The sequence below is a fragment of the Loxodonta africana genome, chromosome 10 (assembly GCF_030014295.1).
Source record: "Loxodonta africana isolate mLoxAfr1 chromosome 10, mLoxAfr1.hap2, whole genome shotgun sequence".
Taxonomy (NCBI): Eukaryota; Metazoa; Chordata; class Mammalia; order Proboscidea; family Elephantidae; genus Loxodonta; species Loxodonta africana.
This window is the reverse complement of record NC_087351.1, coordinates 53706039-53778127: the sequence shown is the minus strand read 5'-3', so window position 1 is coordinate 53778127 and position 72089 is coordinate 53706039.

Genomic DNA, 72089 nt, shown 5'->3' with positions numbered 1-72089 from the left:
TATTATGTTGAGAAACTTCCCCTCTATACATATTTTATTGAGAGTTTTTATCAGAAATCGGTGTTGGCCTTTGTCGAATGGCTTTTCTGCATCGATTGAGATGACCATATGATTCTTTTCATTCTTTTTATTTATGTGGTTGGTTACGTTGATTGATTTTATAATCTGGAACCATCCTTGCATACCTGGTATGAATCCTGCTTGGTCATAGTGTGTTATTTTTTTGATATGATTCTGAATTCTGTTGGCTAGAATTTTCTTGAGAATTTTTGCATCTATAATCCTGAGATACTGGTCTGTAATTTTCTTTTTTTGTGGTGTCTTTGCCTTGTTTTGGTATCACGGTCATGCTGGCTTCATAGAATAAACTCGGAAGTATTTCTTCCTTTTATTTTTATGTTCTGGAAGAGTTTGAGTAGGACTGGTGTAAGCTCTTCTGTGAATGTTTGGTAGAATTCTCCGGTGAAGCCATTCTCCAGTGAAGCTTTATTTGGTTGGGAGTTTTTTTGTTTTGTTTTGTTTTTAATTATTTTCAATCTCTTCTCTTGTTAAGGGTCTGTTCAGATTTTCAATGTCATTTTGTGTTAGTTTGGGTAGGTAGTGTATCTCTAGAAATTTGTCCATTTCCTCTAGGCTTTCAAATTTGTTGGAATATAGTTTTTTGTAATACTCTGTTATGATCCTTTTTATATCAGTTGGGTCTGTTGTAATGTCCCCCATTTCATTTCTTATTTGGGTTATTTGCATTCTCTCCTGTTTTTCTTTTGTCAGTTTGGCCAGTGACTTGTCAATTTTATTGATCCTTTCAAAGAACCAGCTTTTGGTGTTGTTGATTCTATTGTTTATCTATTCTCTATTTCATTTATTTCTGCTTTTACCTTTATTATTTCCTTTTTCTGGTGGCTCTGGGCTTCTTTTGCTGTTCTCTTTCAATTTGTTCAAGTTCTGTAGCTAATGTTTTGATTTTGTCCCTTTCTTCTTTTTTGATGTGTGCATCTAGTGCTATAAATTGACTTCTCAGGACTGCCTTTGCTGTGTCCCAGAGGTTTTGGTATGATGTGTTTTCATTCTCATTTGATTCTAGGAACTTTTTGATTCCATCTTTGATTTCTTCTGTTACCCAGTGGTTTTTAAGCTGAGTGTAATTCAGTTTCCATGTAATTGATTTTTTTCCCTTACTCCTCTTGTTGTTAATTTTTACTTTGATGGCATTGTGGTCAGAGAAGGTACTTTGTATTAGCTCAGTGTTTTGGATTTTGTTGAGGGTTGCTTTGTGGCCTAAGACGTGATCTATTCTGGAGAACATCCCATGTGTGTTGGAAAAGAAGGTGTACTTTGCTGCTTGTTGGGTGGAATGTTTTATATATGTCTGTGAGGTCAAGTTGGTTGATTGTGGCCTTTAGATCTTCTGTATTTTTGTTGAGTTTCTTTCTAGATGTTCTGTCCCTTACCGAGAGTGAGGTGTTAAAGTCTCCTACTATAACTGTGTAACTGTCAATTTCTCTTTTCCGTGCCATTAGAGTTTGTTTTATGTATTTTGGAGCCCTGTCATTAGGTGTGTACGTAATGTATTACGGTTATGTCCTCATGGTGGATTGTCCCTTTAATCATTATATAGTGTCTTGCCTTATCTTTTATGTTGAATTTTGTTTTTAAGGCTATTTTATCTGAGATTAGTTATGCTTCTCCTGCTCTTTTTCGGTAGGTGTTTTCTTGATATATTTTTTCCATCCTTTGTTTTTTAATATATTTATGTCTTTGTTTCTAAGGTATGTCTCTTTTAGACAGCATATTAATGGGTCCTGTTTTTTTTAATCCATTCTGTCACTCTCTGTCTCTTTATGGATGCATTTAAGCAATTTGTGTTCAGTGTGATTATTGATAGATGTGTGTTTATTTCTGTCATTTTGTAGTGCTTATTTTTATAGTGCTGATATTTTCCTTGTTCCTCTTACTCTCCTGTACTGAATTGCTTTTGTTTCTAGATTTTGTTTCTTTCATTTTTTAAGATTTTATGTTTACTGAGACTTTATGTTTTTCTTCTTTACTTTGATGCATTGGCTGTGTAATGAATTGAATTGTGCCCCCAAAAAATATGTGTCAACTTGGTTAAGCCATGTGTGTTTGTCCTCCATTTTGTGATTGTAATTTTATGTTAAAGAGGATTAGGGTGGGATTGTAACACCGTTACCCAGGTCATTCGTGATGCAATATAAAGGGAGTTTCCCTGCCGTGTGGCCTGCACCACCTTTTATCTCTCAAGAGATGAAAGGGAAGCAAGCAGAGAGTGGGGGACCTCATACAACCCGGAAAGTACTGCCAGGAGTAAAGTGCATCCTTTGGACCCAGGGTCCCTGCACAGAGAAGCTCCTAGTCTGGAGGAAGATGGATGAGAAGGCTAATAGACAGAGAAGGCCTTCCCTGGAGCTGATGCCCCAAATTTGGACTTATAGCTTACTTTACTGTGAAGAAATAATTTTCTCTTTGTTAAAACCATCTACTTGTGGTATTTCTGTTATAGCAGCACTAGATAACTAAGCTTGTTAATTTTCTTTGTGAGTTACCTTGAAATTTACCCTTATCTTCCTAAATTTAAACCAGTCTTTTTTTACTTGATATCACGTGGACTTACTCTCCATTTGAAAGTTCTATACCAACACTGTTTATTCTCTCCTTTATTATTCTGACATTATTATCATTTATAGATTGACCTCTCTGGTTTCCTCTTGTAAATCTTTTAGTTTTTTTTGTTTTTTTTAATGCTTGAGAGTTCATCACCTAGGTTAGTATCTGGCTGATGCTGTCCTCCATCTTAGATGCAGGTTGTTTTCTGATGCTGTGGGCGTTTAACCAAAGGACTCCCTTTAATAATTCTTATTAATTTGCTTTGGTTTTTACATATGTCCTTAATGTCTGTTTATCAGGAAATGTTCTAATTTCGCTATTATATTTGAGCGAGAATTTTGCAGGATATTTTGTTCTTTTTTGCCAGGTGTTTTTTTTTTTTTTTTTTTTTTCTTTCCATATTATATATATGTCATTTCATTGTCTTCTTGCTGACATGGTTTCCATCAAGTAATCAGAGCTTAGTCTTATTGTTTCCCCTATGTATGTGAACTTTAGTTTTTCTCAAACTGTTCGTCTTTGATTTTAGCAGGTGTGATTATATGTCTTGGTGATTTTCTTTTGAAGTCTATCCTATATAGAGTTCTTTGAGCTTCTTGGATGGTCAGCATTTCATCTTTTGTGATATTAGGGAAGTTTTCTGTCAGCAAATCTTCAATGATCCTCTCTGTGTTTTCTGGTTTCTACCCCATTCTGGAACCCTGATCACACACAGATTTTTGCTTTTGATTGTATCCCACATCGTTCTTAGCATTTCTTCATTTTTCTTCTTCATTTCTCTGATTTTTCCTCAAAGTGGCATCCAAGGATTTGTCTTAAATTATACTTATTCTGTCTTCCATTATTTCGAATTTGCTCTTAAAACCTTCTATTACAATGTCCATTTCTGAAGTCTTGTTGTTTATCTTTTGGATTTCTAATTGCTGTTAAGTATGATTTCTAGTTGTTTGTTTAGCTTGACCTTTTGTTCCTGTATTATTTTCCTGAATTCCTCCATTGCTTTGTCTGTTTTTCCCTGATTTGTTCTGTATTTTCCATAATTTTGGCTATTTTTATCTGTGTTTTCTTTCATCTCCTAGAAAGCCTGGAATATTAGAGTTTTGAATTCCCTATCAGGTAATTCCAGGGCCTTATATTCTACTGGAAGGTCATCTGGTGTTTTATTTTTTTCACTTTCTGGAGCCATCTTGTCCTTTTTTTTAATATGGTTTAATACTGTTTGCTGTCTCGGGACATTCAAAAATTGTTTTTTATTAGTTGTAGATTTGTTTTTTTCATCCTGTTTTTTGTTCTTGTTTGTTTTATTTGGCTATGTGTGGGCATGCAGGCTGGGCATCCTTTGTTGCTTGCTTATCTGTGGGCATGATATGTCTCACTACCTTGTCCAGGTGGGCAGGGCTGGCAGCTCAGCTAAGGTACAGAATGGCAGGTCCACAGGAGGGAGGGACGGTGCAGGATGGCAGTGTAAGATAGGGCCCAGTAGTCTGAGGTGGTGCTGCTTGTGCATTCAGTGCTCGGTGCATGGTGCCAATAGGCAGGAGAGAAGGGAGAGGATGTGGTGTGTTGATCTAAGTGGAAGAGATAAAGATGAGAGAGAAGAGGGAGGGAAACAGAAGCAAAAAAGCCAATAAAAAATGAAGTGAGAAGGAAAAAAGTAAATAAAATGGTGGCACAGTAGGATTCAGCAGGTGGTATAGGGAGACCATGCAGTGTCATGTGTTGGTGGCTCTCTAACCAAGCAGTGTGGCTCATCCTGTCGAGAAGGGGCATGAGTGGCACACAGGGCTAGGTGGGCAGGAGAAAGGAGAGGAAAGAAGGGAAAGAGAGAGAAGAAACAACAAAAACAAACACACACACAAAAAAGAAAAACCAACATCAAAAAATAACTATTGTGCTGGGGGAACAGGCAGTTGGAGTTGGGGCAGGATTGGGGTGGTGAGCGGATGCCTGTCTTATTGGGCAGCATGGCATGGCCCGTCTGGAAGGGGTGGAGACAGTGCAAAGCCTAGATGGAAGGAAGAAGGAAAAGGGAGAAGGGGAAAGGTAAAGAAAAATTAAAAAGTATGGCATTGAGGGAGCCAGCCTGTGGGGGCAGCACAGACCGAGGGAGGCCGTGTTCCAGAGACTCTTAAGCAGAGCAGTACCATACAGCCTGTTGGGAACAGGGCAGCAATGCAAGGGCCTAGATGAATGGCAGAAAGGAAAGGAAGGAAGGGAGAGAGAGAGAAGAAACAACAGAAAAAAGAAAAAACAAAATAAAAAATGGCGTTGAGGTAGCCTTCTGGTGGGGGTGACGTAGACCCAGGGAGGCCATGTGCCAGTGGCACTGTAGCTGAGTTGTGTGCCACAGCCCATCAGGAAGTGGCGGGACAGCACATAGTGCTAGCTGGGCAGGAGAAAGGAAAGGAAGTAAGGGAGAGAGAAGAAACTGAAAAAGAAAAAAATATGGCACTGAGAAACCTGCTGGCAGGGTGGCACAACCTGTCAAGAAGGGGTGGCGACTGCACATGGGGCGAGCTGGGCATGAGAAAATAAAAGAAGGAAGGGAAAGAGAGAAGAATTTTTTTTTAAAAAGTAATAAAAACAACAAAAAAATGGCACTGGCACTGAAGGAGCCAGCCAGTGGGGTGGACCACAGACCAGGGTGGCAGCGAACTGGTGTCTCTCTGGCCCAGTGACTGTGCCCCATTGGAAAGTGGTGGAGGCCGCATAGAGGGAAGAAGGGCCAGGGACAGAGAAGCACATATCCCTGACTACTGGTACTCTGTCTCCTGTTGGGAACTTCATGAAGTTGCCTTCCCGTACCCCATCTGCAGTTCTTGGTGGCTGAGGTACAAGATGTTGAATCCATGCTGCGTTTGCTAATAGGGGATCTTTCCTCTGTAGCTTTCCTCATTCTCTGTTCTCTGTCAGTTTCTTATTCCATTCAGTGCTTTATCACATTCTTTATTCCTTCATTTGACACTTGAGGTTCCAGGATTGACGTTTGTGTCTGTTTTACTTAGTTTTTCAGGTCTTTGCTATAGAGGGATGACTTGGTGCTTTGTCTATAGCACTATGATAGCTCTGCCTCCTCAGAAGAACAGATATTTCTGTTATAACTAATTTATCCTGAAGCTTTCCTCTATCAACTTAATCCTCTGGAAGTATCTCCTTTCAATGTACAATTATTAGTTAGAAAGTGTCCAACTGCTACAAAATCGGCCTGTGACTGTGCAAACAGACAACTCAGTAGTAGCCTGGCCATTAATATCTGATAGAATAAAGATGTTTATTCTTCAAAAACAGAACAAAAACCGCTTAGGAAATCCTTTGATGAACTTATGTAACCACATTTCCATCAGATTTGCTTACTAACACTTTGCAAACATTGTGATATTTACAGAGAATTCCTTCAGCTCTTCTCTGCAATTGTGTTGACAAGATCTCCTACCACTTGAGTTAAACAATTTATTTTTATAGCAAAAGGATGTGTTCTTTATCAATCAGTTAATGCGCTGGGGTACTAACCAAAAGAATGGCAGTTAGAATCCACCTAGAGGCACATGAGAAGGAAGACCTGGTGATCTACTTACAAAAAATCAGCCGTTGAAAACTCTGTGGAGCACAGTTCTGCTCTGACACACATGGGGTCACCAGGAGATGGACTCGATTTAATGGGAAGTGGGTTTTTCTGTTGTTTTTTGTGTTTTTTTTAACCAATCGGTGAACGGTGTGCCTATTTATTTCCTTGTTCTTTGTAGGGTTTTAGCTCTTGCTGCAACTATAGAGTAGACACAAGACACAATCCATAGATGGAAAATGCCTGAATTTAATTGAAAATATAAGACTGCACATGAGTAAGACCATATTTTATTGAGAGATAGGTAAAATCAGTTCCATGAGAGTTCAGGGGAAAAACTTCAAAAGACAACTGGAATAACCAGAGACAGCTTTATGGAGGAGACAGAAATTGGGAAATGCATGTATAATGTAAAAGGAGAGGAAAAGAAAAAAGCCCAGATAACAACTTGTGAAGGTTGGTTCGTATTAGATCATGATGAGTATTGAAAGACAGACTGAGGAATTTATAGTTAATGCAATAAAATGTTCACATTTCTCAGTTTAATTTTCTGAATATTCCTGTTGCATCATACTCCTACAAAGAACTTTATTTAATTCCTCTTAAGGAATATGATGCAGACTCCTCCCTATGCCATGCAAATTCTCTAGGACCTAAATAAATCTTCTTTACCTCTAAACCCTCATGCACTTACACTCTGAACCAGACAATAAATAATTTACTTATAACTTTTTTGAAACACAGCATACTCTTGAACATCTTCAGGAGTTTTCCCAAGATGTTCACTCTATGTGGAATACCCTTCCTGAATTTTTAAATCTGTAAAAATCGTATTTCTCTGTAAAGGTTCAGTTATCCTCATAAATTAGAATTATGTGCTTCCTTTGCTGTGGTATGTGTGTACACATGCACACATGCACATATAGAAACACACAAGCACAGACACACATTCACACACATACATGCACAATATATATGTATATTATATAAATATACATATATATTATGTATGCATGTATTGAGTCCCTAAGTGGCACAAACAGTTAAATGCTCAACTACTAGTTGAAAAGTTGGCAGTTTGAACCCACCGAGAGGCACCTTGGAAGACAGACCTGGCGATCTACTTTTGAAGATAGTGACTAACCAAAACAACAACATGACACATGAGTACATTTATGTATGTATATGTATTGTGTACACTCAATATACATCGAATTTAAAAAATATATATTTTTTCGAATATAGCAATTGATAATTCAGCTTGGTAATTAAGCTGGGGGTTTGAGTGTAAATCTTATTTTCTATATTATTGTCTTAAAGATCTGTTACATTTTAAAATTATTTTTTGTGGCTTTATAATGGTTAACACAATGATGTCTTCAGTGAGAAGCACTTAGGAAATATTTGTATATATTCAAAGAAGAATTTAATCCATTATTCACTTATTCCATTATAAATTAAAAAAAAATCATATTGGACTTGCCCAGGGGGCTTGATTATAATGGTAAATGATTGCAGATAGCTAGGAAATCATCATAGTTCTTGCTAACCCTTCCATAGTAGAGTTAATACTAGGAAGCGGTTTCCTAGACAATGACTGCATTTCCCAGCCCCTTTGACATCTAGATTTGGCTGTGTGGCTGGGTTTTGCCAACCAATGGAATATGAGGGAAACTGATGTGTGCTACTCCCTCATTAAGTTTTTAGAGGCAGATATTCCTTCTCTATGGTCTTCCTTTGTCTTCCATTGGCTGAAAACTGAGGCCACGACAAAGCTTGGTCCAGAGAATCCTCACATGGACAAAACTGACCTTAAAATAAAACACTCATATTGAACTTTTATGGGAGTAACAAATACAATTGCATTGTATTAAGCCACTTAAATTCCAGGGTTTATTAATTACAGCAGCTAGCATTTTTCTAATATTCTTGGACGACATGTAATCAAATATGTAGTTAGAATAACTTAATCTGCTTGTATCAGGAAGAAGTGCTATTTCACATCTTTAGCACCAGAAGCAAAGTATTATGAAGAAATTAATCAGGGGAATAATTTAGGTAAACTTCTGCCAGTGAACCATTTACAGGGATTCACAAGGCATGTAAAAGGTGAAAGAAATTTAGAAGAATGTGAACAGGATTTTAAAATGTGTTTCTTCCAACTGCTTCATTTTACATGTGAGGAAATAAAAACCCAAAGGGGTGACTTGTCTTCTGCAACAATATACAGCCCTTCAATTGATATATACATATGCAGGTCTCCTAAGATTGTAGTGGCACAATCTAGTTTTATAGATTCGCAATAATTCACAATTCTGTGTTCTTTCCCCCTTGTTCTTCTAAATATACCACACTAAGACAGTGTTTATCTTCTGGTTAAGTCAGAAGAAAATTCATCATAAAAATACTTTACATTGCAAAAAAATAAACTGTAATAATATAAAATTATAAACTGTTCAAACTATAGTTTAAGAAAATGCATCTTTGGAGGAGTGGTATGTAATTCTTCCAGCTATTTTTTGTTACCTTATTTAGTAGCTAAAAGCAAATTTATCTGGCTTTCTTGTAAATTATTTAATAAATCAGAACCATGTTATGCAGAATTTAATAACTAACAAAGAAATTGTAATATCAGAATTTGTGAGAGATCTAGTACAAATTAGGCTAGATCTAAAGTAATTAACATAACAATGAAGAGTAGAAAAAATACAAACATAAAATGTTTCTGATAAAACTATCTCAACTGGGAATCCAGAGACAAGCCTTGCTATTTAAATTTGTGGTATTTCTATTACATTCTAAAGGGGTCCTGGAGAAACTTCTTTTATTCACAAAATTTCATCCTCAATTTACTAAAATTGAATAACTTTATTTTCAAAGTTCTGAAGCTAATTTTGTATGTGTTCTATTCTAATCAACCTGTGGGATTTTTTTTGTTTGTTTTTGTTTTTTAAATCAGCTTTATTGGACATAAAGGAACCCTAGTGGTGCAATGGTTAAAGCAGTTGAGTGCTAAATGAAAGGTCAGTGGTTTGAAACCACCAGCGGCTCCACAGGAGAAAGATGTCTGCTTCCATAAAGATTAAAGCCTTGGAAGCCCCATGGGGCAGTTTTGCTCTGTCCGATAGTGTTACTATGACTCGGAATAAAAAATGCAATGACTTTTTTTGGTTTTATTGAGCTATAATTCGCATAGCATACAATTTACTCATTTAAAGGGTAAAATTTAATGGCTTCTAGTATATTCATCACCACCCATCTGTCATTTTGTCACACTGTGGTGCTTGCATGTTGCTATGTTACTGGAAACTATGCTAGCAGTACTTCAAATACAAGAAAAATCACCCATGGTGGACAGGTTTCAGCAGAGCTTCCAGACTAAGAGTAGGAAGAAAGGCCTGTTAATCTACTGAAAATTAGCCAATGAAAACCCTATGAATCATAACAGAATTATTCTATATAGTGCTAGAGGATTAGCTCCCTAGGTTGAAAACACTCAAACTTCACAATGGCCACCACAATGGACTTAAGCATACCAAAAATTGTGAAGATGGTGCAGGTATGGGCATTGTTTCCTTCTGTTGTACATGGGAGAACTATGAGTCAAAGCTGACTTTATGGCAGCTAACAACAAGTTTAGTTACAGAAATGGGCACGCATCATCACAAGCAATTTTAGAATATTTCCATCATCTCAAAAAGAAACCCCTACGCTTTAGCTATCACCTTCCCTATTTCCTATCCCCCATCCCTCAGCCCTAAGCAATTACTAATCTACTTTCTGTTTCTATAGATTTCCCATTCTGGATTTTCATATGTGGTCTTTTGAGACTGTTTATTTCACTCAGCCTAATATTTTCAATGTTCATCTATTTGGTTTATCCATTTCCCTCATGATGAACAGTTGAATTGTTTCCACCTTTTGGCTCTTTTGAATTTTTTTTTTTTTTGATCATTTTGGGATTAATTTTTGTATATGGTGTGATATAAGGGTCCAGCTTCATTCTTTTGCATATAACTATCCAGTTGTCCCAGCACCATTTGTTGAAAAGATCTTTCTCCAGTCAGTAACCTTGGCATCCTTGTCAAAAATCAGTTGAACATAAACGTATGGGCTTATGTCTGAACTCTCAATTCTATTGATCTATGTGCTTATCTTGTACCACTAACACACTGTCTTAATTACTATCGCTTTGTAGTAAATTTTGAAATCAGGAAGTATGAATCTTCCTGATTTACTCTTATTTTCAGGATTGTTTTGGCTATCTTGAATCTCTTGAAATTCCATATGAATTTTGGAATTAGCTTGTCAATTTCTACAAAGAGGTCAGCTAGGATTCTGATAGGGATTGTTTTGAATCTGTCATTTGGAAGTTATTGGCATCTTTGATTTTATGTAACGATGTTTTGCAGTTTTCAGAATAAAGTTCCGAACTCCTTTTGTTAAATTTCTAAATATTTTATTCTTTCTGATGCTGTTGTGAATGGAATTGTTTATTAATTTCATTTTCAGATTGTTCATTGCAAGTATACAGAAATGCAACTGATTTTTATGTCTTGATTTTGTATCCTGGAACCTTGTTAAATTCATTTATTAGTTCTAATAATTTTCTAGTGAATTCCTTAGGATGTTCTATGTATAAGATTGTGTCATGCAAATAAAAAATAGTTTTACTTCTTCTCCAATATATATGCCTGTTAATTATTTTTTATATGGTAGTTTCATTTTATGTATTATGCAATATATGTTATTATAATTATGTAACATACCTCACTATAACTCTCCTATGATGATGATTATTACTATATAAAAAGAAAAACAGAAATGATAGAAATCTCATTAACTTCAATGATAGCATCAATCTACCATCAGGCAGTGCATGATAGGGTTTCGTTTTAAATTTGATGTGTATTTGATAATGTGTGTCATATCTATAGTTTGATCAGTATGCTTATTTTAGTGTTAATTTTTAACATTATTGGAACTGAACATAAAATATCTGTGGTCACAATCATGCCACGTTATCATACAATGGCAAGTCCTGTTTCATCTATTCTCTACTTGCATATGCTCCTTCTTAGTCAAGGCCATATGCTTCAGAGAATATAATGTTAGGTAATAAGCAGTCATCTTCAAGGGCTTGCAGGAAAAAGTGAAATAAATGAATTAAAGATCAAAAGAAAATGCTATTACACATCCATGAGTATGCTGGAAAAGCTCTTTGCGTGAAAATTGTTCCATAAGGCATCTACTCTGAAAGTTTTGATGACCCTGAATTCAATATCAGCATACCTATTCCAAGCATGTTAGATTAAATTGAGCATGAGATTGGTTGTTTAAGACTTTATTTTTTTTCTGAGTCTAAGATACCTTAGGCAAATCAATTCACCTTTTTTCAATATGAGTATTCCCTACTTCTGTCCTTAATTTCAAATGTTCAAGAATTTAAAAAAATAACTTTAACTCATGAATTAGAGCATGATTCCAACATGTTTTATTCTTTTGATATTCCTTTTTGTCTTCAGAGTTCATCATCCACCCTTTTCTGATTGTCTCTTGCATTTTTATTTTTAAATCTTTGGCTGCCATTTACACATTTCAAAAAATTCACGTAGATTCCCAAATAAGCCTTAAAAAAACACGCTTTTTTTTTTTTTTTTATCTCGAACAGTGTAAGGACACGTGTTTTATTCACACCTCCACAGTCATATTTAAATGAGGTTCTGGAGCTGAGTCTAAAGTCTGGACCAGAGATGTGTTTGTTTAATGGGGTATTCTAGCTTATATGATGTGATATGAAGGAAGGGACAGGCCAGTATGCAATTTAATCAGAATTTACTATCTCTTGTCTTAAGGATATAACTTTTCTGCCATTTCTGTATTTACGGGAATTCCATTCACCACATATGGTTAATATTGAATTGTAATGAAACTGAGGAGGCTGAAGAGAATTTGGTAAACTTTGTATAATACTAGGGCTGGGGGGAAAGAAAAAAAAAAAAAAAAAAAAACCTTTGTGAATTCCTTGCTGTCTGAGTCATGTTTTGACCAAAATATCATCTAACTGTTAGCAGAGCTTAGGCTTATGTAGCCAATTAAACCTAATAGTCTACCAGTCAAATCTCCCTTGTCTTGAATTAACTTAGTGTTATACTTGGCACACTAAAGAAGTATTCTTATAAAAAATAAAAGTGCTTTGGTCCAGTAGACTGTTATAGAAGGTCAGGTTGATTTTATTTTTTTTTAAGTTTGGGCTTTTCTGTCCTCTTATCTAAAACAACTTCTGTCCCAGAGAGCTGAAAAGGGAACATGGGATGTCAGGCTAGGACAAAAGACTACAGATACAAGTGATTGCTTTTTCTCCACATTGGCTAGAAAACTTCTTCATTTGTTATGTTTTACAAAGGAATTGGTATGTAAATGTAGTAGTAAAATATTTTGAAATTGAATACATCCATTAGTTAAAAAAAAAAGAATAAGAATAATCCTTTTCCAGAGTCTTAGAAGATCCCATTCTTATTTCTAAGAATAATAATTTATGGCTTACTTATAATCAATTCAAGTGGACGTACCAATAGTATGTATACAGATAAGTATACATATAGTAGATAGACATACACACAGACAGACTTGCCAGTAGTGTGTACGTAGTAGTATATACACACACAAACACACACACACATATCTTTTCAGCTGTGGTCTTGTCCTGCCAATGTTTCTAAAGACCAAAAGAGATCACTATTAAATAAAGTGTAGTAAAGATCCATAGAAGTGGAACAAAACTCAAGTATTGTTCTCCTATTTTTTTTTCTACTGACCAAGAAAATTAGAGTTAAGCCATCCGCCTAAGTCACGTATTTTTTTTTTGCCTGAAATTCACTTACTTTCTTCTTTATATACATATACATATCCTTGTATTAAAATCAACTATTTTATGCATTTAGTAAGCTGCATTATTTCCAAAGAACATTGTATTTAAACGTGCAATTCAATGATTTTTTACATCTGAATATCTGTTCTTATGCAAAGTCATAAATATATTTAATGTCAGTCTTTAATGATACTGAGCTTAAGAACCTATTTCATGAAATTTTATTCATTCTTCATTAAAACAATATAAAGTAGACCCCAAGTGTGCAGTGACAAATTAAAATAACACCTACATATTAAATTATTGAATAATATGACAATAAAACTGATTTTTTTTCTCATTGCTAAGCTTATATTTATTGATACCTTTAGTCTATTTGATTAAATAGATAACAAACTAAAATATGGATATAAGTTATGAGGATATTTTCATAGTCAAGTGAAACTTCTATTACATGCTAGAGGTAGAGCATGAGTAAAGATATGAACAAAAGAAAGTTCATGGTAGCTTAAGACACGGGACCATAGTTCAATGACTCAAAGTTAGGAGTTATAGAGGTACATGCATAATGTGTAGTGAATGGATTCTAAAAAATAAAAAAAAAAGTCCATTTTTATGATAATTTATCTATAGGTTGAAAAATTACTGGTGAAAACCTACTCAAAAAATACATCAGGACAGTAAAGTCAGCTTCCTCCAACAATATATGGACACAGCTAGAATTAGTTTTTCCGCAATGTAATTGTAAACAGGCTACCCAAAACCATACCCTCGAACTAAGGCTTCAATTCTCCTCCCTCCAAGTATAGCTTCTGATATAGTCTGAATAAACTAAAGGAATCACAAGAATTGACTAACAATGTATCATAGCCAATAGAAGATCTAGACAAAGCTACCCATGTTAAGTATGATCAAATTTTAAGGTAACATAATGAACTTCCATTGTTAGTCTACATGTGGGACCAGATATCCTGAATTCCTTCTGCTAAAACATAGCTAAAATGACTACATAAATAAAAAGAGATCATTTTAAATGATTGAACAAGACTGTGAAAATTAATGGATTTTCCCATAAGACCAGAAAGAAATGGATGAAGGAAGTAAGCCAACAGTGCCCCAGACACATATCCTGGAGAAATTCCGAGATATGGGAGGTATATTTTGTGCCCAGTGATTACAGTACTGAGTCACAATGAAAACCACTTTATATAAAGACTGGGTAAAGAAAGGATAATCCTTAAAAAAACTTACTCAGCAGACTGCAGAGAGAATTTTCTGAGTGAGCCCTGGTTTTGTTGGAGGTGAAAGGAAAAAAAAAAAAAAATGCCTCCTTTGATATTTCATAAATATAAGCCAACTAAGACACAGAAGTTTGGAACTGAAAACTGTTTCATCTGTGCAGCATGAAAAGTTAAAAAATAATTCCATGTAACAAAGAAGGAATTTATACTGTAACCAGAAGCTTGATACAGGCAAAACACAAAATCTCCATGGAAGAAGACCCCCTAAATATGCCTCATAGTACACTCATGGAGAAAATTTCAATACAATGGAACATACAATCAAAAACAAACAAACAAACGAAAAAGTAACAAAGGACCAATCAAGAAAAGAGTCAGTAGATCTCTCAAACAAATAATTCAGCTCATAAAATTATCAGCGTGTACACTGAGGATGTTAAACATGCTTAAGGGAATAGAAGAGAGAATGTAATAAATGAGCAAAAAGCAATGACCCAGATTTTTTTAAATAGTAGAACTTCTAGAAATGAAAACTGTAAAAACAGAAATAAATTTCGAAGGTAATATTTAATAGCATGCAATGACAGATTTGTAATGACAGATTTAACTATATAAAATTTATACATAATGCAGTGCAGAAAGACAAAGGAATGGGAATTTGGAAATAGAGGTTAATATATTTGAGAGGTCCTGGATCATAGGGTGAGGAGATGAAGGAGAAAATATACTGAGGGAGACAATGGCTAAGAATTATTTATAATGATTTAAAGACAAAGATTATTAAATGATTCTGGAAATCCAAGAAATCTAAGCAGAAGATAAAAATAAACCCACAACACAGGCAAACTGAAAAACAAGACCATAAGAATAGTCTTAAAGCAGATAAAAGACTAAAAAATATGTTACTTCAAAGGAACATCAATTGACAGTTGCAGCCATCTCAACAGCAACAGTGGAAGCCAGAAGGCAATTTCTTCAATGTTCTAAAAGTAAATAATTACCGAACTAGAAATGTTATACCCAGTGAATTATTTTACAAAAATGAGTGTGAATAAAATAACTTTAGATAAACAAAACAGAAATGGATTGCTATCGAGAAAGCATTATTAATGAAATTTCCTAAGAGTGCACTTTTAAAAAGTAAACAACCTCAGAATATAGTTCTGCAAAGCAAAAATAATTGAAGAAAATAGTCGATAGGAGTTAAAGCAAATCTTGACTGTACAATTGTATATATCATCAATAATGTTTCATTTTTGGAATCAAAAAAGAAAAAAAGATTCAGCTAAAAGGCAGCATAATGATATGTAACAAACAGGGCTTTGAACTGGTTCATTCAAGTTCTATCCTCTGCTGAGAATTTGCATTTCCACCCCAGATATGCTGAATCAGAATCTATAGTTTACCATGATTCCCAGGGTTTTCTTACAGATAGATATGTACATAAGAATCACCTGGAGATCATATTAAAATGTAGATTCTGATTCAGCATGTCTGGGGTGGAAATGCAAATTCCCAACAGGGGGCTGAACCAATGAACCAGTTCAAAGCACTGATAACAATTAAAACATATATTCCAAAGAAATGCAACAATATTAATTTATTTTAGATGTTTAAATTAAGAGTGCATGTTAGTATTTAATGGGGAGTTAAGTAGAATGTATATTTTTCAAATCACTAAAGGTTAAAAAAAATGGGGCCAGCAACAACAATAAAAACCTAAATTAAAAAAAAAAAAAGCCAATAGTAACCAAAGGAGAGGAGGTATAACTCTAAACCAATCAAATCATTGTCTCTTCTTTTATTTAACATTATTGCAGAGATTATAGGCATCACAGCTTACAAGGAAAATAAAAGTTAAAAAATAGAATGGAAATCAAAATTGTCATTATAAAATGGCATCATTGTCTATGCTGAGAAGCCAAAATAATCTACAAATAAATTATTAGAATCAATAAATATGGCCAGTGTTGCTGGCTGTAATATTAAAAAGTAAAAAATATATATTTTTTTATGCTTATACTACAATAAAAGAAACTGGAATTTTTAGAATTTAAAATATTATAAATTATCATTTAAAATATCGACAAAGAACATAAGTTACTTCTCTAGAGAAAAATGTACAAAAGGATAGGGTAAGTCAGCACAACTTGACCAAAGCAAAGGCATAGAAGTTACCTAGACACATCCAAACACCTTAAGGGATCAAGTTGCCAGGACTAGGGCTGGGGACTAGTGTCTCGGGGGGACATCTAGGGCAGTTGGCATAACATATTTCATAAAGAAAATGTTCTACATCCTACTTTGATGAGCAGCATCTGGGATCTTAAAACTCTGCGAGTGGCCATCTAAGATACATTTATTATTCCTATTCTGTCCAGAGCAAAGGAGAATGAAGAAAACCAAAGCCTCAAGGAAAATATTAGTATAAAGAACTGACGGACCACATGAGCAAGAGCTTCCACCAGCCTGAGCCCAGAAAAACTAGGTGGTGCCCATCCACTACCATTGACCGCTCTGACAGGGATCACATGTAGAGTCCCAGACAGAGCGGGAGAAAAGAGACCAGACTTACTGGTCTGACAGAGACTGGAGGAACCCCCCAATATGATGGCCCTCAGACATTCTGCTAACTCAGAACTGAAACCACTTCCAAAGCCCACTTTTCAGACAAAGATTAGACAGGCCTATAATACAATAACACATGTGAGGAACATGCTTCTTAGTTCAATCAAATATACCAGAACAAATGGGCAACTCCTGCCCAAAAGCAAGACAAGAAGGCAGGAAGGGACAAGAACTGGACGAATGAACACAGGGAATGCAGGGTGGAAAGAGGGAGAGTGCTGTCACATTGTGGGGATTGCAGCCAGTGTCACAAAACAATATATAAATTTTTGAATGAGAAATTAAGATGTAAACTTCTACCTAAAGCCCAATAAAATTTTTTTTAAATGTACAAAGGAAAATTACAAAATTTTTATTCAAAGGTATTAAGGGGCTACAAACGAAATTGTCATAGCCTTTATGGATTTTGTATCAATTTCATAAGATGTCAATTATTTGCAAATTTTTATGTAAATCCAATGTCATTCCAAATCTGACCCCAACAAAGTTTTCAGGGAGCTTGACAAATAATAACAATATTTACGTAGAATATCAAAGCCCTAGAATATTCAAGACATGGATGACAGAAAAAAAAAAAAATGAGGCAACTAGATTCAACATAGAAGAAATAAAGGTTCTTATAAAACTGAGATATTGAGAGATTCTCTGGTGAGATACAGACACCATGATGGAAAAATAAGTAAATGGTATACAACAGCAAAGCTGAGAAAAGTACCTAAACATATTAAAGCTTGATGTATCAGGGGGGTATCATTACAGGTCATTGGAGAAAGGATGGACTATGTAATAAGTGGTTATGACACATAATCATTTATGAATGCATAAAACTAAAAACCTATTGAATGTTTTATAAAATTCAAATTCATAATATAAAGTTATAAATTAGAAAGAAAAATGATATATATATATGATGTGCTCTTTGATTTTGATAATAGGATATCTGAACAAGACACATAAAGCATGACTATAGAGACAAAGTTAGAACATTTTGGCACTATTGAATTAACAATATATGCAATGTTTCTATTTGGAATAAAAATAATTTCCCAAATATCAGCTCCTTAAAGACTCAAAAACCTCAAGCATAGAAAAACAATCGTATTCTTGTTTTATTAAAGAAGAATCTATGGCAATTAGTTCTATCAAATACAGCAGTGACAGAGCAAGGTATAAACATCCAGGAAGTATAATTTGGCCTAATATTATAGACAAAATATTAATGGCATATTAATTACCATTCCAGTCCAGTGCAGGAATCTGTATTCTGTTAGTGTACTGCGTACGGATTGCAACTTTAGTTTATGGATGGGATTGAAAAAAATGTTTCTCCTCTAGTAAAACAAATAATTAGTTGTGAATATAATTTGATATCTTTAGATTGCTTAGGAACACATTTCCCAGGTACTTCCTGATGTGAAATTTTAACTTGAAAGTTACATTTTTATGCTGTAGCTCATGAACTTGACACTATTCTATCACCATGGACAAGTTATTTTCTGCATGGTATGGAATTTTATAAGTTAATTAGAGATGCTTCATGATTTCAACTACTTGTGAAATGTTCAAATGAAGATTTGATAATCCTCAGGAAAATGTTTTCCTGACAGGGAAAAATAACACATATGTGGTTGATTTTCATTTTAGTGTTTAATGTAAGAGAAACTGACATAGAGAAAATTACAAAATTATAGTTTATTATTTCCTCAGAAGCGCTGAGCTCTGTGTGACATTACTTCAGTGACTGGTTTATCAGGAGGCAAGGATATTGATGTTAATGGTAATTAAGACTACGGTCAATGCCAAAAGCTGTGAAGAATAGGAGAATAAACTTTTTGTTTTTAAAGAGGTAAGCCTCTCTTATATAACGGTGTATTATTCCTACCTTTGTTTATCTATATCTACCACTATATCGTAAAAAAAGACTCCAAGAAAACAAAAACTCTATTGAACCTCAGTGCTCATTACATGGTATATAGCCAATAAATATTTATTGAATGAGTAAATTAAATAATCATCTCCTTTTTGAACAGAATATGCAGAAACAAATATATGGACAACCAGATTAAATATATACATATATTTTTTCTGTGTTCTGTGGCCTATATGAACTATGTACTCTTATCAAAGCATCAAAACACACAACCAGTATTGCCACTGGGGAAAAAATAAGGTATTCAGGAAGGATTGGAAATAATATTAAAATAATGCAGCTTCAAAATGGCCCAAGTATAAATGCTATGAAAAAAACTGAAATATTACTTAATGGTACTTGCAGACTTCTCCTTACATTGTAGTTTGAATGTAGTTTAAATTTAATTGTATAAAGTGCTCTCCAAGTTTTGCTTTTTCATTTCAAAATCACATAGAATGTGTTAATATAAAGCAGGAATTTATAAATTTAATGTTTTTTCTAAAAGGGGTATATTTATATTGACTAGAATATAGTATATACTATAAAAGTACACAATAAAGGTTAATTTAATGCAACCTTATGCAGTAAACATAATGACATAATAGGCTTCAGATCTGAATAGCACATAAATGTGTTTTTCACATTCAGCTTATAAAATAATAAATGACAAAGTATGCATTCAACACATCAAGCAGTTTTGATTTGTGTATTAACGATTTGATCTGAAAGTATATTAAATATTTAAATAATAATTGTCATGTTTTTCACATTAAAAATTTTGAGAGTGTTCTAAGTTACTTTCAAAAGGTGTTGAATTAAGTCAGAGTTAATTTTTCACCCTAGAAATAAACTCTGCATTAATCAGAAACATTAAAAATATTTTTTCAAACTTTAATGTCACCTTAAAGCAGTATAATGCTCAATATGTATTTTCTATTTGTTGTTGGTGATGATAAGAAGCTTTAAAAAAGTCTGAAGGATAATCGAATTTTTCTTCTCTTCATTTTTCCTGCTAATTTTAATTTATTCAAAACATTGTCTCAGCATAATATAAGGTGAAAATCATCATTTCAGTCTTCACTGGAAAAATCATAAAAAGAGAACTATTACCAATTTCGTGGAAGAAATCCTGTCCATCTGGCTTCTGTAGATATTACAGTCAAGAAAACCCTATGGAGCAGTTCTATTCTGTAACTCATGAGGTCACCATGAGTCAGGATCAACTTGAAGGCAAAGGGTCTATTATTACCAATTTATTTGGAATTTTTAAGAAGATCCCAAGCCTCTTTAACATATTTGCTAAAATATGCATGAAAAAAGCCTATGCTCAATTGTCATTTTATCTTTAGTGAATACATAAAGGCACCTGTAAACGGGCATTACCTAGGTAGTGCTCAATCAGTAGAATAGGAAAATGCAACATTTTCTAATATTGTAGGGAATACTTCTATGTGTGACTTCAGAAAAGGCTAGTTAATTAGATAAAAATGTGTATTTATAAAGTATTTAACATGTGCCAGGCATTATTTTTGTGATTTGCATTAATCCTCACATCAAGCAAGTAAAGTACCATTATGCATTCCATTTAACAGATGAGGAAACCAAGGTACAGGGATTAAGCTTGCCCAAAATCATACATCTAGTAAATCAAAAAGCTGAGATTCTGACCCAGGCCACCTAGTCCTGAGTCCACACTTTTAATGACTATGCATACTGTTTTTGCAGTGAATTAGATTAATTTGGATTAAAACAATTTTGGGGGTAAGCCACTAGTGCTGTACTGTGAAGGAGGGAAAGATGAATAACACAAAGCTTCTGCCCTGAAGCAGCTTTCAATCTCATAGATGTTTATAAATATTGAAGACTTAGAAATAAATTCACAGATTTTTGGCATGCAAAAGTGTCCTTTTTTTATATAATTTTTATTGTGTTTTAAATGAAAGTTTACAAATCAAGTCAGTCTCTCACACAAAAACTTATATTCACCCTGCTACATACCCCAATTAATCTCCCCCCAATGAGACAGCCCGCTCTCTCCCTCCACTCTCTCTTTTCATGTCCATTTCGCCAGCCTCTAATCCCTGCTACCCTCTCACCTCCCCTCGGGGCAGGAGATGCCAACATAGTCTCAAGTGTCCACCTGATCCAAGAAGCTCACTCCTCACCAGCATTCCTCTCCAACCCATTGTCCAGTCCAATCCATGTCTGAAGAGTTGGCTTCGGGAATGGTTCCTGTCCTGGGCCAACAGAAGGTCTGGGGGCCATGACCACTGGGGTTCTTCTAGTCTCAGTTAGACCATTAAGTCTAGTCTTATGAGAATTTGGGGTATGCATCCCACTGTTCTCCTGCTCCCTCAGGGGTTCTCTGTTGTGTTCCCTGTCAGGGCAGTCATCGGTTATAGCCGGGCACCATCTAATTCTTCTGGTCTCAGGATGATATAGTCTCTGGTTCACGTGGCCCTTTCTGTCTCTTGGGCTCGTAATCACCTTGTGTCCTTGGTGTTCTTCATTCTCCTTTGATCCAGGTGGGTTGAGACCAATTGATGCATCTTAGATGGCTGCTTGCTAGTGTTTAAGACCCCAGATGCCACTCTTCAAAGTGGGATGCAGAATGTTTTCTTAATAGATTTTATTGTGCCAATTGACTTAGATGTCCCCTGAAACCATGGTCCCCAGACACCTGCCCCTGCTATTCTGGCCTTTGAACCATTCAGTTTATTCAGAAAACTTCTTTGCTTTTGGTTTAGTCCAATTGTGCTGACCTCCCCTGTATTGTGTGCTGTCTTTCCCTTCACCTAAAGTAGTTCTTATCTACTATCTAATTAGTGAATGACCCCTCCCACCCTCCCTCTCTTCCCCCTCTCATAACCACAAAAGAATGTTTTCTTCTCAGTTTAAACTATTTCTCAAGTTCTTCTAATAGTGGTCTTATACAATATTGGTCCTTTTGCAACTGACTAATTTCACTCAGCATAATGCCTTCCAGGTTCCTCCATGTTATGAAATGTTTCACAGATTCCTTACTGTTCTTTATCAATGGGTAGTATTCCATTGTGTGAAATTACCATAATTTATTTATCCATTCATCCGTTGATGGACACCTTGGTTGCTTCCAGCTTTTTGCTATTGTAAACAGTGCTGCAATAAACATGGGTGTGGATATATCTGTTCGTGTAAAGGCTCTTATTTCTCTAGGATATATTCTGAGGAGTGGGATTGCTGGATCGTATGGTAGTTCTATTTCTAGCTTTTTAAGGAAGCGCCAAATCGATTTCCAAAGTGGTTGTGCCATTTGACATTCCCACGAGCAGTGTATAAGTGTTCCAATCTCTCCACAGCATCTCCAGCATTTATTCTTTTGTGTTCTTTGGATTAATACCAGCCTTGTTGGAGTGAGATAAAATCTCATCGTAGTTTTGATTTGCATTTCTCTAATGGCTAATGATCGTGAACATTTCCTCATATATCTGTTAGCTACCTGAATGTCTTCTTTAGTGAAGTGTCTATTCATATCTTTTGCCCATTTTTTAATTGGGTTATTTGTCTTTTTGCAGTTGAGTTTCTGCAGTATCATGTAGATTTTAGAGATCAGGTGCTGATCAGAAATGTCACAGCTAAAAACTGCTTCCCAGTCTGTAGGTAGTCTTTTTACTCTTTGGTGAAGTCTTTGGATGAGCATAGGTGTTTGATTTTTAGGAGCTTCCAGTTATCTAGTTTTTCTTCTTCATTCTTTATGTTTTGGATACTGTTTATGCCATGTATTAGGGCTCCTAATGTTGTCCCTATTTTTTCTTCCATGATCTTTATCGTTTAGATTTTATATTTAGGTCTTTGATCCATTTTGAGTTAGTTTTTGTGCATGGAGTGAGGTATAGGTCTGGTTTCATTTTGTTGCAGATGGATATCCAGTTATGCCAGCACCATTTGTTAAAAAGACTGTCTTTTCCCCATTTAACTGTTTTGGGGCCTCTGTCAAATACCAACTGCTTGTATGTGGATGGATTTATGTCTGGATTCTCAATTCTGTTCCATTGGTCTATGTATCTGTTGTTGTACCAATACCAGGCTGTTTTGACTACTGTGGCGATATAATAAGTTCTAAAATCAGGTAAAGTAAAGCCTCCCACTTTGTTCTTCTTTTTCAGTAATGCCTTATTTATCCGGGGCCTCTTTCCCTTCCATATGAAGTTGGTGATGTGTTTCTCCATCTCATGAAAGAATGTCGTTGGGATTGGGATTGGAATTGCATTAAATGTATAGATCGCTTTTGGTAGAATAGACATTTTTATAATGTTAAGTCTTCCTATCCATGAGGAAGGTATATTCTTCCACTTAGGTAAGTCTCTTTTGGTTTCTTGCAGAAGTGTACTGTAGTTTTCTTTGTATAAGTCTTTTACATCTCTGGTAAGATATATTCCTAAGTATTTTATCTTCTTCAGGGCTACTGTAAATGGCATTGATTTGGTGATTTCCTCTTCGATGTTCTTTTTGTTGGTATAGAGGAATCCAACGGATTTTTGTATGCTTATCTTGTATCCTGATACTCTGCTGAACTCTTCTATTAGTTTCAATAGTTTTCTGGAGGATTCCTTAGGGTTTTCTGTGTATAAGATCATGTCCTCTGCAAATAGAGATACTTTTACTTCTTCCTTGCCAATCTGGATGCCCTTTATTTCTTTAGCCTAATTGCTCTGGCTAGGACTTCCAGCACAATGTTGAATAAGAGTGGTGATAAAGGGGATCCTTGTCTGGTTCCTGATCTCAATGGGAGTGCTTTCAGGCTCTCTCCATTTAGGGTGATGTTGGCTGTTGCCTTTGTATAAATGCCCTTTGTTATGTTGAGGAATTTTCCTTCTATTTCTATTTTGCTGAGAGTTTTTATCATGAACGAGTGTTGAACTTTGTCAAATGCCTTTTCTGCATCAGTTGATAAAATCATGTGATTCTTGTCTTTTGTTTTTATTTATGTGGTAGATTACATTAATTGTTTTTTCTAATGCAGAGCCATCCCTGCATACCTGGTATGAATCCCACTTCGTCTGGTGAATTATTTTTTTTTTTGATATGTTGTTGAATTCTATTGGCTAGAATTTTGTTGAGGATTTTTGCATCTACATTCATGAGGGATATAGGTCTATAATTTTCTTTTCTTGTGGTGTCTTTACCCGGTTTTGGTATCAGGGATATGGTGGCTTCATAGAATGAGTTTGGTAGTATTCCATCCTTTTCTATGCTCTGAAATACCTTTAGTAGTAGTGGTGTTAACTCTTCTCTGAAAGTTTGGTAGAACTCTACAGTGAAGCCATCTGGACCAGGGCTTTTTTGTTGTTGTTGGGAGTTTTTTGATTACCTTTTCGATCTCTTCTTTTGTTATGGGTCCATTTAGTTGTTGTACCTCTGTTAGTGTTAGTTTAGGTAGGTAGTGTGTTTCTAGGAATTCATCCATTTCTTCTAGGTTTTCAAATTTGTTTGAGTATAGTTTTTCATTGTAATCTGATATGATTCTTTTCATTTCAGTTGGTCTGTTGTAATATTGCCCCTCTCATTTCTTATTCGGGTTATTTACTTCCTCTCCTGTTTTTCTTTGTCAGTTTGGCCAGTGGTTTATCGATTCTGTTGATTTTTTCAAAAAACCAGCTTTTGGCCTTGTTAATTCAATTGATTTTCTGTTTTCTATTTCATTTAGTTCAGCTCTAATTTTTATTATTTGTTTTCTTCTGGTGCCTGTGGGTTTCTTTTGTTGCTCTCTTTCTATTTGTTCAAGTTGTAGGGATAATTCTTTGATTTTGGCCCTTTCTTCTTTTTGGATGTGTGCATTTATTGATATAAATTGGCCTGTGAGCACCACTTTTGCTGTGTCCCAAAGGTTCTGACAGGAAGTGTTTTCATTCTCATTGTATTCTCTGAATTTCTTTATTCCATCCTTAATGTTTTCTATTATCCAGTCATTTTTGAGCAGGGTATTGTTCAGTTTCCAAGTGTTTGGTTTCTTTTCCCTGCTTTTCCTGTTATTGATTTCCACTTTTATGGCCTTATGGTCAGAGAAGATGAAAAGTGTCTTTTTATATGATGTGCTATATTACGTCTCTACAAGTTTTTCACCTCCTTTCTCTGAATTCCTTAGCACTAAGTTGCCTGGATCATTGCTTATTTTAGCACCTAATCACCTACTTTCTTGCCAGTGTTAATTGCATGCAGAGTCGCTCAGTCAGGCAATTTCACTGAATGCCTATATTGTTTAAGGAACTGTGGTGACAGTATTTTTACCTTTTCCCAACCAGAGTTCTTCAACCTGAATACTTTCTAAGAGGTCAGAATGCACAAGTAGTTTCAATGGAATTGATTTCTACATCCTCACATCCATATATCTTTTTCTTAAAATTCATCTGAGGACAAATCTAAATTCTCATAATCTTACCCAGTTTATACAATCACAGCACACACTCCTTTGTCCTTAAATCTCTAATCTTAATCATCTACATTAACCTAAGAATTAAAACACACACACACACAAACACCTTAGGATGATAAATAAAGGGATACAAAAGAAATTCTCCTTTAATCATTAATTGAAGCTCTCTTAAAATCTTTCATCTATTTACACACACCCGCACACACACTCACAGTCACACAATATGAATCCAAACACACACATTATGTGCACAGGAAGTTTTATATTAGAAAGGGATATTTTGGCCCATGTTAAAATCTGTGCTCAGAATCACCAAAGCGTAAGGAATTGATACTTAGTATTTATTTAAAATATAAGATTTTACATATTGTGCAGGGGTGATAAAATTTCCAGGTTTCATTAGACAAAATACATGGACTTTTTTCAGATTTGTTATATCAATGCACTTAAAGCTGACTATATAAAATATATCAAGTATTTGTTTCTTATTCCTATTGCAGTTGATATTCAAGTTATTTCACATTTTAAAATGGAATATCTAATATTTTCTTTCTCCCACTAATAAGAAACAAATTTATTTAACCTTGGGAAGAATAAAGTTTTTGAAATGTTATCTTAAAAATATGAAAGGAGTTACATTGTTTCCTCAATTCTATTAGGAGTATACAGTAAAAAAAAAAATTGAAGTCTGCTTCTCTAAAATATAAGCTCTTAGATGACAGGGATCCAATGAACATACAAGTACTCTGTAAATCTTACACAAGTACTTTGTAAATCTTATAAGTCAGTTTCTACTTTTTTGAGCTGAGAATGCATATTTGATAGACATATGAAATATTAGAAGTTCTAAAAGAAATAGTATAAGCATTCAGCAGTAATTCAGTTATGCTGGTAGTTATTATGTCCCCAAGAGATGACAGTGGATGATACAAATCTTTCTGAAGAGCACTGAAAGAGTATCTATTCCCAAGATAATGTTGCATAACAAACAATCAAATAATATCTGTGTTATACAACTGTAACAATTTATTTAGCTGATGAGTCTGTGGCTCAGCAATTCAGGATAAACAAGAATAAGGGATCCTTTTGATTATGGCCAAGATCACTCACATGCCTGAGTGTCTGTTTGGACTTCTGAGACAACTCAGCTTGGTTCCTTGCATCTCTCATCCTCCAGAAAGTAGCCCAGGTATGTCCTCACAGGAATAGAAGAAGTGCAAGGGGCTAGATGCCTTCACTGGAGAATTCTATCAAACATTCAAAGAGCGTACACTGGTACTACTCAAACTATTTCAGAACATAGAAAAAGAAGGGATACTTGGGTATTCATTCTATGAAGCCAACGTAACCCTGGTACCAAAACCAGGCAAAGACACCACAAAAAAAGAAAATTACAAGAAACTATCTGTCATGAATATGGATACAAAAATTCTCAACAAAATTCTAGCCAGTAGAATTCAGCATCATATCAAAAAAATAATAACCACAACCAGGTGGGATTCATACTAGGTATGCAAGGATGGCTCAACATTAGAAAATCAGTCAACATAATCCACCACATAAATAAAATAAAAGATTCACATAATCAATCAATGCAGAAGAGCCATTCGACAAAGTCTAACACCCATTCCTGATTAAAAAAAAGAAGAAAAAAACTCTCAATGAAATAGGTATAGAAGGGAAATTCCTCAACATAATAGAGGATATCTATACAAAACCAACAGCCAGCATCATTCTTGATGGAGATAGGCTGAAGACATTCCCTTTGAGAACAGGAACAAGACAAGGATGACCTTTATCGCCACTCCTGTTTAACATTGTGCTGGATGTCATAGAGCAATAAAGAAACAAAAAGAAATAAACGGCATCCAAATTGGTAATGAAGAAGTAACACTGTCCCTATTTACGGATGATTTGATACTATACATAGGAAACCCAAAAGATTATGCAAGAAAACTACTGAAACAAAGATTCAGCAGGGTGACAAGATACAAGATAAACATACAAAAATGATCTGGATTCCTATACATCAATAAAGTGAATGACAAAAAGGAAATCAGGAAAACAATTTATAATAGCTCTTAAAAAAAATAAAATACTTAGGAATAAATCTAACCAGGATATAAAAGACCTATACAAAGAAAAATACAAAACACTACTGCAAGAAACCAAAGGAAATCTACATAAATAGAAAAAACATACCATGTTCATGGATAGGTAGACTCAACATTGTGAAAATGACAATTTACCCAAAGTAATTTACAAATACAATTCAATCCTGATCCAAATACCAACAGCATACTTTAAAGAGATGGAAAAAACTAATCATTTATATGGAAAGGGAAGAGGCCCCAGATAAGTAAAGCACTACTGAAGAAGGATAAAGTAGGAGGACTCGCTCTACCTGACCTCAGAGCCTACTATACAGCTACGGTAGTCAGAACAGCCTGGTACTGGGTACAATGATAGATACATTGACCAATGGAATAGAATTGAGAGCCCAGATGTCAATCCATCCACTTACAGTTACTCAATCTTCAACAGAGGCACAAAATCCATCAAATGGGGAAAAGACACTCTTGTTAACAAATGGTGCTGGCAAAACTGGAGGTGCATCTGCAGCAAAATGAAACAGGACCCATACCTTATACCATACACAAAAAGTAATTCAAAATGGATCAAAGACCTAAATATAAAACCAAAAATTATAAAGATCATAGAAGAAAAAATAGGATCAACACTAGAGGCCCTAATACACGGCATTAACAAGATACAAACAATAACTAACACCACATAAACTCCAGAAGATAAGCTAGATACCTGGGATCTTCTAAAAATCAAACACTTATGCTTATCAAAAGACTTCACTGAAAGAGAACTTACAGACTGGGAAAAAAAATTTGGCTATGACAAGTTAGATAAAGTTCTAATCTCTGAAATCTACAGGAAAATCCAACACCTCTACAACAAAAAGACAACCCAATTAAAAAATGGGCAAAGGAAATGAAGAGATACTTCACCAAAGAAGACATTCAAGTCAAGCAGCTAACACACACATGAGGAAATGCTCATGATCACTAGCCATTAAAAAAAAAAATTTAGAGATGTGCAAATCAAAACCACCATGTGATACCAACTCACCCCAGCATTACTGGCACAAATCAAAAAAACAGAAAACAACAAATGTTGGAGAAGCTGTGGTGAGATTGGAACTCTTATGCAGTGCTGGTGGTACTGCAAAATGGTACAACCATTTTGGAAAACAATATGGCACTTCGTTAGAAAGCTAGAAATAGAAACACCAAATGATCCAGCAATCCCACTCCTATGAATATATCCTAGAGAAATAAAAACTGTCACACGAATAGACATACACACATCTATGTTCATTGCAGCAATCTACACAACAGCAAAAAGATGGAAACAACCCAAGTGCCCATCAACAGATAAATGGATAAACAAACTGTGGTATGTACACACAATAAAGTACTACACAACAATAAAGAACAATGATGAATCTGGGAAGCATCTCACAATAGGGATGAATCTGGAGGGTATTATGCTGAGTGAAATAAGTCAATCACAAAAGGATAAATACTGCATGAGACCATTACTGCAAAAACTCATGAAAAGATTTACACACAAAAAGAAACAATCTTTGATGGTTGCGAGGGAGGGGAGGAGTGGGGATGGAAAAACACAAAATAGAGAATAAACAAATGCTAGCTTCGGTGAAGGCTAAGATGGTAAACAATGCTGGGAAAGCTGGTGTGGCTTGTCCAGGGCAGGGTCAAGGAAGCTCAGTGGACAAAACTAAACTCCCCGAGTGACTGAATTGCTGGGCTGAGGACTGTGGGAACCATGATCTTGGAGAATATCTAGCTCAGTTGGCATAAGGAAACCCTGGTGGTATAGTGGCTAAGTGCTACGGCTGCTAACCGAGAGGCTGGTGTTTCAAATCCACCAGGCGCTCCTTGGAAACTCTATGGGGCAGTTCTACTCTGTCCTATAGGGCTGCTATGAGTCAGAATAGACTCGATGGAAGTGGGTTTTTTTTTGGCATAAAGTAGTTTATAAAGAAAATGTTCTACATTCTACTTTGCTCAGTAGCATCTGGGGCCTTAAAAGCTTGTGAGCGACCATCTAAGATACTCCCTGGTCTCACCCCATCTCGAGCAAGGGAGAATGAAGAAAACCAAAGATACGGGAAAGATTAGTCCAAAGGGCTAATGGACCACAACTACTGCAGCCTCTACCAGGCTGGGTCCCGTACAATTAGTGCCCGGCTATAACCACTGACTGCTCTGACAGACATCACAGTGGAGTATTCTGGACAGAGCTGGAGAAAAATGTAGAACAAAATTCTAACTCACAAAAAAAGACCAGACTTACTGGCCTGACAGAGACTAGAGAAACCCTGAGAACATGGCCCCCAGAACCCTTTCAGCTCAGTAATGAAGTCGCTCCTGAGGTTCACCCTTTGGCCAAGTATTGGAGAGCCCCATAGAACAAAACAAGAACAGGAGCAAGGACTAGAAGGCAGGAGAGAACAAGAAAGCTGGTAATATGGAACCCAAGTTCGAGAAGGGAGAGTGTTGACATGCTGTAGGGTTGGTAACCAATGTCACAAAACAGTATGTGTACTAACTGTTTAATGAGAAGCTAGTCTGTTCTGCAACGCTTTATCTAAAAAGTACAATAATAATGGTAATAAAAATAATCAATTAATAAACAAAACCCCAAGCCTCAAGAATGAATTATTTTATACATTTCCGAATACCCAGGTGAGAATCAATCTGGGAGTTTGGTTCTTTTATAATGTTTTTGTTAAACTGCTCAGGAAGAATGTCAAGACCCTAACCCTGGAGAAAGAATTTTGGCACAGATGGTGAAAGGTCTGCCATCAGCCAACTTGGGAAGGACACAGAACACTGGACGAGCTCATCATCCACATGGTGTCCAGGGAAAATTATTGCTATCGTAATCACCAAACTGAGAAGCTCAAAAACTACAACAGTGAGTCCAGGGCCAATTGTCACAACTGCCAGGGAGTGAAGGAAAGAATTATAAAGGTCATGACCTACCTTTCAAAATTTTTACTTTTAAAAAAAAAGAAGTGCAGGGAGTACATGATCATTTCCATCTCATTCCATTGCCTAACTCTAGTCAAATGACTAAATCCATAGGGAGGGCACTATAAAGGTACATATTGCAAAGACCTTGGTTAAAGGGAGGAGTGAAAAATAGCAATAAGGAACAGTTTTGCCCCCTACCTAAGACATGTACAAGATTACATTTTTGTTTGGAATCTAAATGCAGGATGGATTGTAAGAGGCAGAGAGAGGAGGAAATAGGCATCACGATAAAAAAAATTAAATGTTTTTACCAGTGGAAATATATTGCATTCTTTTGATGAACCATCTTATATCCCTTCAAGAATGAAGGATATAGTTACCCAGCTGCTGGGAGTCCTGACAGCCCCCTTTGGGAACTCCTTCAGCTGAAGTAACACCATGTCTGCTGGGGAGGGCTCTCCAGACTTTCTCTAGATTACACTGCAACTTAACATCTTCCACTGCCCAATCCTGCTTTTTTTTTTTTCCTAATCTTCCACGGGTCATCCTGAGAAACTCCCAAATATACCCCCTCTACATTAATCTCCATCTTTGAGTAGGCTTCCCTAGACACCTAAATTATGAAATTCCTTATAGAACTATAGAACAACTGTGCTGAGTCAGACAGCATTTCCAGAATGGATGTGATAATGGTGCGTTGTCAGCTGTGTTTTCCTGTTTTCTGTCTCTTTTCTTGCTCTGAGGAGCTACTGTTACATTGATGCCTGTCCTAAGTATTACTCAGGACACAGAAGCACTAAAACAGGATGGCAACAGTCACAGCCCATGTTAAAAAAAAAAATAGAGCTTCTTTTCCATTTCTGAACAATAATGAGTAATTATCTGGTAGTTATAGCTTAAAATTTTTGCCTCATTCCATTTAACACTGAGCTATCTCTCTTTGCCACGAAGACATTATTTAAGAGGAATTGAAAGAATGCATGTATTGGTCTCTGGCTTTCCCTGCATCTCCCATTATCACCATCACCTCCAACCCACCCAGTGAGTATTCCTGTGTGTGGAATTATTCACTTTCTGACCCAGCTAGTCATTCTTCAGCAATGGTGGATTGGATCTGTAAGAATTGTGGAAAAAGAAGAGAGACGCTTGTTTACTGGTTAGTTGATTGGTCGATTTTCTCTATAGAAAGATAAGGTGTCCACAGTACACATCACTTCTGTAGTGAGAATCTTAATGGGACCAAGTTTAATAACTGTACTCAAGTTTAAGTGCCTTGTTGTTTATCTACCCAAGTTCACTTTCTTGAAAAAAATGCTTTTACATGTACAGAAACTTGTTTTAAAATAATGTTTAAAATGTTATATTGTTCAAAATGTGTTCATGCAAAAAATAGTGATAAAATCAGTATTGACCCTTAGGAAACATTGTGGCATTTAATTAAGATATTGTAGGGACCAAGATCTCACTTGGGATGAGAGAGAAAACAAGCATACATGGCGTAACTTGCTGTCCACATTCAAGGAGCAGAGCTTTTAATGAGCTAAAAAGTTCTCTTCTTTTGTCTCAAAAACTGTTTTTGATTGGCTCATAGCAGAAGAAAAAGCCACAAATTTGGATAAATGCAAATTCACAGGCAAAGCTAAGAGGGCCCAACTTCTATCCTTAATTTGAAGGAGAATGTTCCAATTAAAATAAGAATGGCTCAGTTTTAGCTACAGTTCGAAACCATTAGTCTGCTGCCCATCCACCAGAGTAAATATGGTTAGTGTGATTAAGCAATTAAGTACTCATTTCCAGTAAACATCCAGCTGAAGTGAAAAAGCAAGGAAAGGCTATTCAAGGGATTTTCCTTCTCTGTTAGACATTATAAATTGATTTTGTAGTTCTGAGTTTATACCAGAGTCTTACAGAACACATGTGTTAGCTATGTAGAACTTTTAAACTGCGATTTATTGTTAATTTTGTCTCCGAAGAAATCTAAACCTAAATGAGTCTCTTTTATTTATGCATAAATATACCTAAATAATATGTATTTGTAAATAATACTATTTTTATTATGACCTCAAATCTTACAATGCTGAGTACTTCATATAATATTGAACAAAACATCAGCTTTAAAGATCCAGACTGATCAACAAATTGTACTCCATTGCTTTCTGGTAACCAATTAATGGAAACTGCTCTGAAACTGAGTAGTAAGTTTCAAGGTCTATCTAATACCCGGTTTCATATTAAATGAAGCAATCTAAATTCCAGTAGTGAACAATTAGAATATAATTTTTATGAGAATATCATGAGCAGATAACAAAAATTCACTGTATCATTTGTCTAAATTCTTTGATGGTTTCAAAGGTGATGAAACAAAATGTAATCAATAGTTAATATCTCAAGATATTTACTCTCACTGGCAAACACTGTTTTCTGTCAGATGTTTAGATGTTGCCTTTCCCCCAGTGTACCCATCAGCTTCATTCTCTGAACCTTTCCAACTCAAATGATCAGTTGATTACTGAATAATGCATTTGATCATCACTTTATGATTCCATAATTATATATATACAAGGTCGGCAGTTTATATCTACCAGCTGCTCCTTGGAAACTCTGTGGGTCAGTTTTACTCTGTTCTACAGAGTCACTGTGAGTCAGAATTGACTCGATAGCAATGGGTTATATATATACATATATTTACCAAGACAGTAACGACCTTTGAAAAAACTACCTGGTAAATACATTAAATACATTTTATTAGTATGTCTTATAATTACCATGAGCAATGCAAATTTGACCAACACTCCCCACCTTTGAACATGCACATTTATATTCTCTCTAAAACAGTAAAATCCTTCAGTAAAAGGAGTCTAAAGAGAAAATAATTTAAATATGGTAAAAGGAGAAAGAGGTAACTAAATTATAACTCATAGGCATTCAACTAATGAAATTTCTAACATGTTCTTTTGCATAGCCCTTTACTAAGACTGACTCAAGCTTATATGGATTTTATTCTCAAACTGTTTTCTTTTATACATAGTTATACAATACTTTATTAATTAGAGTAAATAAAAAAGTATTGCAGCTTTACTTATAATTCCTATGCATAGTCTGCTAAAATTGATAAATGGTAGAGTTTGGATTAAAAAAAAAACTCAAGAAAGATATTGCATTTGCCATTATCCGTGTAGAATAATTTTGTAAAAAGGACAACACAAATTTAGTGATTGAGTGCATAAGGATTTGTTTAATAAATATCTCAACAGTTCAAGAAACAGTAATCCAAAAACTATTTTAAAAACAGCCTTTAGTGAGTGGTCATCTGAGATACTCCACTGATCTCACCCCATTTAGGGCAAGGGAAAATGAAGAAAACCAAAGACACAAGGAACAGATGAGTCCAAATTGACTGATGAACTGCAAGTACTACAGCCTCCACCAGACTGAGTTCAGCACAACTAGATGGTGCCCAGCTACCACCACCGACTGCCCTATCACAATAGAAGGTCCAGGACAGAGCCGGAGAAAAAAATGTAGAACAAAATTCTAACTCACACACACAAAAACAGACTTACTGGTCTGACAGAGACTGGAGAATCCCCAAGAGTATGGCCCCCCGACACTCTTTTAACTCAATAATGAAGTCACTCCCGAAGTTCACCCTTCAGCCAAAGATTAGACAGGCTCATAAAACAAAATGAGACTAAAGGGCCACACCAGCCCAGGACAAGGACTAGAAGGCAGGAGGGGACAGGAAAGCTGGTAATAGGGAGCCCAAGGTTGAGAACGGGAGAGTGTTAACATGTTGTGGGGTTGGTAATTAATGTCATGAAACAATATGTGTACTAATCGTTTAATGAGAAGCTAGTTTGTTTTGTAAACCTTCATCTAAAGTACAATAATAAAATTTTTTAAAAAAGAACTGTTTATCACTTTTCTTGGTTTTCTGTTTCTGACATACTACCTTCATGAATGTAGAACCACCTCACTGCTTAGGTGGGTGATCCTCTATGTCATGCTTTCCAATAAAGTGACCATTCTTTAAAAAAAAAAAAAAAATGGCTTTTAACTTAGAAATTATAAAACCATAAGCATTTTTATAAAAGATCCATTGTTTTAAATGTTTTTCCCTCATCTAGGAAGTTTACATACTAAAAATAAGCATTACTTTGTTAAACGTCTGTTTCTAAGGGATGTTGGCTATTTCTAGTAGAAGGTCAGCACATTAATTGACATAAGATATACTTCTTTCCTTGAAGTATTTGTAGTAAGTTATCAAACCCATTTCTCTGGATATAACTCAACTGCGCAAAGATTGGATGCTGTCATATACGAAAACAAGCTCAGAAAAGGTTCATGCTCAATCTCCCAGATCCCTGGAGCAGCAAAAGGACTAACAGCAGAAGAGTAAGGCACAAGAAAGCCACCTAGGGAGCAATGTGGTTTGTTAGGTCTATGTAGTTACAGCCTGAGTAATTGCAGGGTGCTTGCTACGGCAGCAATTTCGTTTTCTAGGTCTCTGGAGCCCTGCAACAAGCAATAGATCAAACTAGCCACCAAGGAAAGCACTCATGTTACACAGCCCTACATATGGCCAGAAAGGCAAAAACGACCAACGATAGAAATCAATCTCTTTTATGGGATCCATTAGAAAACCAAAGTAACATCATATGGTACAAGACTAAGTGACCCACCTTGGGAGAAATGCAATTCTACCAATTCTTTGAAACATGAAATGAGCTCAGGGGATCTTTGCTTGAATGATACGTGGCTCCTAAGTATACTGTTGGGAGAAAGATGTCTCATCCAGAAGTGAAATATTTTGCACCATTATTTCTAGTTTGGATTTTGGAAAAAAGGTTCTGCTACAGGGTTTATTCTGTTTGCAGTGGGTTTAAAATGAAGAATATATGTTATTTTACTTATGTTTAGCATTTAGTTGCTAATGTATCTGTACTCTTTGTAAATAGATACTTTCTGAACTCTTAATAAATTCAGATTTTATTAAGAGGTTGAGTCTATCCAAAGCTTAATATTGAGTGATGCTTAGCTGTGGAATCATGCATCTAAAATTACTTTTCCTATAGAGAAACCCATCAACAAATCATACAAGTAAAAAGTAAATACAATGAAAATGACTTTTGCCTGAAATTGTTCCAAATGATGATATTCTGGTTTTCATAACTACATAAACTTTATAAACAAAATAATCTCTCCTAATGTAATTACGGAAACCCTGGTGGCATAATGGTTAAGTGGTAAAAAAAAAAAAAAATTCTTTTTAGGGCTGCTAACCAAAAGATCGGCAGTTCGAATCAGCCAGGCACTCCTTGGAAACTCTGTGGGACAGTTCTATCCTGTCCTATAGGGTCGCTATGAATTGGAATTGACAGCAACGGGGTTTTGGAATGTATGCCACCCTGGTGGCATAGTGGTTAAAAGCTACAGCTGCTAACCAAAAAGTCGGCAGTTCGAATTCACCAGGCACTCCTTGGAAGCCCTATGAGGCAGTTCTACTGTCCTATAGGGTCACTATGACTCAGAATCTACTCAGTGGCAACGGGTTTAATGTACTTACATTAAAAAGGTTGCAGCATAAAAACAGAGGGAAACTGATGGCCCAATAAATTTAGCAGAGAGGTGATTAAATCTCTCTTCCACTCAAGGCCATGACTGAGGTCAAAGAAAACATTAAAAAAAAAAAAAAAAAAAAAACTTCTGTCAACTGCTTTATATAGAATTCTAGGAAATCAAGGGGCATATTCTCCTAGATAAGCAAAATGGACTCCAATGACTTCAGAAAGCTTAGGACAGTAAATGGAGAGTAGCAAGTGTAGGAGTTATGATAGAAGTAATCTTCAGGGAGTGGTCAGTAAATCACACAGTGTAATTTCTCAAATGTATCACTTAGGCTTAAGTTAAAATGACAAAGAAAACAACTATCGGGGAAGCGAATCACAGAAGTAACTTAACTTGGTTCTATACATATGGTGCTTCCACCTTGCTGGTAAAGAGAGAAGTTTAAAGGAAGGGACTGATAGTATGGATGTTCTTCAGTTATTTTATAGAAGCATGAAGCAACTTGGTCTTTGAGAATTGTGTAGTCATTGCTAGCTAGATTTGCTCTACTTCGGGGAAGCTGGACTCAAGGAAGCTTACTGCATAACCTCTACTTGCTCAGGTAAGGTATACCAGGTGAGATCCCAAGCCCATTCTGTTTTCTTAACTTCACAACCAAACTTTCAAGTTGTGCCTATTTAAACTATTGGAAAATAAACAGTAAAATTTAAGTAAGGCAACAATTAGGTACCATTTATCTCTGTAAGATACTATAGCACAGGCTATCATGTTAAAATAATTGGTTTCAGAATAAGGGGGTAGTCTATTCCCGGCAACAATCCAACCAAAGATAATATTATCATATGTAAAACCAGGGAAGTTTATATAACCTTTCCCTCCAAGGTGGCAGAACTTTTTCTTCTTTTTTTTTCCTGTGTGTGTTTTTGAGGTTTGCACAGAAATATTTCAGAAGCATTTTGGGGCATTAGCGTTGGAGAAGACATTCATAAACTTCTCTGTAGTAGAAGTTATCTCACATTTTGGTATCCACGTTGATATGAAGCCGTTTTGGTATTGCCTTGGAGTCATCCATTGACAAAAAGATCAAAATATCAACCACAATAGACATGTGAGATTACTTTAAAAACTAAACTTTCGGTCTCACAAAAAGAGTAAACCCATTACTATACATCTTCTTTGTGTAATATTAGCAGTAGAAATAATGACATAATAACACTGAAATTTGGAAAACAGCTACCTGGCCAACCGACTGGAAAAGAACCATATTTATGCCTATTCCCAAGAAAGGTAATCCAACCAACTATACATATTATTGAACAATATCATTAATATCACACAAAAGTAAAATTCTGCTGAAGATCGTTCAAAAACGGCTGCAGCAGTATATTGACAGAAAACTACCAGAAATTCAAGCCCGATTCAGAAGAGGATGTGGAACGAGGGATATCATTGCTAATGACAGATGGATCCTGATTGAAAGCAGAGAATATCAGAAAGATGTTTACCTGTGTTTTATTGATTGTGCAAAGGCATTCAACTGTGTGGATCATGACAAATTATGGATAACATTGCAAAGAATAGGAACTCCAGAACAATTAATTGTGCTCACAAAAAACCTGTATTTAGAACAAGAGGCAGTCTTTTGAACAGAACAAGGGTATACTGCATGGTTTAAAGTCAGGAAAGGCATGTGTTAGGGTTGTATCCTTTTACCATACCTATTCAGTCTGTACGCTGAACAAATAATACTAGCAGCTGGACTATATTAAGAAGAACGGAGCATCAGGATTGGAGGAAGACTCAGTAACAACTTGTGTCATACAGATGACACAACCTTGCTTGCTGAAAGTGAAGAGGACTCGAAGCAGTTATTGATGAAGATCAAAGATCACAGCCTTCAGTGTGGATTACACCTCAACATAAAGAAAACAAAAAATCCTCACCACGGGACCAATAAGCAACATCATGATAAACAAAGAAAAGATTGAAACTGTCAAGGATCTCATTGTACTTGGATCCACAATCAACACCTGTAGAAGCAGAAGTCAAGAAATCAAAAGATGCATTACACTGGGCCCATCTGTTGTAAAAGACCTCTTCAAAGTGTTGAAAAGTGAAGATGTTGTCTTGAGGACTAAGGTGAGCCTGACCCAAACCATGGTGTTTTTAGTTACCTCATAGGCGTGTGAAAGCTGGATGATGAATAAGGAAGACCAAAGAAAAATTAATGCCTTTGAATTGTAGAGTTGGGGAAGAACATTGAATATACCATGGACTGCCAAAAGAATGAACAAATCTGTCCTGGAAAAGGTACAGCCAGAATGCTTCTTAGAAGCAAAAATGGCAAGACTATGTCTCAAATACTTTGGACACGTTATCAGGAGGCATCAGTCCCTGGAAAGGACATCATGTTTGCTAGAGGGTCAGCAAAAAAGAGAAAGACCCTCAACCAGGTGAATTGATGCAATGGCTGCAACAACGGGCTGAAGCATAACAACAATTGTGAGGATGGTGCAGGACTGGACAGTGTTTCATTCCGTTGTACATAGGGTCGCTATAATTGTGAACTGACTCGATGGCACCTGACAACAACAATAACACTGATAATAGTATTTGATATTTATTTAGCACTTATAATAATCCATGTAGTATTTTAACCATGTTAAAAACCAAAAATCCGTTGCCGTAGAGTCGATTCCGACCCATAAGGACCCTGTAGGACAGAGTAGAACTGCCCCATAGAGTTTCTGAGAAGCACCTGGTGGTTTTGAACTGCCGACCTTTAGGTTAGCAGCCGCAGCACTTAACCACTACGCCACCAGGGTTTCCTTAACCATATTACATGTATTAATTCTCACAACAACCCAGGAAAGTAGGAACTATTATTATTTGCATTTTTCAAATTAGAAAACTTGGGCAGAGAGAATAACTTGCTCTACATGGTACAGTCAAGGTTGGGATATGAGCCCTGGCATTCTGATACTAACGCCTATATGAAAATGAACAATCTGACTCATCTGCATCTAGATGAGCATTGAACAGGGACTGCAAGGTGAAAAGAGATCATAAGATGTTGAATAACTAATAACCCAAAATCATTAATACCGGTGAAAATGGACTAAAAGTTAACAGTGATTTCCATTGTAGTGATAGCTCTAAATTACTTCATATTACCACAAATATGATAACTATGTCCAAACCTTATAAACAGTATAGGTAGTTCACCCTATGCTTAATAAACCCTCCATAACATTCAAAAATTAATGAACCACTACAGACAATAGTTGAGATACCAGAATATGTTACTTTAAGGCTTATCTATATTTTCTCATCTGATATTCAAAGTTAGTAGCTCAAATAAGACACCTTTACACGATGATTTTGACTAGGACTTGTTCTTAGAAAAAAATTTGAAATTATGTACTGTTACTATCCATTGCCTCTACCCATTGAACTTTTGAGCTAAAAGGGTAGAACCCGAAATAAAACTTCAGTAGCTCTGATGTTACACCGTGGTTTAATTTAAAACTATAACAAAAAGCTGATGAAATTGTTTTCCTTGTGGTTTGCTGCATTTCCTTAAAATATACTCTCTGTAAAGTATACTTTTAAATCATATTCTGAAATTTCTGCAGCACAACTTTCATTGACATTAATGGAAACTCCTCTGCTGAAACACCACATGATGCTTTCATAATGCACCCTGCAGTCTCCAGTGACCAGTATGGCCTACAACATATTGACCCACTCATTACTGTATGAAGCTGCACAAGAAGAGAGAACTCGGGCATTGTTTTGCCTTGTTACATTATTACTTTGTTTCAAAATGAAAAACAAATCTCTCCCAACTATTAAAATTACAACCTCTAATCTAAAAATTATAAATAATCACAACCCACATTGAAAGGCCAATGTTTAATTTTGTTTTAGAACCAAGTCTTTTTGCATCAGGGTTGAGAATAACACATAATAGCCATGATTTCAAGGCAATAGAGTGTATATTGTCCTATTGTAAAATAGAGCTTGGAAGTATAAATCTACTGACCTGAAATGCTTCCTTTCATGTCTTCTGATCTAAAAAGCATTCATTAGGCAATGCTTCTTTTGTTAAGAATTGCTCTTATTTCTGCATTGTCTTTTTAATTTTTTTTGTACTGGTAAAATTGTATATCTTACATTATGCATTAATAGTGATTTAAGAAATGTATTTGATTCTCTCCCATTTTTAAAGGTAGATATAATTACTTTTAAGGGATGTTAAAGCACAGCTAAACTTACATTTATACAGAAAGAGAGAGCCCTGGTGGTCTGCTGCTAACTGAAAGTGGCTTTGCAGGAGAAAGACCTAGTGATCTGCTTTGTAAAGATTATAGCCAAGAAAACCCTATAGAGCAGTTCTACTCTGTTATATGGAGTTGTTGAGGTTGCTATAAGTCAAATATCAACTTGATAGCACCCAACAACTATATATATATACACATACCTACATATACACACATATATATGCATATACATACATACATACACACATACACTTATAATTCTCTCAAGACAGTTCTACCTCAATTCAACCTCAATGATTGTTGGTGATGATTTTATATATATATATATACACACACACACATACATACATATCATCACCAACAACCATGGGGGCGTTGAATGTCTTAATTGAGAGAATTATATGGTTTGGGAAGAAGTGGAAGAAGTGGGTTAGGCATATCTTTAAATATATTCTACAAGGAAAATAATTGTAACATCAAATATAACCAATATGAACCTTCTAGAAGTTTTAGGAACTTCAAGAACACTCAATGTAGCATGATAAAGATGGGTAGAAGATGGAAGAAGAAATGGAGACCAAAAATTTTCTATTGTGTAGAGTCTGCCCGAAGCCACAATATTCTTCCACAGACATATGACTGTTTTGGGGGAAATCTGCTCAGAGAAAAAGGCCAGGAATTTATTCCTATAAGTTGCATTCATGTCTTATTCCTGGGTTCTTCTGCATTCCAGTCAGTAAACTCAAACATTTCTAAACTTTAAATAAGGAACTTAGTAAACCAATCTATTAAACAACAACGACACATGGGTTATTTACTCTGATAATAGGATTAAGATGTACTAAAAAAATAACAATAGAAGCAATAAAAACACTATTACATAATTTCTAATAATGAATACACTTCCTTGATAGTTACTTGTTGCATTTATTTCAAAAGTTCATCTATATGTTCACCCATATTAACCAAAATAATTTTAGATATACCTAAAAAACAGGAAGACCCAGTTTCCTAGTGTTTAGGGGCTGGAATGATTCTGTTTAAATAATAAGACTATATTGGATGAGGAATTTCAACCTTAAGATGGCCATTCTTTTGATCTGCTGATTATTTTTGCATGAACTAAATGTATATTGATGTATGCCTATGCTATTACAATTATAGCATGGTTTTTAAATCTGTAATAATAGGGGATTTAAAAAAAAAAAAAAAAAAGCCTTTGCCATCCAGTCAATTCTGGCTCATAGTGACCCTATAGGACAGAGAAGAACTGCCTCATAGGGTTTCCAAGGAGCAGCTGATGGATTCAAACTGCTGACCTTTTGGTAGGCAACAGAGCTCTTAACCACTGTGCCAGCAGGCTCCATAATAGGGGATAAGCATTAAAAAACAAAACAAAAACAAAAATGTAGAATATATTTGAGTCACCCAGGGAATATAAAGAGCTATTTAACTCACTTTTTCCATAACTTTACCTAGCAGAGATATACATTTTATAGAGAGGACATTTGTTATTTAAAGGAATTTTTTTTTTAATTCCCTGGTCATTCCCTATGAGTGTTTAATGGCTATTCATATCATTTATATTACATCAAAACTCCTTTATAAAAGATTTTAAGCCAATTTCTTCTTATATCTTATTGATTTAAAAAAACAAACTTGTTTTCTTAGAATTTGTTAGATCTTTTCGCTTCTCAAATGCCTCAAATTAAACAAATCAATTTTCTCTATTCAGTCATAGTTACGTATATCATCTAAATTTGAGATGTTATTTTCTAACTTTAATTTTCTTTATAGCTATTTTTATGGGTAAAATATCTAAGTCATTTCATAACTATTTAAGTATGGTTTATTTTTGAAAGTTAATATCTAGAAGCGTCTCTTCTGCTGAGTAGAAGCATAATTCCAGAGAATTTGTTTAAAGGATGTTTAACCTTCTCACTTGGTAAGAGTAACTGTTGCCAGTGTCAAGAAAAAAGAAAGAAAAAGGTCTTTCTCTTCTGACCAAATGAGAAGTATTGCATATAAACCCAGATCTCATCTGATTAAGAAAATGGTGTCTCAATGTAAATTACGTGTTTTTACGCATATAATGTGTGCCTTATACTTTTTTTGCGTACCGTGCAATCCCCTGCATGCTATTTTCATTAGTACACTATACCAATATTATTTAGATGTTGATGACTTCAATTTCTTTCTTTCTTTTTCTGTTCATGGGATTTAATATTGTCTTCCTCTTGGTGCCTGTTGAGGTTTGGTTCCCAGAAGCAGGCCCTCATCAGCCTACCGTCAAGAATCCCGGCAGGACTCCTTCCCAGCTCTGCGAACCCCTTTATCCAATGCGGGAAGAAATCACTTTTTCCGCCCCAGAAACAGCCCTAGCCAGGGAAGCCGACCCCAGCCCAGCAGGTGGGCGGGTCTGCGCTCGCGGGCCAGAGAAGCCACTCAGGAGAACGAGGCTGGCACACCACAGGGCGTGGATTTCACCGTGCCATCAGGCTGGCCGGCAACCTCCCCCCCCCCGCCACTTGAAAATCCCACCCGCGCAGACGCCGTGGGGCGGGTGTGAGATCAGCTCAGATTTAAATGAGTCCAGCTAGCCACCTGGGGCTCCCCGCAGGGCCAGCGCAGAGCGAAAGCGCACCCATCCCCGCGGCGTCCTACTGCCAGCTTCGGATGGGGCCGGCACCTGGGGGTACGTGGGAGTGCAGGGCAAGGGCCCCGCCTGTCAAGGGACCAGCCCCATGACAGGACTGTGGCAGCCTGCCTGTAGCCCTCCACCGACCTTCTGCCCTTTTCCTGGCGATGTACCTGGGCGTAGACGGGCTGCAAGAACTCCACCGCTCTCAGGCCGGTGACAACTGCCCTAGAGCAGACGCTTGGTTTCAGCCGTTTATTTTCCATTTACTGGGGTATTACCAAACTCCATCCATAACTTCTTGACCAGGGCATATACCTCTTTGGACTACTGAATGAGGGTAAATGAGGCCAAAATTTAGTTCTGGAAAAGTCAGGAGGTGTGTGGTGTATGCATGGGAGCGCTACGCCAGATTTTTTTAAACATTAATTTCGTCATTTCCACTGGTTTGCGTTGTTGATGTAGGCATGCTACTTGCGAGAAAACATGATATATCCACTTCAGGTTATTATTCTTTAGGTTAACAAAACCTGACACATGAATCACTCTGATCCTAACTCTCTGCTTTCCCTCCATTGGCTCAGCCATTTTAATACGTATCTTCTCAAGAATACTACAACGACAGTGATTTTTAAATGAAAGAAAACAAATTTTACATATGCAAACACGCTGCAAAAAATTGCCTTAGTTTTTAGGCTCCAATTATATTGTCTGAGGGCAACATCTTAATGAAGGGTTTCCTAAACTTGCTCGTGGTCTAAGACATATCAATTCAATCGAATTGCAATGACGATTAGAAATATCTTTGGTGTATAATATAGAATTTTAGTAAGATAAAATCAGTGCCATGGAGTTCTCAATTGCGGGAGGTGTGTTGTTACCAGGGGGAGGATTGAGAGGGATTGGGGAATGGATGACACCTTTAAAAAAGGCATAGTTGATTTGACTTTACTGTATTAGTTACCTAGTTGTACTGTAACAGAAATACCACAGTGAGTAGCTTTAAAGAACTGAAATTTATTTTCTCATAGTTCTAGAGGCTAAAAGTGCAAATTAGAGTCTCAGCCTTGTTGATTCCCTTGTGGGGAATCCTGGTCATTCCTTTGTTACTTGGCTTGTAGAAAATTCTCATATAACTTCTGTCTTCCCCAGTGTGTATACATCTCTGTGTCTAATCTGCTTTTTTTTTTTTTTTTGTAACTCAGAAATGATTAGATTTAGAACTCACTGTACTCAGGTATGACCTAATTAACATAACAACGAAAATTTTATTTCCAAACAAGGTTACATCCACAAGTATAGGAGTCAGGGCTCCAATGCATGTTCTGGAGAAACACAATTTAGTCCATAACATTTACCATTCTGTTTTTGGGTGACAGTGTTTTCAATTTCAGGAATCATTAGTGCACATCATCACCGTTATGTCATATGTAGACATTCTCCTGGGTATATGCAAATTACCGCCTTCTTTGTCCTCTTTAATGTGGCTTCTCAAGCAAAGACTTGGAGGAAGAAGGGCAGAGATTAGAAGAAACTGGAAGAGAACAAAGTATATTGAGTAACTGTGTGTGTCATGCTATGTATGTGCTAAGTGAAGTATGCAATGTGCTCTCGTTTTAATCCAGTGAGACAAGCATACTCACCACTGAAAAGCTGGTTTCTGGAAACTGTTTCTTTTCAGCAGCCCCACACCCTTTTGCCAATCTCTCTCACCTGGAGGTCTGATCCCCATTCCTCCATCCAACCTTTAAAAATAATAAAGCTACATTTCTGGGTGTTCGTGGATCTCTTTATAAGACATATTATAATTGATCTAAGATTGAATGAAACTGATTTTCACATGTGCAACATAGCATTTCTTTTGTTACTTAATAATCACATATGATAGAGTTCCAACATTTATCAATTTGACAACTAAGAAATTATATGTTTATATTATATATTTCCAGGCTCTCCTTTCAATTAAAAAAAAAAAAAAAAGTCATAGCTGTTTTAGTACAAATCCTTTAAGCTTCAAGGTTGGAGTTATTACTTTCCAGTCTTGAAAGGCAGGGTTATTTTCCCAGTTCCCAAAGTACACACCTGCATCCTTTCTTCATCAACCTCGAGCAAAAATCACTGTGTGAGTACAAGCTACACAGGCTGGGAGCTTAAAGGAGATATTATCAGGAACAACCAAGCTGCTCTGCACTGATATGACTTCTGTTATAATAGGAGTTTGATAAAAACCTCAAGGTTTCTTGCGAAGAACACCATAGCTATAAGATACTGGGGTGATAACCATAAGTGCTAGAAAGCAAGGTAAAGGAAAAGAATGTGTCCCTTTGTTGCCATTATTCCTTTTACTAAATGGAGAAAAATGGCAGTAAATAAAATGGAAGGTAGCAAAAAGCAAGGTTTTTTTTTTTTTCCCCTCCTGTCCTGAGGTAAATTATTTTGGCTACTATACTTACCTTTCCTCCTGCACATCAAAGGTAGCAATCAAGCATCTCCTGGGTTCTACCTTTCCCATCATGGACTTCCTGTTCAGGTTCATGGATCACTCTATGTGACCTTCCTGGGAGTCCTGCCACTGAGAAATCCTTACCTCTGCATCTGTTGAGTCATTGCTTCAGATATTTAGCATCATTCAGAATATGTGAAAGTAGGGAAATGTACAGAAAAAGAAGTACAGTTATGTTTTTAATATATTTAAAGCAGTGCCTCAACATGCTTTTAGTATGAGGAGCCATGATTCAGACTGAAGGAACAAAATGTACCTACAACTTAAAACCTTGTTTATAATAAAGGAGGGAACCCAGCTTGGAATTTTTGCAGAGTTTTTTTTTTTTTTTTCCTTCTTATACTTGTAGGGTACTCCTCAGACTATTCTACTTTCCCAACTTGAAAGAAGTAGTATAGATACAATGGATTAAATTAAGGTGCTATTTTGCAATTATTAAATTATAGAAAGATACATTTACCTGTGGTGACAAGGAAAACACCAACACTCAAATGATCTGTAGTAGTGGGTATGAGCTGATTCAGTAAACATAACAACCAATGGCTGTTATCATCGACAGGATGAGTGAAGTAAAATTTTGAAGATTATAGTGCTTTTTTTTTAATTTAAAAAATATTGGAATTTTTCTTAGAAAAGAAGAAATAATCAAGGTAACACAGAATTACATACAAGTGGCCTATTTGAACAACTTTAGGACTTTCCATTAATTGTCTCTGCATATATATTAATTTCTAAGAAATAAACTATAAATGGTTGTTATAACTCTAGTAACATTTTTGAACCAGATTTATGGGCCAAAGGGAGGTTGTGGTGGGGAAAAATTAGTATTGGTATAAAAAAAAATTATAGATATGATTATTCCTTATGGTACGTTTCCTTAAATTGGCAGTTGATACTCAAACAACCTGAAACAAGAAGGAAAAAAAAGAAAAAAAAAATTTCATTAAAAAAAGAAAATGATTGTCTTACTAAATGATGTGACTCATAAATTATTAGTCAGTATAATTTCTGTCCCCATATATAACAAATGGAAACCCTGGTGGCATAGTGGTTAAGAGCTATGGCTGCTAACCAAAAGGTCAGCAGTTCAAATCCACCAGGCACTCCTTGGAAACCCTCTGGGGAAGTTCTACTCTGTCCTTTAGGGTCACTATGAGTCAGAATCCACTTGATGGCAGTGGGTTTGGTTTTGGTTTTTTGAATTTAACAAATACCATGTTTTTAATCAAATAATGTGCACATTTTACTTTTTTTTTGCCAACCACGCCCTCCACCCAAGGTATTTTTGTAAGCACGCTATGCTAATTTTTTACAGCAACTGGCAAAAAAAAATTAGCATAGTCATGCTTATGAAAATATCATGGGGAGAGGGCGTGGTGGCAAAATATGTGTAATGTGTGGTTTGTGTAAAAATACTGTATATCACTTATTCTTAGATCAGTAATAAAGTGTATTATTTCTGCTATAATTGCTTCCATTGCATATGTACTTCATAGTTTATATATTTTTTTTCCTTACCACATCTCAAACAGTACAAATTCCTTATAATAACAGAACATTAGTGATTATATAGGAGCCCTGGTGGTGCAATGGCTAAGCGCTTGACTGCTAACTGAATGGTTGGTGGTCCAAACCCAGCAGCAGCAATGTGGGAGAGAAGACCTGATGATCTACTCCCCTAAAGATTGCAGCCTAAGAAACCCTATGAGGCAGTTCTGCTCTATCCTATAGGGTTGCTATGCGTCAGAATCGACTTGATGGCACACAACAACAGTGATTATAATTGTCATCGCAATTTTTAAGTAATCATTTTTTTACATTTTTTTAAAATTTGATTTCTATGGACTGTGAGAAAAATAGTCTAATACTATATTTGGAGATTTATATGTACTCTATCTGTGGCTCTTACTGTTATTTGTGTTATTATCATTAGTAGTAGTAATAGTAGTAACAGCAATAGTATGCTGCTTTTTTGGATGACAGAAGAATACTTGGAAATAATGATATCATTTATACAAGGCATTTTCAACTTTATATTTCATATTGCCAAAGTAATTGATTTTGTTATAATGACAACCCTAAAACGAAAAAAAAAAAAAAAGTAACTTTGCTACGTGATATACATGTTGTGTTTAGGTGTAGATGTTTCTCGGATGTCTGTGTGTTCTCTCGTGTATGAATACAGGTAGAAATTTTATAGAACGAAAAGGTTTGCTTGAAAAACTTAAAGGCAATGATCGTGGAATTCTCATCATTATCACAGACTCGTCCTATAGGTGAATTATAATTATCGTAAGAAATCACATTTTTGCATTCCTTGAAGGTATTGGCTTTTCAATTTCCATCTGCCATACTGTTGAAACCTTATCCCGTTGCCTTTCCACAGTAACTCATGCCTGATTGCTCTCACTAGGCTTTACAGTTTGAATCTCTGGGCCAAAACATTTACTAACGATCACTGTTCCAAACAGGCATAATCAATAGAGCCAACAATTGCTGCACTGGTTTTTCTGGTTTTAAAAGCAAGCTGCTTTCCTAAAGCAAATTGTGTCTCATTTTAAACAGATATAAGCTTTTACTTGGCCTTTCCCTTTAAAATTAATTTGTGCACTTATAATGCAGTCACGATTAGTTTATTTTTAAAAGCACATACTTTTGAAAGATACAGAGTAAACTGAAATCCCTTAATCAAGATGAGAATACTAAATAAAAAGATCAAAAGTTAAAACCTGAGCATTACAAAAAGAAACAGAAGACTCTAGACTTTTCTTTGTCTCTTGTTTCCACTCAGTCAATATCTTTTGCTGCTTAAAATTTTTTCCAATGTATTTGTTTTTATACCTATTTTATTCAATAAATTATCAACTTTATTACTCTGATAAGTATATAGTCGAAGGCTATCAAACATCCAAAAGATGCTAATACAATATCAAAATCGAAGCTTCTGTTCCATTTGTAAGGATTCATTCAACAGATAACTGCCATCACTAATGTGGTTTAAAGCCTGTCAAATGCCTCTTGATCCTGAAAAGATCAAAGTAGTCATTTGCTTCCTCTTTGTTCCCAGACTTGACCAATACTGATACTGAAAGTGCTGTCATTAAGAGAACTGTCGTTATAGGGACAATGTACTAATCACCTGATTGCTAATGGCCATCATTAGTTCCCTGCCACGTGTAATATAGGCAAATTCTATTTCCAGAATTTACTTGGGAAATATACTTAATTCACCTCTATTTTTAACCACTTTATAGGTTGCAAATTGCCATACAAATAGTAACTTGCTCATTTATGCCAGTTTTCTTTCAATGAGAAATTCCCAAGTCAGGAAGAGGCAAGGAGGGAGCATTGTGGGTAGTATTTTTTGAGAAGTATACTATCACTTAAAGGAGACCTAGTGTGGTACAACAGTTAAGCATCAGCTGCTGACACAAAGGTTGGTGGTTCAAACACACCCAGCAGTTCTGAGGGAGAAAGACATACTCCCAGAAATGTTACAGCCTAGAAATCCCAGTGGGGCAGTTCTACTCTGCCACATGGGGTCACTATGAGTTGAAAATCAACTCCACAGCAACACTACTATCATTTAAAGATAAATAAATCCACTTCAAAATAACCTAGGACTTAACATCTTTCATAAAAAATGAAGCAGGGTATAAAGCCATGAAGATTAGTCTATCTCAACATTTCAGATGTCCATTCATAGTATTTAAATTTCAATTTTTCCTTTTAATCCGTCAGTAAAACTATAGTGCAACAATTTTATACCACGTTTTTTGCCCACTATTATCTATTCCTATCAAAGTTCCCTATTTTGACCTCAATCTCCACAGCTTACATTAATATTATGAATTATTCACAATTAGAGATGAAAATGAAAGTTCAAGTTAATGAATGCATACACATACATCATTCACGTACACAAGCTGCTCATATTTGAATCACTTAAAAATTAGAACTTGTGGAAAGCTTATTTTGTTTATCTAGTGCTCTGTGGACATACTTATGTCAAGAATCCTGCTTGCAAACTAAGAAATTATATCTAGGGATGTTTAAAATATATATAACTAAAATAAAATGAATTGATGTAATATTTCACTTCCTTCTGAATGTTTCTCTTAATCACCCTTTTCAGGGATCAAGTAAGTGAATACAGCTTTGATTCCCTATGACCATGCTTCCTATTTTAAAATCACATAATACTGTCGTTACTGTTTTACACAGATGATGATGGCTCAGATTTACTCATAATGTACCAATTAATTTGTGCAATACTGCTTCTAGCGTTCCTCTCTTTCACCTGGGTTCAAATTCACTTTTCTGTGGGTATGTGAGTGACAAAATATTTTTCCCATGAAATTTTCTTTTTATCTGTATTCTTATATGATATTTTAATGGCATATAGAATATAGGTTGACCCTAAATTTTTCCTGAGCACTTTGAAGATAAATTTTCTGTCTCTGGCCAATATTTGAATTTAAGACACCTATATTTTTATAGTTTCTATAGTTAAGATCAGTCCGTGTTCCTTTGTTAATTATTTTTTTTCTGTTTTCTGTTAGTATTTTCTTTTTGTCACTGACGCCCTGCAGTTTTACTAAATGTATAAATGTGGGACTTTATTTATTTACTCTTCTTTGGACTTATTTGCCCCTCCCCAAATATTTTGTGCTCGCTTCAGCCAGTGGCTACCCTGGTAATACCAGCCTGGGACCATGATTTGAACAGTCTTCAACCTCAAGGACTGTGAACTCATAGTTTCAGATTCTCAGGGAAAAAACTGCCAACCACCATGCGCCATCAACATTCCCACAAACCAGGAAAAAACCAGCTTCTTTGTCTTCTGTTTGTAACAATGGGCAAATCTTTTGTGGTCATTCTTTTCATGGTGATGTAGTCTTTCAAAGGTTATGGCTTATGCAGTTTTATCTCATGCTTTTTGCTTGGTTCTCTCCCAACGTTGTGTAATCTGTGCTTGTGTGTGAACACCAAGCTCTTCCATAAAGTAGTCTGATAGTCACTCTACCACCATCCCAAGGCAAGCTGATGTTGCTATTTCAACAAGTTCCTATGCCGAACCTTTGATTTTCATTTCTGCCCAATGGCATTTTCCAATCTTTCTTGATATTTCTATCATCTATTATTTTGGTGGTTGTATTTCATTACACATGCCTAGGTATTTCTAGCTGGAGGATGTGTAGGTTTTTTTTCATCCAGCATGTGTCCAAAACCAGGAATGAATATTTTCATCATGAAGAAAAAATTATATATAAAATAATAAATATACTTACCTGCTTGTGTCACTATATAAAATGCTAAGACTTCAGTAAAATAAAAGCTATGAAGTCACATTAAAACATTGGTTTTATCAAATCAAAGTATTCTAAAAACTCATGCCATTTAATTTCAACTTAGAGCATAAAAATGTATGTAATAATAATAACAAATCACCATAATCTTAATGAATAATCCTTTACAACTTACTAAAATGATAATTATACTGAAGTCTATGTTCTTTCAGTGGTCATAGATCTTTTCTCCAGAAACAAAATGTACTCTTGCTTGTTTTAATTAAAAAAAAAAAAAAGGAGTCATAAAATACAGAATGGCTTTCTTGTTGTTGTTGTTAGGTGCCGTCAAGTCAGTTCTGACTCATAGCGACCCTATGCACAACAGAACGAAACAGTGCCCGGTGCTGCGCCATCCTTACAATCGTTGTTATGCTTGAGCTCATTGTTGCAGCCACTGTGTCAATCCACCTCGTTAAGGGTCTTCTTCTTTTCCGCTGACCTTGTACTCTGCCAAGCATGATGTCCTTCTCCAGGGACTGATCCCTCCTGACAACATGTCCAAAGTATGTAAGACCCAGTCTCGCCATCCTTGCCTCTAAGGAGCATTCTGGCTGCATTTCTTCCAAGACAGATTTGTTCATCCTTTTGGCAGTCCATGGTATATTCAATATTCTTTGCCAACACCACAATTCAAAGGCGTCAACTCTTCTTCGGTCTCCCTTATTCATTGTCCAGCTTTCACATGCATATGATGCAATTGAAAATACCATGGCCTGGGTCAGGCACACATTAGTCTTCACGGTGACATTTTTGCTCCTCAACACTTTGAAGAGGTCCTTTGCAGCAGATTTGCCCAACGCAATGCGTCTTTTGATTTCTTGACTGCTGCTTCCATGGGTGTTGATTGTGGACCCAAGTAAAATGAAATCCTTGACAACTTCAAACTTTCCTCCGTTTATCATCATGTTGCTCATTGGTCCAGTTGTGAGGCTTTTGTTTTCTTTATGTTGAGGTGTAATCCATACTGAGGGCTGTGGTCTTTGATCTTCATTAGTAAGTGCTTCAAGTCCTCTTCACTTTCAGCAAGCAAGGTTGTGTCATCTGCATAACGCAGGTTGTTAATGAGTCTTCCCCCAATCCTGATGTCCCGTTCTTCTCCGTATAGTCCAGCTTCTCCTTTTATTTGTTCAGCGTACAGATTAAATAGGTATGGTGAAAGAATACAACCCTGACGCACACCTTTCCCGACTTTAAACCAATCGGTATCTCCTTGTTCTGTCTGAACAACTGCCTCTTGATCCATGTAAAAGCTCCTCATGAGCAAAATTAAGTGTTTTGGAATTCCCATTCTTCACAGTGTTATCCATAGTTTGTTATGATCCACACAGTCGAATGCCTTTGCGTAGTCAATAGAACACAGGCAAAGATCCTTCTGGTATTCTCTGCTTTCAGCCAGGATCCATCTGACATCAGCAATGATATCCCTGGTTCCACGTCCTCTTCTGAAACCAGCCTGAATTTCTGGCAGTTCCCTTTCGATACACTGCAGCAGCTGTTTTTGAATGATCTTCAACAAAATTTTGCTTGCATGTGATATTAACAATATTATTCTATAATTTCCACATTCAGTTGGATCACCTTTCTTGGGAATAGGCATAAATATGGATCTCTTCCAGTCAGTTGGCCAGGAAGCTGTCTTCAATATTTCTTGGTGTAGACGAGTGAGCACCTCCAGCGCTGCATCTGTTTGTTGAAACATCTCAATTGATAGTCCATCAATTCCTGGAGACTTGTTTTTCGCCAATGCCTTCAGAGCAGCTTGGACTTCTTCCTTCAGTACCATCGGTTCCTGATCATATGCCACCTCTTGAAATGGTTGAATATCGACTAATTCTTTTTGGTATAATGACTCTGTGTATTCCCTCCCTCTTCTTTTGATGCTTCCTGCATCATTTAATATTTTCCCCATGGAATCTTTCACTATTGCAACTCAAAGCTTGAGTTTTTTCTTCAGTTCTTTCAGCTTGAGAAACACTGAGTGTGTTCTTCCCTTTTGGTTTTCCATCTCCAGCTCTTTGCACATGTCATTATAATACTTTACTTTGTCTTCTCTAGAGGCCCTTTGAAATCTTCTGTTCAGTTCTTTTACTTCGTCAATTTTTTGTTTTCCTTTAGCTGCTCGACACTCGAGAGCAAGTTTCAGAATCTCCTCTGACATCCATCTTGGTCTTTCCTGTCTTTTCAGTGACCTCTTTCTTTCTTCATGGATGATGTCCTTGATGTCATTCCACAACTCGTCCTGTCTGCGGTCACTAGTGTTCAATGCATTAAATCTATTTTTCAGATGGTCTCTAAATTCAGGTGGGATATACTCAAGGTCATATTTTGGCTCTCGTGGACTTGCTCTGATTTTCTTCAGTTTCAGCTTGAACTTGCATATGAGCAATTGATGGTCTGTTCCACAGTTGGCCCCTGGCCTTGTTCTGACTGATGATATTGTGCTTTTCCATCGTCTCTTTCCACAGATGTAGTCAGTTTGATTTCTGTGTGTTCTATCTGGCGAGGTCCATGTGTATAAAAAAAAAAATAGTCACCGTTTATGTTGGTGAAAGAAAGTATTTGCAATGAAGAAGTCGTTGGTCTTGCAAAACTCTATCATTCAATCTCTGGCATTGTTTCTATCACCAGGCCATATTTTCCAACTACTGACCCTTCTTCTTTGTTTCCAACTTTTGCATTCCAATCACCAGTAATTATCAGTGCGTCTTGATTGCATGTTCGATCAATTTCAGACTGTAGCAGCTGATAAAAATCTTCTATTTCATCATCTTTGGCCCTAGTGGTAGGTGCGTAAATTTGAATAATAGTCATATTAACTGGTCCTCCTTGTAGGCGTATGGATATTATCCTATCACTGACAGCGTTGTACTTCAGGACAGATTTTGAAATGTTCTTTTTGACGATAAATGCAACACGTTTCCTCTTCAAATTGTCATTCCCAGCATAGTAGACTATAGGATTGTCTGATTCAAAATGGCCAATACCAGTCCATTTCAGCTCACTAATGCCTAGTATGTCGATGTTTATGCGTTCCATTTCATTTTCGATGATTTCCAGTTTTCCTAGATTCATACTTTGTACGTTTCAGGTTCTGATTGTTAATGGATGTTTGCAGCTGTTTCTTCTCATTTTGAGTCATGCCATATCAGCAAATGAAGGTCCCGCAAGCTTTACTCCATCCATGTCATTAAGGTCAATTCTACTTTGAGGAGGCAGCTCTTCCCCAGTCATCTTTCGAGTGCCTTCCAATCTGGGGGGCTCATCTTCCAGCACTATATCAGACAATGTTCCACTGCTATTCATAATGTTTTCACTGGCTAATGCTTTTCAGAAGTAGACTGCCGGGTCCTTTTTCCTAGTCTGTCTTAGTCTGGAAGCTCAGCTGAAACCTGTCCTCCATGGGTGATCCTGCTGGTATCTGAATACTGGTAGCATAGCTTTCAGCACCACAGCAACACACAAGCTCCCACAGTACGACAAACTGACAGACACGTAGGGGACCGAATGGCTTACTGTCTATTTCTAGTTGATTCAGTTAATTAATTTGACTGGTCCCAAACAGATTAGTTATATCACTGCACCATTTCTTTATCATACTAACTTACCAATTAAGTCAATATTCTTACTATGTTTTAATTGTATGCTATAACACTTCTAATACTTCTTGCTGCTGAGTTAGCCCCCAACTTATATCAACTACATATGTTACAGAGCAGAACTGCTCTGTAAGATTTTCTTGGCTGTAATCTTAATGGTAGGAGATCACCAGACCTTTCTTCAGCAGTACTACTGAGTTGGTTCAACCCCCAACCTTTAGGTTAGTAGCCCAACATAAACAGTATACACCACCTAGGAACCGCCAATACCGCTAATAGCTAGCGTTTTGGTAACAGGATATAATACAACTAGTAACACAAAATTGAGGGATTTAAGAGTTGAACACTTACAACTCTTAGGCACTTTACTGTTATTAACCTATTTATATTTCACAAGAAACCTAGGAAGAATTTTCTGTTAAGCCTAGGGGAGAATTTTCTGTTTTCCATGTAATGGATGAAGAAGCAGAGAGAGAGTTTAAATTTATCTTGCCCAAAGTCACGCTGACAAGTCGTGAGATGGATCTGCAAACTCAGACATGTTGAGCTCTAGAGACAGCATATTAACAACTATGCTTTTAAGCCTAGCGACCATATGTGACAGAGTAGGACTACCCCATAGGGTCTCCTAGGGTGTAATCTCAATGGAAGCAGATTGCCAAGTCTTTTCCCTCAGAGCCACTGGTGGGTTTGAACCATCAACCTTTGGGTTAGCAGGGGAGCAATTTAACCATTGTGCCACCAGAGCTCCTTTTTAAAAATGTATTGATTACAATGCCTTCTAAATAAAAAATATATATATATATCTCATTTAAAAATAATTATTAGAATGTTCCTTTCTTCTTACCATTTAAATTAGCAACTTTGAACACTTGGGAATTACTTGTTACATTTCTGTCAGCAAGATTTTTGGTTTGGATTTTTAATTGAAGTTTAATCCATCTGAAGAGCATTCTCTATGAGAGTCTAGAAAGGGCCTTGTACTTTGTTGTGTACTTTGCATATCCATTCAGTCTTTGGTTGATTATAAGCAGTTAACCCTTCTAAATTAACATAACAGCTGTTTGCCTGAGCTGATTTCTTAATATTTAGTGACTGAGGAGTAGGTAAAGTTCAATACACCACACCACTGGGATCTAATCTATATACAAGTGGTAAGTGTTAGATCTGATGAAAAGCAGTCTCTATAAAACCATGAAAGCCTGAATAAAACTTATTCTGATTTTTCTAGGCAGTTTCATACACCAAAGGCAAATTCCTTGTTATTAGTGTAGGACAACTCTAAGGCATTTATTTTCTTTTCCTGAGTGGGCTTAGGCTTCTGTAAAGATAGCAGTGGCAGTAAAAGATTGCTTGTCTCCATTAGCCCCTGTTCCATTATTGAATATAGACAAAGTAGTCTCAATCTTATGTAAAGTGCTATGAAAAACACAGTCTCATATCTCTACCCTGTATGGCCTGCCACAGGGAATATTTTGAGCTGCCACAGAGCATTGGCAAGAGCCTTAGAGAGGCCCCAACTAGTCAGATTTAAGGAATTTTTCATGGGAGCTAAGAGGCATCTGAAAGAAACTAGCTTACTCAACAATTCTATCCAGTGCTATGAGTACCAATGAAAATAAGGCTCAACATACCATATCGATAACTGTATAAAAGTATTATTATCAAATGAAGCAAATATAATATTAAGAAAATTTAAAATACAGAAATTTAAATATTGGTCCTCTAAAATACATAAGATGTCTTATGCTGGATAACACTTTCCAACCAAACTAGAATAAATAGTGCCGTGTCAACTCATAGTGAATCCAGGTCTTCTATCTCTTATAAAATGAAACATTCTATTTTAGAAGACAAAGGTTGCAGCTGTAATTCAGTACTGAGTATATTTATAAGTGATGCTTAAATAATTTAAGCTAAGTGAATTAGACCACACTTAAAACTAAAATCGATTTTCATTTGTTGGATGATTACTGTTGTAATCTACTTCAATCCTGGCTCCAAACCCAAAATGCTAGACCATGGTTCTTAAAGCTTCATAAATTATTTCTGTGTTGCCAGAAAAGGTCATCAGAATATGGTCTAGTGGTTACATTGGAGAGTTGGAAGTCTTGAATACTACTTTCCACTGTGTTAATAATTTTTAAATTTTATTAATTTATTTTTACTCTGGAAAATCAATCAAATAACCAGTAGCCAAACATAATGAGCTTTGAATATAGCCTGATGATACTACACTGGAGCTTTCAAATTAGGACATCTGCTTCAGCCTAATCTTAATCTTCTCTGTTCTAGAGCACCATACTGTCAAATGCACAAAAGGAAATGTAGGTAAGATTAAACAAAATTTACAAGTAGAAAATGTCTGTTGCCATCTTATTCAATGCCAGAACCTGCTTTAGAAGACACAGATGCATATAAAATTAATCACTATTTCAATTTTAGCATGCTGTCCTTTTATTGTCTCTACCTCCAGGTATCCTGTACCGTAATATTCCTGCACTTTGGCCATTAATTCTCTCTTTTTTTAATGCTCTTTCATACCTGGCTTATTCTTTGGGTTATTCAAAATGGATTATGTCCTATCAAAACTTAACTGTCATGTGTGTTATTTTCTGAAACTTGCCTTGTGTCCATAAATATATATGGTAACATCTTTATCATGCTCTTTCACTTATGCACCAATTTTCTCATTTAGAATCTGTCCCTCAAATTGATATGTTCAAGGCCTAAACCTTTGTACCTGTGAATGTGGAAATAGGATCTTAAGTTAACATGAAGGCATACTAGATTGAGTGGGCCCTAATTTAATATGGCTGATGTCCTCACAAAAAAGAGGAGACACAGTCAGGGAGACACACAGAGAAGATGGCCATGTGAAAATAAAGAAAGAGTTGGAGTTATGCTACCATAGGCCTGGGAATGCCAGGGGCCACCAGAAACTGTAAAAAACTAGGAAGAACCTCCCCCTAGAGCCTTCAGAGAGAACATGGCCCTGCTGACACCCTGAATTTAGACTTCTAGCCTCCAGAATTGTGAGAGAATATATTTCTATTGTTTTAAGCCACCAAGCATGTGGGACTTTGTCCCATCAGGCCTAGGCAACTGATACAGAAACATTAAATTTTTTTCTATGGTACACTTGCCGTCAGATTCCTCATCAAATCACTAAACCTATGTTATGTATCCAGTCTTCTATAATTTTCTTTAATATAGCTCCTTTTCCTACCCACACCCACTACCCTGGTCTCTGTATTTATATTCTTAACCCCATAGCTCCAGTTCCCCACCTGCTCTCCCTGCCTTGGGTCTCTCCTCTCATCCAGTTTATTTTTAATAAGACAGCCAGATTCTACTTCCATTTATTATTTCTAAATGACTGTTGCATACCTTTGTAAATGTTATTTTTTCACCTATTTAGTACATTTAATCTTTTATGCATACTTATTTGGGTTATTGTTGAATTAGAAGAATTATCAACAATAGCAAAACAATTCATTGTAAGAACTGTAACACTAATAGAGGTAAAAAGAGTCAAAACCAACTCAGAAAGAACAAAAAGTTAGCTATAAGTATATATTATATAAGTATGTATAAATATAAGTGTAATGTAGTTAAATGTATAATTCATGAATGACTAGTACAATTTAAAGATATTCTGAAAGAAACTAGGAATAGGTAAAAAAAATATTGTCGAATATCATACTGAAAGCCACACTGAAATAGAAATAGAATAAATGTTGAAAAGATGAAAGAGAACCAAAACTTATTGATTACACAAATAAGATATTTTTTAGAATTTAAACATTCAGCACTCTTAGGAAAGATGAGAAATTAGTTTATTTACTTACCTTAAAGAATTGGACATTGATTTACTTCCCACTGACACAGTGGTTAACAGCTCAGCTGCTAACGGGAAGGTCAAGGGGTTGGGTCAAAAATTCCAACTCACCAGCAGCTCAGCGAAAGATGTGGGGAGTCAGCTTGGTAAAGATTACAGCCTTGGAAACCCTATGGGGCAGCTCTATTCTGTCTCACAGGGTCACTATGAGTCAGAATCCACTGGACAGCAATGGGTGATGGTGGATATTATCTTGCCTCTAACTTCAAAGTCTCCATGGAAAGAATCTGTCCTGTATATACTACTATTGATGCTAATAAGTATATAAAGTCAATAAAAAGGACTGCTCCAGCCAGCATCCAGTTCTTGCTTTTGGAATACAAATTTTGGTGCGGATCTTATGGTTATAAAAAATATGGAGTATTAAATGTTAATAAAATTCCATTAACGTATTTTTACTCAAATGATGTGGTGAGTTCTACATTTGTTTTGACAACTGCGCCCTCTCCTTCCCTCTCCCCCACCCTAAGTATTTTCATAAGCACACTATATCAGCTTTTTTCTTACATATTGCTTTAAAAAAAAGTTAGCATAGCTTGCTTAAGAAAATACCTGAGGAGAAGGGTGCAGTTAGCAAAAAAAAAAAACACAGGACTAGCCATGTCATTTGCATAAAAATATGATATGGGGACATTAGATATCTTAGTTGATTTAAAAGAAAAATATTAGACTAATTTGACCATTTTAATTAGCTAAGAATCGAGGCCTTTTAATTTGGTGTTGACAAAGAATACTGAATATACCATGGACTGCCAAAAGAATGAACAGATCTGTATTCGAAGAAGTACAATCAGGATGCTTAGGAGCAAAAATGGCGAGACTATGTCTCACATACTTTGGACATGTTATCAGGAGGGACCAGTCCCTGGAGAAGAACATCATTCTTGGTAAAGTAGAGGATTAACAAAAAAGAGGAAGACCCTCAATAAGATGAATTGACACAGTGGCTACAAAAATGGGCTCAAGCTTAACAATGATTATGAGGATGGTGCAGGACAGGCCAGTCTTTCCTTCTGTTGTACATAGCGTCGCTGAGTCTGAATGACTTGATGGCACCTAACAACAAAACAACATTTTAATCATTAAAATATTTTATGATTTACTAATGTTGATTTACCCTCTTACTTTGTCACAGTCTTATATTAATAACAAGGTTGGTCATAATATGAGATCAGAGAAAAGCTGAAATTGCAAGGAATTCAATAACAAGTGCCTTACTTGACATTTTTTTCCTCTTGACAACTTTAATACTATGTCCATATTTCTCTCTTGTGAGTTGATGTTTAAACTAGTGAAGTAGGCACTACTATCTGTTTAGAATAGTATGTAGGAATAAACTACATCTTTACAAATAAAATAACAGCATTTGTGTTTTATTTTTTGTACTTGGAGTTTAATTCATAAAAAATATATTTGTATAATTAATAGAACAACTAATTCTTTGAAATTGCATGTATAAAAAAGTTTGACAGTAGTTTCAGAAGACAATTTTTGTAGTGTAGAAAAGGTCTCCAAGTTGTGAATTAATATAAGTCAAGATGACATCTCTAAGAGCATTGAGATTTAATAAAAATTGAATTAGTTTTCTATTTAAGTGAAAATAAATATTTCACTTTAAATAATGAGTATACTTTTTAAGGAAGATGCTCAACTTCTCTGATAATAAAGAAAGAAACTTTTAGCTAATTTTTTCAGAAACTATTAATCAATTTTCATGAATTATTCATATCAACAGAGATTACATCTATATGATATCAATCCAAATAGTAAAGATAATTTTAAATTAGTCAATGTGAAGAACAACTTTTGTTATCTGATTTTTTTTTTTTTCTAGTTATTGTGATATTTTATAGGCCAGTCATCTCAGAGTGTTGGTCTCCGGCCACCTGTATCACTTGTAAGTGATGGGGTACAGGATGTAAACTATTGAGATATAGTGGCTCACACAAGATTTCCTGAAGCAGGGGTGAAAACCAGAAATTACTTAATCTTGAGCTAATTCTGAAGCCCGTTAAACTTTGAGAACCATTGCTGTAGAGACCATTTAATGTCACATACACACACACACACAAATTCTTGAAAACTTTCCTTTTCCAGAAAAGATTTGCCTACACTGCGCTATTCATTCTTCAACAGAGTAGAGAAAGTAATGGTACTACTGGACCATGGAACTAAGATTGAGAGTTTTCGAGTAACATTGTTTCAAAGAGTCTGTCCAAAGCAGGATTAGAATATTGGTGTTTATTGCTATGGGTGTAGTTTACTATATAAATAAGAAAAGCGATTTTGGGTCACAAGATCAGGGATATAAATGATAGCTTATCTGCATCTCAGTAATAATTATCCCAGTTTTCAATTCCCTGTATTATCAGAGATTATACTTTAATTATTTTAAAATAAAATACCATCCTAGTTCTTGAGTGCTATTTATTCAGGCATCTGTCAGTGTGGTAATAGAAGACAGCAGAGCAGTAAAAGGGCACTGACATGAAATTATCTTGAAAAATTCTATTTTCAGGTGCTTAAAATAATAGAGCTTAGATTTATTTATATTTTACAATGACAATTTATTTCTTTTCTGATTTAAAATAAGCAAAAATCAAATCAGTAATAATAAAAGCAATAAGTAAAAAGAATATGATTAAAACTCTCCAAAATACTAGAAATATAAATAAATGTATATGACCAATTGTAGTAATGCAAAATTGCCAAGGAGATGTGGATTAATTCACTTGACTCAAACCGTTTAGGTTAGTTAGGGAAACTATCATAGACAAAGGAGATGTTAAGTGGTTTTGGAAAGGAGAACCTAGGAAGTAACTAGAGCAAATGAATGTAATTGTAGAGGATGACAGCTATGAATGGGGTATAAATACAGTGAATTCAGGATAGAAAATAAGTTTATTTTTCTAGAAAAGAAGAAGAGAAGGGTGGTTAAGCATTCGACAATAGTGGTTTAAGTTTTGTTTTTTCACTCAGAGTTACATCCATACCTGCAGTCTCAAATCTCCAGGCTTCTGTTGGCCATTGTTATCAAATTCGAAAATTTGTATATCCAAAGTGGAAATAATGGAATAATAAATTATTCCATTTATCTTTTCCATTATTCTTCATGTTAATCACCCCGCTTTCAAATTCAACATTCTAAGCATTTGTTTTATTTCTCACAGTGTGTCTATTATACCTACTATAGTTATTGTGCCTTGAATATATTAGAATTTGCTGCTTACAGATCTATTTCCTTAAAACATGAGCTGTCTTACCCCAGAAACCAAATTTTCTATGATGCCTAGCACATTGATTTAATATGAACACATAGTAGATGTTCAAAGTTTACCTAATTTCAACACTTTCTCAAGCATTTAAAAAATTAAGAAGCACATAGTTCTAACAATTATGTGTTAAACATGAGTCTATTGAGTAAATAAATGCTGGTTCTATTAATTCTTTTTTTTATCATATCTCAGCTTCTCATTATATTTGTTGATCGTTACCCTAATTCATCACAGGAAGACTTTTCCACAACTTGACAGCTGAATGCAACCTTGTCATTCCTCAGTTCACTTGCCATATACATACATACACACAAACACCCACAAGATAGATACATATATTTTATATGTCAGAACACTGTACTAAGCATTGTAGGAGATCCAAAATTGAATAGAACGTAGTTCATAATTTCAAAGGAATTTTTGAGACTAGAGGGGAAGACACAGATCGTATAACTAGTGCAAAGGTGCGTGGAGTACAGGGTTTAGGGAGGATGGTTTGAGTTGATGAAAATAATGAGTGCAGATTGAAAATGGGACCATAACGTGTTGTGGTTCCATAATTAGAATTATGATTTAGAGGCACTATTAAATCTTATCTTAGTTATCATCGTCCTTGTATTGAAATCTTTTTTTTTTTTTTTTTTTAGTTTAGATGAAGGTTTACAGAATAAACTAGTTTCTCTGAAATCTTATCTCTCCTGCTCAGTTGATTAGTGGGGTTGGTTTGTACTCTGGTCCCACAGAGTTGTATCGTTAAATCCCTAACACTATTAATTCCTATGGGACTATACACGTCTATGCATTTACTTACCACCTGAACGTGAACATTTTGGTGGTTTTCAAGTCATTTATCTATGTATCCCTGCTGAACAGTATCAGACCCTGACCCATTGCCATCAAGTAGATGCCGACTCATAGGGACCCTAAAGGACAGAGTAGAACTGCCCCGTAGGGTGTCCAGGGAGTGCCTGGTGGATTCAAACTGCTGACATTTCGGTTAGCAGCCATAGCTCTTAACCGCTACACCACTAGGTTTCCAGTATCAAACCCACGATATATCAAATGTTGAATGAACGGTTGCAGAATTTAACAAGTTAGATATAGGGGGACAGAGAGTTTGAAATCTTCCCTCGAAAATACAATAGAGATCTTATAGGGATTGGTGATCCCCTGTGAATATATTCCTAAACTACCTCACTCAGAATTTCATTCAAATAAAAATAAATTTCCCAATCACTTTCAATTAAATGTTTTATGTCTAAATTGTTAAGCATGATATCTTGCAACTCTTACTGCACCAACTTTATTTTCTTTACTCATGTTCAAAGAATAATTTGGACCAAATTTGTTTTTGTTTTTATTCTAGACTTTTGCACATACTTCTGGGTTTTTCAAATACTATGCTATTTCCCATTTTTATAGATACCCCTGATGCACCTTTTCTTTACCAAAAAAAAACAAAGAGGGGGCAGCAGGGGCAGCTTAAAACAACTCCATCAGTAACTCCTGGTAAACCTCATTTCACCTGCATGTGTGTTACAGCATATTTAGAGTATACGTTGTTGATTTGCGCTTTATATGTATTCATATATGTTATATTATTAATTATTGTGAGTGATTATATAGATAGGCTATGCATCCTGTTGGAAATTACTACACTTTTATTTCTTTTGTGGTCTCTTTTAAATTTTACGTTGGTACTCAGATAGCAGGGATTGGTTAAGAGTTGTTGAGCATCCATGTTACTAATCAAGAGAGAGAAGAAAATCTTGACTGGTGATTTGACTAGGTGGTACTTGGGAATGCCAGTTTGGGTGGGCAGGATCCTAGAAGTTGGTAAGATATTAATGACAGAGATACCAGCATATTAGTTAAGGAGACTCAAGTGGGAGGTAAGTGTTAGGCCCTAGAACTAGATTTCAATCAACAGGGCATAATGAATCATTAAAAATAAAAAAGTTGTCGTGGAGTCAATTCTGACTCACAGTGACCCTGTAGGACAGAGCATAACTTCCCCAGAGGGATAGCTGCTGACATTTTGGTTAGCAGCCCAGCTCTTAACCACAGTGCCACCAAGGCTCCAAGTGAAATGTTAGGGCCAGAAAATAATGTAAGAAGAGAATCCATGGCACTTTGTGTTGAAAGTAAGTGAAATAAATGTGACAAACATAAGCCTAACAAATGAGCCTACTGAACTCAAAATATATTCATTCAGTTAATCATAATAATCAGATTCATGATGTCAAAAATCTAAAGTTTCATAAACAACCTTTTCATATCATAGTCTTAACATGTTCTTTATATTAGCAAAATAGCTATCAAGAAATGGAACCTAGTATAAATAACTAAACCAAACCCACTGCTGTCAAGTTGATTCCAAGTCATAGTGACCCTATAGGACAGAGTAGAACTGCCCCATAGGGTTTCCAAGAAGTGGCTGGTAGATTTGAACTACTGACCTTTTAGTCAGCAGCTGATTTCTTAAACACTACATATCAGGGTCCTAGTGTAAATAGCCTCCCCATGTATTTCACCTATATATCAAACAAAAAACAGTCATGCACAACTTTTACTTTGGTTGTACATTATATATTTTATATCCCAACCTCATATGTTTTATACCACTTGCGTTTTTAAATAATTGTATATTCATTCATATATGTAAACAATAGATCTATGAGATGGTATAAATTTGAGGAAAAAAAAGAGAAAAGTAATGAAGTAAAAGTTGAATAAGCTCCAAAAATAATTAAAGCAAGATAATAGAGGAAACAGAGTTAATGGATATATAGTAGATAACACAAACCAAGAGTGTGCAAAAAAGCACATTCCATATATATAAAATGTGATATTATGTGATCTAGCTGACAATGAAATCTACATAAACTGATCGAAAACTAATTATCATACATAAAATGGAAATTTCAAATTATTTTAGCTGTCATTCCATCTCTAAATTATTCCTTTCAACTAATAGCAATTTTTATTACTCATTTTCAGTTCTAAAGATTATTATGGATTTCAAAAATCGGCATTGAAGATTTTCAAAATATTAGGTATAATTTTAGTTCATTCTTACTCCTCACAAACCATACCTATATTGCATTCAAAACACTTGAATTTGGATTTCCCGTGTATGTGCTGGGTGTGCTTTATAATATGTAATGTGTCACAAATGGAACTCTAGGTACTAATACATACTATACTATATGTCTTAACAGCTAGATCACTTCTAAAATTACTCATGAATGTAAAGAGTAAAAAGCAACCAGGGATGACTTCTAACACATCAATTAGCCTTATAGTTGAGACCTGTTGCTGTCCATTAGACCACACCTGTACATTTTAATATGCTCAGCTAAAAGAAAGTGTTCCCATTTATCCTCAAAATATCATTTTTGTGATTTTTAAAGAACTTTTATTTGTAAATTACCATTAATTTTATTTACTTATGGGTTATGTATGGGTTCTCTTAATCTTATGTAGAGCATTCATCTACCCATGAAAGCATTTGATTATTGCACACCTTGAGAATCAGAGGGTGTGTTCTAGTCTTCCTCATGAACAATATTAAAAAAAAAAGAGAGAGAAAACACGATATGCACATTATGAGTGCCTGTTTAATGTTGTTTGATTGAACTAGTGCATAAGTGGAAGTTTTGATTTAGGGCCGGGTAAACACTGAAGTGATTAAATTTAATTTTAGTTCAGTGCATGGTAAGTTTAATTTTAGTTCTAAAGCACTAAAAAAGATGTGTTGGTTGGAATACAATAGCATGAATATCCTAAAGAGATGGAGTAGATTAGAGGTCAGACACTGAACACTGTTTTGTTACCACCATCAAGAAATATAAGAAACAATCCCAAGGGGGGAGCGATGTACAGATAAACTGAAGAAAAGTTAGAGATCTTAAAAAAAAATTAAGACTCTTTAATGAAATACAGTTAAACTATTTGAGTTCTTGACACTTATTGACTTGAAAAGAAAAGTTGCATACAACTGGAAGAGATTTGGAGAGGTATGACTTATTGTTCAATTTGTCTCCTTTTTTATCACCATTAGTATTTATGTATGCACGTGCACTTAAATATAGACACACATTGAAGTTGACAAGGAATGGGAGAATTAAGTAAGTTGCCTAAGATCACAAGTTAACAAAAAAATTGCACCTCAAACCTGTTACTTTTATTTTGATTATGCATTGTATGTGTCTTGGCTGGAGAGTCAGACAGAGAGAGAGAAAGGCTTAAACTGTTGTCTAGTGTACTTCGGCTCTGGGCACAACTGCACAACTTCCAAGTGCGCACTCATGGCTGACATTCTGTAACCTCTCCTTGGTTGGTTGCATATTTGGAGTGCCCAAGTAATGTGGAATGGTTAACAGATCAAACTAAATTTCCCAAAGGCAAACAGGTTTTTGACTTTTTTTTTTACTTTTAGCTATTTTTTTATTTATATTTTCAGTTTTAAAGTCTGCTTTTGATGATAACTACCAACACTGTTAAGGAAAAGAAAATCTCTAATGTTTTAGAGAATCAGAATTCAATGCTACTACTATATATTTTTTATACTGAATTCATTGCTTTTGCAGGTACTGGGATAAGTTTATATATATTTTCAAACTGTACTGTAATATTACTCTTATAAGAATACGCAAGATAAAAGTGGATAAATTACTGGCCAAATTCACACACTCTCTAGGATTTGACCTTAGGCCAGTTGGACATGAGGATCAGCTCTGAAATGTTAGGATACCACTTATATTTGACTGTATTAACATTTGTTAGCCATCAAAAAATAGCCCCATATATGCGGGTGTTAAATCTGATGCATATTCTTCTTTCTTTCTTTATAGAATTGTGCACAACTGGTCAAATGGGCACTTATATAATAAAGCATAAGCCCTGAGATTATTAAAACTCCTTTTTGCTCTGGCTCTCCAGAGAAGCAATGAATCAATGTGGAATAATTACAATAGTCCTACCTTGATCTTTTCTGAAGTTCCACTAGAAGAAGCGATTTCTTGTCACTTCCTGCCTTACACTGAGGCATGTAATTGCTGTAAAGCCATTTAAACAACTACTGCTCTCCAGGGAAGTGAGTGCACTTTAGTCATGGAAGAAATAATTCCAATACTATAAAGCAGTTTGTGATCCCTTATGGTTTTTCCACTACCTAAATGTAAAATAGCATTATTAGTTCTTGCAGTCATCATTTCACTATTCATACGTAAAGCAATAGATATTTTGACAAATCAGGCAGTGTGCACGTTCGGTCATAGTAAAACATTTATTTGTTAAAGTGATATAGTTTATTCAAGATTCTACAGTCTTTTAAATCATGGATGGCAATGTAACATGGATTGATACAGAACTTGATGCCAATGGAGGGTGTTTTCTTTAAAAAAAAAAAAAAAAACTCGTAGGCCAGAAAAAAATTTTGGTTTTAAAGGGGATGATCCATGGTCTGATGGAACCAGTTCTGCCAGTATGGGAGAATTCTGTTTGGGCTCCTGTGGAAAATTTCTTCTAGGACACCAGTTCAACATTTAGCCTTGTGAATTGAAACATTTTTTAGTTTTATCCAGTAAAAATATCAGTGGCAACTTTTTTCAGGAGTCAGGGAAGAAGTAGTGCTCTTCAGATTAACTCCAGCCTCTGAAAGGAAAGAAAGAGAAAAAGAAAAAGAAAGAAAACATAGAGCTAATAAGATCGTTGTTCTAAAAATCTAGAATTACCAAACTGTAAGCACCGACGCAGGAGATTCTTGTTCTGAAATACCAGAGACATCCTTGAAAACTACCCAGGCATGCACATCAGCACCTAAGATGTTACTTGGCATTTTAAACTTTGTAAATATATAAAAGAATTTCATTTTTTAAAGGCATCAAGCCTAATAGTTACACAATTCAAAGCCAAATTGTGGAATGCCTTTTTTGGTTCTTGCATTTACATTCTCAAGTGGAGATAACATAAATATTGATTTTATGGCACTGAAAAATATTCATGCCACTTAAGTTTTAACAAATATTCATACTGGTTTTTAAAATATGAACATATTAGGTTAAATTCGTTCAACCCTTCTAAATGCTAAGTGATCTCTATTTTTTAAATATATATTCTGCTAGGAGTTTTATATGATATTAAATTATAAAAATTTTAATTATACATTTAATGACCATGAAGACTATCATTTATCACTACTGATTAGTTCTTGACCCAGAGAACAAGTAAAATAAAAGTCAAAAGTGACACTACTTCACAATATAATACACTCCAAAGTTAAGCATAATCCATTTTAAAACTACTTAAATAACAAACTGTGCAAATATTTTTCCTCTATTATGGGTTCTCAGTACTCATGGATATAAAACGTGCCTATAAATTTTATCCTCGATAAATATGGAAAATCATTTTTGGAAATATAAGGTTTTATACATACAAAATGGAAATAATGTTTCTCATTAGCATTCAAAAACACCTTTATTTATGGGAGTGTAGAACACGTGGCACAAATGAATCATAACTACTTTTGAATCATAACTACTTTTCAGATGTGGGTTCCTAATTAATTACTAGATACTGTAAATCAAATTGGTGAGGCAGACTATACTTGGATAACTTTATCTGATAAAGTTAAATGGATATATTAAAGTTAAATGTATAACTTTATGTAATAAAGGCATATAAAATGCTATAGAGATTTTATAGGAAAATTTTCAAAGTATTTCATAAACTGAATCAACTCAAGTTATTTTTGGTTGTAATTATTTTTGAGAAATAATTAGGGATGCACATAATATTTGAAGACTGGTAAGGGACCAATATATACGATATTAAAAAAAAAATCACCTTAAAATATAGGTACGACTATCATACTTTACCTGGAAAATACTAAGGAAAAATTGCAAAATCACATTAGCTTACAATGGCATACATCACTAAAATAGCATAGCTCATATTGATAATATTGAATAGCAACACGTTCCTTTTGTATTTTCAATAATATGTCCTCTTTGGTGGAAAAAAGACATATTATACCAAATTTCAAGATACGGGAAGTAGCAATATAGTAAAAGCCTCAAAATACGTAGAAGAAAAAATATAGTGAACAATGAAACTACTTTGATTTTATAATTAATAAATCCTTCCAGAATAACAAACTCTATTTTAATATCAAGTTAATGATTCTATAATTTGACATATTTTAAAAGGTATGTGATTCAACGTCACATTACACAGAATAGTATTTATTTACAAACTGTAGAAATACAGTTTATAGACAGACTATTAATTTTGAAAAAGAGGAAACACCAGTCTGTTTCAGGGACTATGGTGGGAATTCTTTGTCCTGAGACTATTACCAATAATTGAAATGGTGACAAATTATGAAGCAGAAAAAAAATTGTATATTATATAAAAAAAGATATGCAAAATAATACTTCATAAATTTACTTAGCAAACGTCAAACTCTTAAAAACATTCCATAAAAACCTGAACATAAAATACAAAATTACAAGAGCATCACAAAGATAAGGCAACAGACTAATAATTTTGGTGAAATGTTAAAAGAACAAAAAATAATTAATTTGGGGTAGGTTTAGGATCTTTTGGTAATAGCCCTGATTTAAAAGTAAAAGGAAGTCACACAAGACACTCTGAGCAGTCTTATTATCAGTATTACAAAGTAAAGAGGAAATGAAACCTACCTGGAACATGAAGAGAAGAAAGAGAAATTCCTGACATTGAACAAATTGTGGCAAAAATGCTATTATTGCCCTTACTCTGAACATAATAAGCATGAATGAATTATACCTTATATAGTTATAAAATAGCTAGATGTCCAAACAAAAAGGAGTCGATTTCTAAAGGTCATTGCTGACACTAGGGTTCTATTATTTTATTTCTGATTCGGTATAATGATCAAATGTGCCAAAAAGTTTGTTATTTGTTATTAAGTTTTTTCTATTTATATGCCTGTTCTAAAAATTTACTTGAGGAAAACATATAGAACAAAAACTGCCAAATCAGATAATTTATATTAGTCACTCTTTGTTGAAAAAATATTGGAAATACATTCAGATAATCTATACATGTTTGCTTTGCTTTTTGGCTCTTATTTCATATGCTTTTCAACCTTGTGTTTTCCTTAGTTCTTAAATGTAGCTCTTTATTTTCTATCAGGGTTTTTAATTAACTTTTTATTCCTTTATATATTAACATTGTTTAAGAGAACTCTTTTCATAGCTACTGAATCTGTAGTACAGATTTTATGATAAAAAACAGATTTTTAAAATACCTTGACTAATAATGAACATGGAATAATCGGCGGTCAAATTTATTAAAAATCAGGGAGCAATTATCTAAAAGGCCAGTGTTAGAACCCGTGGCATAAATGGTATTTCTTGTGCACACACACATACACACACACACACATACAGAGCGCATAAATATACGTTTGTTGGTATGAATACAGCCAATGCTTTTACTTAAGGCATTTTCAGAATAAATGCAGACTGGGCAAGTCTTCCTATCTGAACTGTCACCTCTGGCATATCTATTGTTTCACCAGGTTGATTTTAAGCATAAAAAAATCATTGCCAAACACAAGGGTTAATTTATATGTAAGGGAAAGTTTACTTATGGAGTAATTATCATTAATTTTATCATTGATTTTTCTCTCCTTTGTCTTCAAATCATATTAGTGGGATTACAATCATATGATCATATTCTGTAAGGATTGTATATAATACATTCAAATATCTTAAGCTCATTCTATTGTTATACATGTGCATGAAGGCTTCTAAAACAAGAAAGTCAGTATAGGAAATATTCTAGCTAATGTTATGGAAATAAGTGTTTTTAACTCTATCCTCAGAAGAAGAATTAAAAAAAAAAAATCATCCTAGCTGAAGCCTCAGATTGATTAGCTACAGAAAACACAAGGCTGAGAAGCTGTAAGCACAGAGATTTCTGCCAGTCTGAACCTCATTTCATTCACAGGCAGTAAAATGCTCCTGACAACATGAAAGTCTCTGAGAAGACCAAGAGCACACAGGTCACAGTCACTTTCAGAAGGACATCATGGATTGGTTCTCCTGACAGCTGTACAAAGGATAGGCTTGCTACAGCCGAAATCATTTACCAACTACCAAGAATAGTTATGTTGAGGTCACGAAATAACTCAAATCTGAGAATAGATATGTAGGGACGAGCTGCCTAATGAGCGAAAGATGATCTGCTACTAAATGATGTTAAAATTATTCTTTGCCTGAAGGGGGCCAAAATGGCTGACTAGGTAGATGCTACCTCAGATCCCTCTTGCAACAAAGACGTGGAAAAACAAGTGAATCGATCACATACATGACAATTTACGAACGCTAACCAACAAACACAGATTTAAAGAGTTGACCTGAGTGACAGAGACTGAGAATGAACAACCATGGGGAGGCAGCGACTGTTTTCGGAGCCTGGAGCCAGCATCCCAGTCAGGAAACCTTGGCGCCGGGCTTTGGATTGGGCACAGGGGAGCTGAGCATGACATCCTGAGACAGCAAAATCACAGGGCGCAGCCCAAGCCCCCTGAAGTGACCTTGGGGGAAGCCCAGCCAGTGCAGGCAGGGAGCGCAACGATGCAGCTGACAGGAGGAGAAGTCACCGGGAGGGAGCGACTGGTTTTGGAGCTGGGAGTGTGGCGTCCCTGCTGGGGAACCTTGACGCTGGGCTTTGGGCTGGGAGCGGAGGAACTGACCATAGCTTCTGAGACAGCGCAAGCATGGGGACGGGCTTAACCCTTGGGGGCAACCTCTACCCAGCCAGCGCACACAGTTGACAACGCGCCCCTCGGGAATCTCAGGTAAAACAGTCATCCCAACCAAGATAAGGAACTTTGTCTATACTCCGGGGTGCTACTCTCTCCTATTTATCTGAACCCTCCCCTCCCCTTCCCAGGTGGCTTCATTAACATTGGAATTTCCTGAGCCAGAAAGTAAACTGCTCTGTGGTTTTTCTTTCTTTCATTTTGTTTTTGTCTTTTCCTAACCCATTCTCCTGGCCTGAGAGAAGCAACTACAAAAAACCCAGGGACCAAAAATCCTTCCCTAATTGGACTAAAAACACAGAACCAGAACCAGCCAAGCATACATGATCCACAGTCTCGGGCTTTCATCCTTACAGGGAACAAGGCGGCTATTATAATGCAAAGGCATTTCTGATAGGGTTCTGACTGCAATTGTTTTAGCGGATTTACTGGAAAGACAAGCTTCCCAGGTCTGATATCTCTGCGTATTCAACAGACCCCTCACTGACCCACAACAGGGAACTGAGGGCTGAAGCTCCCCCCAAATCACCTAGCCTCCTGCCTTAGGGGTCTAAGGAGGGTGACACCTACCAATCTGTAGAGGTACTTGCATTGGGGGCCTAAGGTACAGCTGCAGAGCCCACCCAAAGAAGGTGCTTTAGGAATAGAGACACACCTACCTTACTGACACTTGGGGGAAGCCTGTCAGCATCCTGCCCAGCCTGGAGTGTGAACCCCAGCTGCTACTAGAATCTGGTGCACACAACTTTCACCACTACTTCTCGAGGTGGATAGGTGACAGTCTGCATCACTCCCTTGATGACCCAAAACCAGATTCTACTCAAGAAT